The sequence below is a fragment of the Jaculus jaculus genome, chromosome 12 (assembly GCF_020740685.1).
Source record: "Jaculus jaculus isolate mJacJac1 chromosome 12, mJacJac1.mat.Y.cur, whole genome shotgun sequence".
Classification (NCBI taxonomy): Eukaryota; Metazoa; Chordata; class Mammalia; order Rodentia; family Dipodidae; genus Jaculus; species Jaculus jaculus.
The window spans coordinates 99,934,093-100,005,885 of NC_059113.1; the positions used below are offsets into that span (position 1 = coordinate 99,934,093).

Genomic DNA, 71,793 nt, shown 5'->3' on the forward strand with positions numbered 1-71,793 from the left:
CAAGCCCCTTAACTACTGAGCTGTCTCTCCAGCTCAAAGGGTACGTTGTTTCTGGAGTACCTTCATCTCATCAAACTGTTATGAACCTGTCGAGTCAGCCTTGTTCTGTTACAATGTCAAGGTGTGGAGGATGAGGTTAGAATGATAACCATGAAGAAAAAACAGTTAGCAATTAGAAAAAGAGAAGTTTTTAATCTCTACACCTTTAAAAACATCTCATTAAAGATATTTTAAGTGGGCTAGAGAGATGGCTTAGTGGCTAAGGTGCTTGCCTGAAAAACCAAAGGACCCACATTTGATTCCCCAGGACCTATGTAAGCCACATGTGTGCAAGGTGGCAAATTCATCTGGAGTTTGTTTGCAGTGGCTAGAGGCCCTGGCATACCCATTCCCTCTTTCCCCCTCTCTCTGCCTCTTTGTTTTTTTTCTCTCTCTCTCTCTCTCTCAAATAAATAAATAAAAATGTTTTAAGTGGGCTGGAGAGATGGCTTAGTGGATAAAGCACTTGCTGTGAAGCCTATGACCTGGGTTTGATTCCCCCAGTACCCATGTAAGCCAGATGCACATGGTGGTGCATGTGTCTGGAGTTCATTTGCATTGCCAGAAGCCCTGGCATGTCCATATTCTCTCTCTCTCTCTCTCTCTCTCTCTCTCTCTCAAATAAATGAATAAAAAATTTAAAAATAGAATACATAATGAGCCAAACAAAACAGAAGCCAGGCATCTACAGGTAACAACTACCAGAAAGAGGACTATGAGGGAAAATCTAATTTTGATATCAGTCAAGACAATAGCAAAGCAATGTAAGAGCGAGGCTTAAAAATGTTACTCCAAGGGCTGGAGAGATGGCTTAGCAGTTAAGCGCTTGCCTGTGAAGCCTAAGGACCCCGGTTCGAGGCTGGATTCCCCAGGACCCACATTAGCCAGATGCACAAGGGGGCACATGTGTCTGGAGTTTGTTTGCAGTGGCTAGAAGCCCTGGCACACCCATTCTCTCTATATATATATCTGCCTCTTTCTCTCTCTCTCTGCTCTTTCTCTCTGTCTGTCACTCTCAAATAAATAAATAAAAATAAACAAAAATTTTTAATAAAGTTACTCCAAGCTGGGCGTGGTGGCGCATGCCTTTAATCTCAGCACTTGGGAGGCAGAGGTAGGAGGATCACCGTGAGTTCGAGGCCACCCTGAGACTACATAGTGAATTCCAGGTCAGCCTGAGCTAGAGTGAGACCCTACCTCAAAAAAACAAAAGAAAAAGTGACTCCTCACTTGTGCATGGGAGCGTTTCTGGCCCCAACAGCATGGCAGGCACGTAGTTTTCAGCACCACTGCCACGGACGGCTTGTGACTATTGCAAGAAACCCCAGAACTGGGCTGGAGAGATGGCTTAGCGGTTAAGCGCTTGCCTGTGAAGCCTAAGGACCCCGGTTTGAGGCTCGATTCCCCAGGTCCCACGTTAGCCAGATGCACAAGGGGGCGCACGCGTCTGGAGTTCGTTTGCAGAGGCTGGAAGCCCTGGCGCGCCCATTCTCTCTCTCTCCCTCTATCTGTCTTTCTCTCTGTGTCTGTCGCTCTCAAATAAATAAATAAATAAATAAATAAAAGAAACCCCAGAACTCATCTCGAGCGTCTTCTGAATGTGAACGCCTCACACGTGCTCATCAAATTTGGTGCAAACTTTCCATGCTTTTCCCATAATGGTAATTTGAGCATTCCCAGTAGGGAACCGTGTCTTACTGCTCTCCTAGGCTCAGAATTTGCACTAATTCTGACAGAAGATAAAACTAACACCCGCATTTTATGTTTACTTAACATAAGGTCTTTTTTTTTAAGATGCCATAAATTGGTAAAGTAAAATAAAACAAAAGATTACACAGAAGTATTTTTGGAGGCATTGTTTGTATCACCAGAGTTATAGAAGTCAGCAGAAGCACGTGTGCTATACTTAACTTTACCTCACAATGCTGGGACAAAACACCTGAGAAAAAGAAGCCGATGGGAGGAAAGTGTGTGTGTGTGTGTGTGTGTGTGTGTGTGTGTGTGTGTGTGTGTTTGGCTTACAGTCTCAAGGGGAAGCTTCTTTGTGGCAGGAAAGCATGTCAGAATAGAAAGCATGGGCATCATCACTTCATCACTTTAATTTAATTTATTTATTTGCAAGGGGAGAGAGAGGAGCGACAAACAGAATGGACATGCCAGAGACTCCGACCACTGCAAATGGACTCCAGATGCATGCGCCACTCTGTGCATCTGACTATATGTGGGTACCGGGGAATTGAACCCAGGTCATTAGGCTTTGCAGACAAGTGCCTTAACCACTGGGCCATCTCTCCAGCCCTACACCTTCCTTTTAAATATTTTTATTTATTTATATGAGAGTTGGGGAGAAGGCGTGTGCCAAGATCTCTTGCCACTGCAAATGAACTGAGTACACGCATCACTTTGTGAATCTGGTTTTAGGTGGGTACTAGGGAACTGAACCCCAGGCCAGCAAGCTTTGGAAGCAAGTGCCTTTAACTTCTGAGCCATCTCCCAAGCCCCTGGATGTCACTTCTTGCCACAATAGCGGACAGCAATCAGCAAGAGTGAGCTGAGCTCTGGCAAGGGGGGGCTATAACACCTCAAAGCCTGCCCCTCGCAACACACCTCCTCCAGCCAGGCTCTGCCTCCCAGGTTACCACCAGCTGGGGATCAAGCATTCAGAACACACGAGGCTATGGGACGTTCCACATTCAAACTACCACGGCAGCCTCCCATCCAAGCTATATACTTGCACATGGTTGGCAATGCCCTTCCCAAGAAGATGAATTATGTCATGGAGTCACAAACGGATTTTTTTTTTTGTATTTATTAAAAACAAGTTTCCTGAGTTCAGCTAGGCAACATTATTAACCTAGTTTGCTTATACCAACCAAAATGCAGCAAGCATGTATCTTTATATTAACATCATATTTTGCTCTGTTTAGCCGCTTATCCAGTTAGGGCAAATGTGTGATTTTTTTCCAGTAATTTTTTGTTTTGTTTTGTTTTTGTTTTTCAAGGTAGAGTCTCACTCTAGCCCAGGCTGACCTGAAATTCACTATGGAGTCTCAGGGTGGCCTCGAACTCATGGCAATCCTCCTACCTCTGCCTGCTGAGTGCTGGAATTAAAGATGTGCGCCACCACGCCCGGCTCTTTTTCCAGTAATTTAAAACATAAAAGTTTGGGCTTAAGAGCAGTCCTTGGCAATGTCAAACACAGGTGATGCACATCAATTGGCTAATGATAAAAAGATTAAGGAATTAACACTTGCCTGCTTGGCCCATAATAACTTTGGGAACCTGGCCAGAACAAACTACCATTATAAAGAAATAAAATAAGAAAGTGTCTGTACAGCATGCAATCACAGAAGCCAGTCCCTTTCTCAGATATAAACTCAACAAGTTGATGAAGTTTATTTCTTCTGGAATTTGGAGTCATTTAGTATACTACATGAGAAAACATTTTTATCATATCACAAAATATCGTTTCCACAAAGTGAATGAGGGAATTAAGGCTCCTCTGAGAAACAGCAACTCTGGCATAAATATCTGAGAAGCAGCCTGGACCCCAAGTTCATTCTGAGTCAGAACAACAGACATCAACTCACCAAACCCTGTTAGGATGTATTCATGACAATACGGCAGACATCGTCTGTTGCCGTTACATGCTGAGAACTCTGTCTTCTATCAAAGCTCACAGTCCAGGACAATGGGAAATTAGGGACTTCACACAATCAAATAGCTGTACCTTTCATTGTATAGAGAACCCGCCTTGGCCTGGAACTCTGCCTATAAAATGATCTTCATATCTCAGAAGGCAAATACTGGTTAAAGAGGCCCTAAGCAGGCAGGAGAGAAGAGCTTTGTTTTGTATCAATGTAGCCTTTCGAAGACCGAACCAAAATCCAGCAGCCAAACTTTGGTTAACCTTCCCGCCCTCACCTCCGGTTTATATGCGGTTGGCAAAAGAAAATTTTCATTCTTTGTTTCTTTCCTGGAATAAAATATCAGGCATCCTGGGAGAGCTGAGGACTCCATTGGCGAGATTGCTTTTTAAAGGTCAGAATTAGAAAAGTCAGGATTAAATGGAGACTGACTTTATGTGAGGGTGGGGGGAGAGGTTAGGGGACGCCCTCTGCATTTTGCTCCATTGCCTTTAGCACACGGATGTCAACTAATATCAGGTAGAATGTCATCTTAGATGGCCTGACAGCGACCTCCTGGAATTCTGTGTTGAGGCTGGAGGCTCTCTTCAGCCTGACAGTCAGGACTGCAGAGCACGGTGGGGGATTCCTGCAACAGACCCAGATGTGCCTTGTTCCTGCTGTTTGCTTCAAGTGACGCAGTCGAGGGTCACCTGCATACTCCGCATGGCCACACAGAGATGTATAATAAGACAAGAGCAAAATAAGAGCACTGGGAAGATGTTACAAGCGGGGGCGGGGGGGGGAATCTTTACTATAAAGGAAAATAGTGGTTCTCACAATGAAAATTCCTAGTTCCTCCAAGTGGTTGGCATGTGGCTGGGCCAAAGTCTACAAGTCATCCAGTGGTATTTCAAGCAGGCTAGACGCTCTCACTGCATCTTCCTACCAAGTCGAATCATGTTTAGCAACCCCTTGGGATGTTATATGCCAGAGGCATCCAGCCTTTTGGCCTCCCTGGACCACACTGGACGAAGGCTTGTCTTGGACCACAGTTTCCATCGAAGCCCCGGTTTGGTGTTTGTTCCATGATACAACTGTCCTTGGCTCAGCAAAGTGCTTGCTGAATAGAGTTGACCCATCAGAGGTTTGAATTGTGACAAGAACTTATCCAGAGCTACTTAGTTAGTAAATGGGCCTAGAAGAAGGTCATTAGGTAAAACAGCTTTGGGATTTGAACCCTGAGGAATGAAGCAAAGGGACCTACAGACTCCCAGATCAAGGGAGCTGAGGAGAGGAGGCCCATTGGCGGCTCCTTCTCCTCCTTCAGAGCCCTTAGCAGGTCTTGGCTAGGACTTCTCAATGGCTCATTTTCCATGTCCAGGTGTTTCCACGGATAGAAGAGTGGACAGCGGAAGAAGCAGCCAAAAGTGCTTGCGGCTGTACTGACTTGAAATTTCCCAAACCTGTCTCCCCTTCGGCGTCCCTGGCAGGCCCAGCAGGTGCCCTCAGAGGGTGCTTCCCATGAGTAACGTCAGCACCACTTGGTTTTACAATTCATTGTCACTGTAACAAAACAAAACACAGAACAATAGTTTATTTCCAAGAAGCAATAGAGAAGTGGTCGCTCTGCTGCAGAGGTAGAAAACAGATAAACAGCCCAAAAGCCATCTTGTTCAGCTGGCGATTTCTGAAACAAAGGTCACTCTGAATTTTGCATTTGATCCCCGAGGAGGAAATCCATGGATCCCAGAAATAATCCCTAGTTCTCCTTCGAATATCCCTCCCCAGGGCTGGCAGGAGAACCAGATGGAATCAGGGGTTCCCTTCTTTAATTAAATCTAATTCCAGTCTCTGTGAATAGATGCCAAGCTAATTGCCTTTTTATATTAAAAAAAAATCCCACGTGTTGTTTTCCCTCAAGAGTTTGTGGTTCTGTTTTTTTTTTTTTTTTTTTTTTTTTTAACAGCCTGTTTTGTCTGAGCCCACAGAGGAACTGGGGATGTCATTTAGGATTCGATTACGGTCATCTTGGGGTGTCAGTGGACATAAATTATAGACCTAGTATTTGAACCTGATCATGCTGTTGGCCAGTTTGTGCTTTTTGTTTCAAGTTCCGCTACTTTTGCCAAATGCCTGGCTTCATAACTTTTTCCCCGTGGGCTCGGCTTTCATTAGGACCCCCTGGATGTATGCAGACCGTCCTTCCTGCTTCTCTTTTCAGTGTGATGTCCCTTCACTCTCACTCTACATCTCTATTTTCATCTCTCCCTCCCTCTCTATTTTTTTTTTTTTTTAATTTAAGAGCGACAGAGAGAGAATGGGCGCACCAGGATCTCCAACCTCTGCAAACGAACTGCAGATGCGTGCGCCCCCTTGTGCATCTGGCTATCGTGGGTCCTGGGGAATCGAGCCTTGAACCAGGGTCCTTAGGCTTCACAGGCAAGCGCTTAACCACTAAGCCATCTCTCCAGCTCTCTCCCTTCTCTTTAAGGAAGGGTTTGAATGACAACTGTCAACAGATGTGGGATGGCCTTAGTTCACAGGTGTGTATGGCTAGCAAGAGTTGATGCCTTTCTGGCACCTATGTCAGTGCTCTGCTCAGGTACAACCCCAGGTGTTATCAATGGGTGGTGGCCTACACCTGTAGAACCCGCACCTGGGGATCTAGTTCAGTTGGAATGCTTGTCTAGCATGCATGAAGACCCAGCGCTGCCTAAACTGGGTAGGATACCATACTTCCATACTCCCAGCACTTGGGAAGTGGAGGCAGGAGGATCAGAGGTTCAAGGACATCCTCAGGTACACAGTGAGTTTAAGGTCAGCCTAGGATACATGAGACTGGTGTTCAAAATAAACGTGACAGATGACAGATCAGTAGATACAGCTGTCTATGCACATATGCGCATGGTACTTGTGTTGCAAAGACAGGGGAAGAAGTTGCGAGAACAAGGGAAGCGTTGTGGGAAAAGAGGGGAAAGGTTTTATTCTCGGCCAGGAAGTAAACAGGTAAACAATCTCTATAGCAAACTCACTTAACATGGAAGCTTAGTGGAAACTTAAGAATTTTGGGGGGAGGAGTGCGGTCCAGTGATAGACTAGATGCTTACTACTTACACTCTCAGTGGCTAGAGATCTTGGCATGCCATTCATTCTCTCTCTCTCTCAAATAAATAAGTAAACAAATAAATAATGAATACTTTTAACAATAAATTGTTACAAAACTAGCCTATGCTCAGTGTAAAATAAAAAAGTAGAAAACAGGTTTGGGGCCATAGCGCAGGGATAGAATGCTTGCCTAGATTTGATTCCATCCCTAGCACCACCACCAACAATAATAACAACAACAAAAAAACCTAAAATACCAATGCCACTAGAGCTAACCTAATACTTTGATATTTATCCTCACAGACCTTTTTTCAGTAATTTTTTTTCTCAAAAACAGGATCATATTATGCCTTTCCTCTCCACTTTCTTTCTTTTCTTTTATTATTTTATTTTATTTTGGTTTTTCGAGGTAGAGTTTCACTCTGGCTCAGGCTGACCTGGAATTCACTATGCAGTCTCAGGGTGGCCTCGAACTCATGGCAATCCTCCTACCTCTGCTTCCCGAGTGCTGGGATTAAAGGCATAGGCCACCACACCTGGCTTTCCACTTTCTTTTATAAAGAAGATTTTATTTATTTATATGAGAGAGAGAGAGAATTGGAGCTCCAGGGCCTCCAGCTACCACAAATGAACTCCAGACACATGTGCCACCTTGTGCATCTAGCTTTATATATGGGTGCTGGGGAATCAAACCTGGGCCATTAGACTTTGCAGGCAAGCGCCTTTAACTGATGTACCATCTCTGTAACCCTCTCCCCCTTTTGTCAGTAGCTCAGGTTAGGTAGGTTTGGCCTACCTGTCGAGCTCTCTCCTAGCAGGTGTAAGGCCCTGCATTTCCCAATATCACAATAAACAGATTAAAAAATACACATCTAGGGCTGGAGAGATGGCTTAGTGGTTAAGCGCTTGCCTGTGAAGCCTAAGGACTCTGGTTCGAGGCTTGATTCCCCAGGACCCACGTTAGCCAGATGCACAAGGGGACACATGTGTCTGGAGTTCGTTTGCAGTGGCTGGAGGCCCTGATGTGCCCATTTTCTCTCTCTCTCTCTCTCTCTCTGTGTCTGTCACTCTCAAATAAATAAAAAATTTTTTAAAAATACACATCTACATACCCTTTTTAGCATTTCATTTTCCACTAGATTAAAAAAAATGCTGACTAGGGATGTAGCTCAGTGGTAGGGTGCTGATATCGCCTGTACTGAAGCCCTGACTGCAATCCCTAGTGCTGGTGATAATAAAAAGAAGTCTCTAGCCCATCCCTTTTTTATTCTCTAGTTAGTTATTTTTAAAATATTTTGTTCATTTTCTTTATTTGAGAGAGATAGGAGATAGAGAGAGAGGCAGATAGAGAGAGAAAATGAGTGCAGCAGACCTGCAGCCACTGCAAATGATTCCAGACGCATGGGCCACCTTGTGCAGCTGGCTTACCTGGGTACTGGGGAATCGAACCTGGGTTCTTAGGTTTTGCAGGCAAGTGCCTTAACTGTTAAACCATCTCTCCAGCCCCTATTTAGTTAATTCTAATTTCTATAAACACTTCCAATTCTTCTTTAAAATTTATTTATTTATTTATTTTGTGTGTGTGTGTGTGTGTGTGTGTGTGTGTGTACTCATACCAGGGTCTCTTACCACTGCAGATGAAATCCAGATGCATACACCAAGTAAATGCCCAGATTTACTTGAGTCTTAGGGAATCAAGCCCAGGCCAGCAAGCCTTGCAAGCAAGTGCTTTAAGTGCTTAGCCATCTCCCCAGACTCCAATTCTTACTCTGCATAAATCTCTTAAAGAGGAATTGCATGTCAAGGTGTATGCAATTTTAAAGCTTTAACAATCAGTTTTTAGATTATCTCTCCACTCAAAATTCAGTTTTCACCTCTCAACAGGTGCCTAGAGGGTTCAATCCCCAGCACCCATGAGTAAAGCTGGGCGTGGCCCTTCATGTCCCCAACCCCAGCACTGAGGTGGCGGGCACAGGATGATCACCGGGCTTGTTGGTAACCTAGTCTAACCAAAAATTGGTAATGTCCAGGTTCTGTGCGAGACTCTGGCTAAAGGAAATAAGTAGAAAAGTGACCTGAAATCCTCCTCTGGTCTCCATTCACAGATGTATAGGGTGCATTTACACATGTGCACACACACACCACTCGCATGTGCACAGGGTACATTTACACACACGTGCATATACCACACCCACACGGGGTATTTGTTCCATGCATACTGTTGTGGTGGATGTTAGCTCTGGGTTGTTCACATCTTATGTGCCTTTAGGATAGCTTTAAAAATGTTTTTATTTTATTTATTAGGAAAAGAAAGAGGCACAGACAGAGAGAGAGAGAGAGAGAGAGAGAGAGAGAGAGAGAGAAATGGGCACACTGAGGCCTCGAGCCACTGCAAACAAACTCCAGACACTTGTGCAACCAGCTTACGTGGGTGATGGGGAATCAAACCCGGGTCCTGAAGCTTTGCAGGCAAGCACCTTAACCACTAAACCATCTCTCTAGCCCTAGGATAGCTTCTAACTTCTTTTATATTTTAGTTGCAAGAAAAGAAAGAAAGAGTTTGGTGGGGGGGGAACAGATGAGAGAGAGAATGGGCCCAGCAGGGCCTCCTGCCACTACAGACAAACTCCAGACACACGTGCCACCTTGTACATCTGGCTTTACATGGGTACTGGGATTGGAATCCAGGAGGGCAGCCTTTGCAAGCAAGTGCCTTTAACCATTGAGACATCTCTCCAACACCGTTCCTTAAAAATGTTTTTATTTACTTGTGAGAAGAGAGAGAGAGAGAGAGAGAGAGAGAGAGAGAATAGGATAGCTTTAATGTAATATGCTAACAAGTGGCTTTCTTTTAACCTAAGTAAGAGCCCAGGGTAGAACTAGAATTTGACTCAGGGCTCAGTCACTTCCTTGCTGTGTGACTATAGACAAGTTAAACTTTTTTTTAGCTTTAGTTTTCTTGTTAGATTTCAACTGCAGAACATACCCAGTAATACTTCATACTTTATAGGTTAATGTAAAGAGTAAATTAGGACATGGGAGTGAATCACGAATAAGCCTTGGGTTTTTCCCTCAGCACCACACACACACACACACACACACACACACACAAAGAATAAGTGAGAAAATGCAGGTAAAACCCTATGCTACATGCCTGCTATTCAGAAACATGACTACTGGCATTTCTTTTTCTATAGATTCAAACATTTTATTTATTTACTTGAGAGACAGAGAGAAAAAGAGAAAGAGAGAGAGAGGGAGGGAGAGAATGGGTGTGTCCGGGCCTCCAGCCACTGCAAAGGAACTCCACACACATGAGCCACCTTGTGCATCTGGCTTACGTGGGTCCTGGGAAACTGAACCTGGGTCCTTAGACTTCGCAGGTAAGTGCCTTAACCGCTAAGCCGTCTCTCCAGCCCTCCAATGCTAGGCAAACGTTTGTGTCCAAACCATCCGTGAAACACTGTCTCCAACAGTCAAAGATTTTAAGGAATCATCTTCCAGAAACACCCTTTAAATTTCTAAGGAGAAGCATTTCATGTGACAGTCATTTACTCACAGCCTTAAAAAAAAAAAAAAAAAAATTAAAAATGAAGCCGGGCATGGTGGCGCACGCCTTTAATCCCAGCGCTCGGGAGGCAGAGGTAGGAGGATCGCCATGAGTTCGAGGCCACCCTGAGACTGCATAGTGAGTTCCAGGTCAGCCTGGGCTAGAGTGAGACCCTACCTGGAAAAATCAAAAAATAAAAAGCAAGAGAGGCTTCTAGTCTGATGGTCCGTGCAGTGGCTCTTTGGCTTGCCATAGCATGATGACATGGTCCCAACGGGACCACCACCAAGCTGCTCGATCTTTGGTGGGACATCAGACGTCTCTCTTTAGTGTCACAACCGTACACCGGGCCTTTAATGAGTCAGCAGCCGCTGCTCTACCCAGCGGCAGCCCTCTGGCATCCTCTCTCAGGCTCCCTCCTTTATGTAGTTAGATGTCTTTCCGCTGTCTTTGTGGTTATATGTCACCTTTGGGACATGATCAAATCAGCCCAGACAGTTTTAACTCCAGTAACTCCTCGAGTTCCAGTGAAATGTAACTTAGCAAAATGCCGCAGGATGGCCACGAATAAAAATCAGGGATTCTGCCTCAAACCTCCACAGCTCGTGTGCACTGTTAGTAACTTATCTTTGACAGTGAAATTAATGAGTAATTTATCAAAGGAGTGTTATATAAATATAAACACCTCTCCCAAAAGCTTATACGGTAACAGGCTGACAAAGCCAGAGAACAAAGGGCACGCAGTTGGAAAGCATCACTATATTCTCTTTACGAAGACACTCCACTGGCGTGCTGACAGCTGGATGAGGCCACGGCCACCCCCAGCGCTGCCTCAGACTCGGGTCTTCACTGCGCCAGGACCAGGCGAGCCATCCTAGTCTCCTTTTTTATATTTATTTATATTTATATTTATTTATTTATTTGAGAGTGACAGAGAGAGAATGGGCGCGCCAGGTCCTCCAGCCACTGCAAACAAACTCCAGACGCATGCGCCCCCATGTGCATCTGGCTAACGCGGGTCTCGGGGAATCGAGCCTCGAACCGGGGTCCTTAGGGTTCACAGGCAAGCGCTTAACCGCTAAGCCATCTCTCCAGCCCCGTCCTAGTCTCTTGACTTTCTGTCTCACCGCAGTCTCTCGCTATGGCCGCAGCCAATGCAGGCATCTCTGAAGCTAGCTACCAGCCTTCGCTAAACCTTTCTGGGGTCATGATGTTCTCTACCTCAGTCTGGGGGAAGTTCAGCGTTCAGCTGGACACGAAGTTACGGAGCAATGAGGTTGCGCTTCCTTTGTCATCATCAATATAATGTCCCGTCTCCTTCCCCTCAGAGGCCGGGTCAGAGTGGGGTTGCAGAGACCCAACATCTGCTAACACCAGAGCCAGCCTTTGAGTGCGTCCAACACACACAGATCATGCCCGTGGTGGGGACATAATCTGAACCACTCTTCAAGAAATGCTGCTTTAATTTTAATTTACATTTTTTTTTGCAGGTATGTGGTGTGTGTGGGCACTTGCATGCATAGGTGTATGTGCACATGTGTGCAGAGGTCAAAGTTCAATGTTGAGAAGCTTCCTCAGTCTCTCCCCTCTTTATCTTTTTTTTTTTTTTTTTTTTTCTAGGTAGGGTCTCGCTCTAGCCCAGGCTGACCTGGAATTTACTATGTAGTCTCAGGGTGGCCTCAAAATCACAGCAGTCCTTCTACCTCTGCCTCCGAATGCTGGGATTAAAGGCGTGCTTCACCACACTTAGCTTGCCCTCATTTTTACATTTTTTGAAAAGTTATTTGCATGTGTGTGTGTACATGACCATGCCAGGATCTCTTGTCACTGCAAACAAACACCTGTCCAACTGTACATGGGTGGACAGGGACTTGAACCAGGCTAGCCCTCCACTTTACTTGATGAGACAAGGTCTCTCACTAGAGAGAAATTTAGAATCTGCTAGACAAGCAAACTTCAGGGATCCTTCTGTCTCTGCCCAGCTGGAGTGTGGAACATAAGCACATGCCGTCATGCCCAGCTTTTTTTTGTTTGTTTGTTTTTGTTGTTTTTTTTTCGAGGTAGGGTCTCACTCTAGTCCAGGCTGACCTGGCATTCACTATGTAGTCTCAGGCTGGCCTCAAACTCACGGCAATCCTCCTACCTCTGCCTCCCAAGTGCTGGGATTAAAGGCATGTGCCACCACGCCCGGCCAATGCCCAGCTTTTACATGGGTACTGGGGATCATAACTCAGGTCCTCATGTTTGTGAGACAAGCATTTTACTTCCCTGAGCTATATTCTCAGCCGTGCAATGTTTCTTTAAAAAATACTTTATTTGAGCTGGAGAAATGGCTTAGCAGTTAAGTGCTTGCCTGTGAAGCCTAAGGACTCTGGTTTGAGGCTCCATTCCCCAGGACCCACGTTAGCCAGATGCACAAGGGGGCACACGTGTCTGGAGTTTGTTTGCAGAGGCTGGAGGCCCGGGTGCACCTATGCTCTCTCTCTCTCCTTTTCTCTCTCTCCCTGCCTCTTTCTCTCCCTGTCTGTTGCTCTCAAATAAATTAATAAAAATAAACAAAAATTTTTTAAAAATATTTTATTTATGTATTTATTGGTTAGAGACAGAGAGATAAAGAATGGGAGCACCAGGGCCTCTAGCCACTGCAAGCAAACTTCAGACCTCCAGACATATACACCACCTTGTTCATCTGGTTTTACATGGGTTCTGGGGAATTGAACCTGGGTCCTTAGGCTTTGCAGGCAAGCACCTTAACTGCTGAGCCGTCTCTACAGCCCCGAAATGCTATTTTTAAAATGTAGCACACCTGGGCTGGAGAAACGGCTTAGCAGTTAAGGCACTTGTCAGCAAAGCCTAAGGACTGAGGTTCAGTTTCCCAGTGCCTACATAAGGCAGATGCACGTAGTGGTACATGCATCTGGAGTTCGTTTGCAGTGTCTAGAGGCCCTGGTGCGCCCATCCTTTCTCTCTCTCTCTGAGAAAAACAAATAAATACAAAAAAAAGTAACATACCTTCCCTCACCAACCACACACAGCTATTTGCTCACGTGTGCGTTCACACGCACTCTCACACATGTACCTGCTCACCCACCTTTAACCATATCATTGAGGTTATCATTTGCATGACTGAAACCTTCACTTTATATCCCTCATGTTAATAAGCCCATATTTGAGCAGTACTGGTTGGCACTTAATATTTGTTGATTTTTGAAGAACTAGAGAGAAGAAGAGGAAAGAAACATAAACAAATTAAAAATTGGAAAAAAAAATTGGGCTGGAGAGATGGCTTAGCAGTCAAGGTGCTTTCCTGTGAAGCCTAAGCACCCAGGTTCGATTCCCCAGTATCCATATGAGCCTGATGCACAAGGGGATACATGCATCTGGAGTTCATTTGCAATGGCTAGAAGCCCTGGCGCACATTCTGTCTCTTTCTCTTGCTCGCTTGCTTGCTCTGTCTCTCTCTCTGCCTCTTTTTCTCTCTCAAATAAGTAAGTTATTTGATAGTTTACTTATTTATTTGAGAGAAAGAGGGAGAAGAGAGAGGAAGAGGCACATAGAGTGAATGGTACGGAGAACGCTATGCAGAGAGCCAGGAAGGTGGCTCAGTGGTGGAGCATTTGCCTAGTATGTGTTCAGGCCCCAGCGCAGGAAAAGGGGAGTGAGCAAAAGCCCGCTGCATGGCTTGGAAGTGTTGCTCAGTGGCAGACATGTCTGAGGTCCTATGTCCAGGTGCACAGCCAAAAGAAATGAAGGAAGGCAAGAGGAAGGAAAGAACGAAGCTATGCCAATGTGATGTTGTTATTGCTGGACTTTGAAAATGACAAACGCACTTGACTGCACCCAGGTCGAATTCCTTAATCTTGTCCAGTGTGGTCACACAACATAAAATGCACACCATAGTAGAGCAATGGAAGGACAGAGGGTGGTATTTGGTGACATCCACGGCCCTCGTCTGTGCTTATTCATCCCAGGGGACAGACAGAAGCACCAAACATTCAGGAAGTTGTCTAACTACACGGTTGCCTCAGGACACTTGCCTGTAAAGCCTAAAGACTGGGTTCTATTTCCCCATGCCCACATAAAGCCAGATGCATGTATCTGGAGTGAGTTTGCAGTGGCTCGAGGCCCTAGTGTGCCTTTCCCCCCCTCCCCTTGGAAATGAATAAATATATAGAATAGAAATGCCTCAGGAGAAAGGAAGAGACTGGCTGGGTTGGACTGCTCCGTAGAAAGAGGACTCTGTCTTGTTGGTAACACGGTCCAATGGCATTTGGGAGAAGGCTGTGAGGGTGGGGTTAGACAGTAAGGGAGCGTGTTTTCTGTGGAGAATTTAAGCAATCCATTATGAAAACATCCAAACGGAACTGTTTGCTATTATGCGCTGGTAATGTCCGTGTCTCCGTCTCTGGGTAGACCTCTCTTGTTATCTGTCCTTGCATGTCATTGATACCATTGCTCTGTCCAGGGTAGTCACTTAGCAGGGGATGATGAGAACCAAAACAGAACCAAACAGAACCACAGCTAACATGAGAAATAAGAACAGAAAACTCTCCTTTCCATCCCACAATTCCCTTGTTACCCTTTGCTATTGATTTTTTTTTTAACACATGAAAACCTTACTGCAAACTTCCCATGATATTTTGTACATATCTGGTCCTTCTTAAAATCCTGTTGGATGGGACTGGGGAGATGGCTCAGTGGTTAAAGGCCCTTGCTTGCAAAACCTGCTGGCCCGGGGTTCAATCCCCCAGCCAACCACATAAAGCTAGATGCAAAAGTGGTACATGTATCTGGTATTTGTTTACAGAAGTAAGAAACCTTGGAGTGCCCCCTCTGACACACATGCACATGCAAATAAATAAATAGTAAATTTTTTAAAGTTAAAATAAGAAATAAAATTCTGTTAGAGCTGGCCATAGTGGAGCACTGACCTAGCATTTGCAAGGTTCTGGGTTCCATCTCAAACCATAGAAATAAATATTGTGCTAAATGTTAGAGTCCACAGATCTACAACATTGTTAAATCAGTGATAAAGGGAGGGGGGTGAATTTTGTCAAAATATATTGTATGGCTATTTGCAAATGTCACAATGAAAGCTATTAGTTTGTACAATTTATATATACTAATTTTTTTTTTTTTTTTGCTTTTTGAGATAGGATCTCACTGTACCTTAGGCTGACCTGGAATTCACTATGTAGTGTCAGGGTGGCCTTGAACTCACAGTGATCCTCCTACCTCTGCCTCCCAAATGCTGGGATTAAAGGTGTGTGTCACCACGCCCAGCTATACTAACTTTTAAGAAAAAAATATATATACTAACAAAAATTTAAAACTAACTGTCTAGGGCTGGACAGATGACTTAGTGGTTAAGCGCTTGTCTGTGAAGCCTAAGGACTCCGGTTTAAGGCTTGATTTCCCCAGGACACATGTTAGCCAGATGCACAAGGGGGCGCATGCATCTGGAGTTCATTTGCAGTGGCTGGAGGCCCTGGAGCGCCCATTTTCTCTCTCTGTGTCTCTCTATCTGTCTCTTTCTCTCTCTGTTGCCCTCAAATAAATAAATAAATGAATTAAAACTAACCAAACAATTAAAAACAACTTTTAAATGTAAAACTGAGTGTAGTGGTTTGTTCCTGTAACCCTGGCATTGTGGGGGGGGGCTGCAGGGGTTGAAGTAAGAGGATCTTGAGTTTGAGGCCAAAACTTACTATATATAGTGAGATCATGACCACAAAAATAAATAGTGTCTACAAAATTCAATCTTCAGTGGCTGTTAACTACTTTGTGAAGTATTAGATTCACCTGTACATGGCTTAAGTGACAAGGAGGAATGATTTCGAGGTAAATGCCAATGAGGGAACTTTAGCTGATAAAGATGTGTCACTGCAGACTTGTTGATCGTCACAAATGTCCCACTGGAGAATGTCAATGACAAGGGCTGTGCAAGTCTTGGGGAGAGGATATGAGACAGTTCTTTGTACTTTCTTCTCAGTTTTTCTAGGAACATAAAACTGTTCTAAAAACTAATGTTTTTTTTTTTACAAAAAAAAAAAAGCCAGTTGGGGAGGGAGAGCTATTGCTGCAGCATACTGATACTGGTTTCCTGAGCGTGGCCCCTTCGGATCTCTACGGTGGTTTTGACCTCTCGTAACCCTATGAAACAGGAGGACCGGGTGCTCACTTGCAGCTGTCAAGATGAGGAACAGATGCTCAGAGCAACGTGATTTGTTTCAGGTTCTCTAGAACAAATGAGCATTCGAGTCAGATCACGAAACAAGCTCTGTGATTTCAAAACCAGTCACCACTGAACTGTCTGGGGACAACCTCAGCCAAAAAGAAAATCCTGCCGTTCTGGATTAGATATTCAAAGTAAATTGTTTTTTATTGATTACCAGGGCAAGAAAGACACGTACCTGAAATATGGCTGAGAAGAAAGATTAGGCACGCTAGGAGGTACGTATACCCTTTGCACAGTCCCATGCCAGTGAACGGACTGTTGTAGCAACACCAGCGTGAATGAGCCTCAATTTGTGATGGAGGAGAACTGAAGGCCTCAAACAGAGGCCCAGTGATTCTCAATTTCTCAGGAATGGTGGATCCATAACAGAATTGCAAGAAACTAGGGCAAAACTAATACCTCACCCATCAACCTCAGCATGCCTTGGCCTCAGAACACTTTTATTAGTCCCACAGACTGCTTCTATACAGTTCTGTGCATTTTAATTCATTATAAATAAGAACCAAAACCTACCGGGAGTTTACTTTATGCTAGGTTCTGTTCTAAGTGTCTTGCTTTTCTTAGTTTGCAGCAAATGAAAATTAACAATGTCACATACCCATGGAAGTGATCAGAAGGTGGCCAGTGACCTGAGACGTGACAGTCTCAGCTCTAGAACACCAGAGCCTACTTTCTGGAGAGGGAATGAGGTGAGGCCCTGACATCAGTTCTGTGAAGTAAAGCCTGATAGTTATAGAACCGTAGGAAAATGAAAAGTGATCACTGCAAATAAAGCAACTCCTCACATAGATAAATGATTTTTGCTTTGTAAGCAAAAATGAGCAACAGTTTATTTCAAAGACTAGTCTCTCAATATGGCCCCAAGCACACAAAGTTTAATAAAATTTCACCACCACAAAATTCTATAAGGTTAGGTTTCTTTAATGTCTCCAGTAATTTCAAAGAGCAAGATATAGGAGTATAAAAAAACCACTGGTATTTCACATCACCATCCGTGGTAGAGTATAATGTTTATGGAGTTTGGAGGTGACCTATATTACCCATGGGGTGATTGATTTGGAGGAAAGGTGAAAAGAAAGGGGAAAAAGAGTCATTTCTGATATACTTTACCAAACATGTCAGTCATAAAAATAACAAAAGAAAGCAGGGCGTGGTGGTGCACTCCTTTAATCCCAGCACTCAGGAGGCAGAGGTAGGAGGGTTGCTTCGAGGCCACCCTGAGGCTCCAAAGTGAATACCAGGTCAGCCTGGACTAGAGTGAGACCTTACCTCAAAAAAAAAAAAAAAAAAAAACTTTCTTTTTCCTACTTGTTAGTACCTAGAATCTTGTTTAAGGGAAATAGAATCTTCTCTGAAGAAGCAATGAATCTTAAAACAAATACTGACAGAGGTAACAGGGACTTAAATCTTCAGTGAGATGTGTGCTTTGGTATCAGATCCAAGGCTACAATAAGACTGCAGGGGTGTGATGGAGATACAAGTGGGGATGGAGATGCAGGTGGAGATGGAGATGCAGGTGAAGATGGAGATGCAAGTGGGGATGGAGATGCAGGTGGAGATGGAGATGCCAGTGAGATGGAGATGCAGGTGGAGATGGAAATGCAGGTGAAGATGGAGATGCAAGTGGGGATGGAGATGCAGGTGTAGATGGAGATGCAGGTGTAGATGGAGATGCAGGTGTAGATGGAGATGCAGGTGAATTGGAGATGCAGGTGGAGATGGAGATGCATGTGGAGATGTAGATGTAGGTACAGATGGAGATGCAGGTGGAGATGGAGATGCAGGTGGAGAGGGAGATGCAGGTGAAATGGAGATGCAGGTGGAGATGGAGATGCAGGTGAAATGGAGATGCAGGTAAAGATGGAGATGCAAGTGGGGATGGAGATGCAGGTGGAGATGGAGATGCCAGTGAGATGGAGATGCAGGTGGAGATGGAAATGCAGGTGAAGATGGAGATGCAAGTGGGGATGGAGATGCAGGTGTAGATGGAGATGCAGGTGTAGATGGAGATGCAGGTGTAGATGGAGATGCAGGTGAATTGGAGATGCAGGTGGAGATGGAGATGCAGGTGGAGATGGAGATGCAGGTGGAGATGGAGATGCAGGTGGAGATGGAGATGCAGGTGGAGATGGAGATGCAGGTGAAATGGAGATGCAGGTGGAGATGGAGATGCAGGTGAAATGGAGATGCAGGTAAAGATGGAGATGCAAGTGGGGATGGAGATACCAGTGAGATGAAGATGTAGGTGGAGATGGAGATGCAGGTGAAATGGAGATGCAGGTGGAGATGCAGGTGGAGATGGAAATAGAGGTGGAGATGGAGATGTATGTGGAGATGAAGATAAAGGTAGAGATGGAGATGCAGGTGAAGATGGAGATGCAGGTGGAGATAGAGATGTAGGTGGAAATGGAGATGCAGGTGAGATGGAGATGTAGGTGGCGATTGAGAGGCAGGTGAGATGGAGATGCAAGTGAGATGGAGATGTCAGTGAAATGGAGATGCAGGTGGAGATGGAGATGCAGGTGGAGAGGGAGATGCAGGTGGAGATGGAGATTCAGGTGGAGAGGGATATGCTGGTAAGATGGTGATGCTGGTGAGATGGAGATGTAGGTGGAGATGAAGATGCAGGTGGAGAGGAAGATGCAGGGGGAGATGGAGATGTAGATGTAGATGGAAATGCAGGTGGGAATGGAGATGTAGGTGGAGCTACAGATGCAGGTGGAAATGGAAATGCAAGTGGAGCTGAACATGCAGGTGGGATGGAGATGCAGGTGAGAAGGATGTTTGGCTGGAGATAGAGATGCAGGTGGAGAAGGAGATGTAGGTGGAGATGGAGATGCAGGTGGAATGGAGATGCAGGTGAGATGGAGATGCAGGAGTGATGGAAATGCAGTTGGCAGTGGAGATGCAGATGGTGATGGTGATGACAGATAGTGAATTCTGGGGCAACTTCTGAAACTTGCTGAGAAAGGGATATAGGGACAAAGCAATAAGCAGTTTCTGCCTGCAGTGCTCTGGGCTCAGATAACATGATAACATGTGGCTGATGCCTTCTGGAAGCAGCTTAGTTGACTAGACCACAGACTCGTGTCAGCATGACAGAGGAAAAATGGGCATCCATCCTTCTCATGAGTTCCATTTAGTTTTCCCTGGAAGACCTTTCTTATTTGCACCACAAGCTCAAGCCCTGAGCTCTGGCGTCACCTTTATGTCACCCCTGCCAATAACTTGTTGAATCCAAGACCATAGTGCTCTGCAGAATAAGTCCCCTGCTTGCTAAAGCACTAAATTCTATTCCCTTTGAGTCCTTCCCCCATTGTGACCAAACAATTCTCCAATCGAAAACACCCCGAACCCAGTCTTTTCCGCCCTCACAAAAGATATTATAGATCCAAGATCAAGGAATGCTGATAAATTATGCCCAAGTCCCTAGGCACTAAAATGTTCTATCAGGCAGAGCCACCTAGTGGCCACATGGGATATATATTATAATTTTTCATTTAATTTCTTTCAGTTAATCCAGTCCAGGTGGGTTTGGATAAAAAAAAAAAATTAATGTTTCTTTTGCTCATTAAAACAACTGCCTTTGAGACTGTCACCTTCAGTTTTTCCTTACCAAACCCAAAGCAAACAAAACCCCATAATGATATATTTTGTTATAATCAGCAAGTTCTATGAAGAAACAGAAACCAGTTCAACAATATCTCAGTGGAAGGTCAAGGAAATATCCTCACTAATTTATTTCTAAAGATAAAGAGCTACTAGGAGATATATTTATTTATTTTAAATAGGCTTCCTTTCCCCCTCTTTAAACACATGTGTCCATGTAAACTGTCCTGTAAAACTGTCAGACACAGAGAAGGCATGCAAAGTGTTCTGTGGAGGTTGTGACCCACTTTTACCCGACACAGTCTCTGGCATAAATCAGCAGTACCTGGGGCTGTGGCTTGGTTCCATTTCTTCCTTCAAAGTAGGTAAACATTCACGGTCAGCTAGGACAAGAGAGAAGCAAGCTCACTGTTAGTCACCGGCATTCTATTTTCTATCTGTCTACAAAACGGAGGCAGTTGAGCATGGGATTTGCCCATCTGTACAGAACAGGTCCCACTAGGGAATTCTCAAGGCTCGAAGACCAGCAATGGAGAGGCTCTTGCAATGGCAAAGGCACTAATTAGCGCAGGTATGAGATTGCTGTTTGCCTGTTGGAAAGGGCTCAACCCATCACTGCTGGCTTAGTCAGTCCCTGCGGAAGCCTGCTGAACTCTAGGGGCCGGGTTCTGCCTCTTGCAGGCTATACTCGGGAGCAAAATGTCTGACCCTCAGGTCCTGACGTGACTGCAGGATGATTTCACAACAGAAACACGAAGGAGGATGGGGGGCCACCTCCTTACTGGAGCCCGAGTTGTGTCTATGACCCTCTCCCTTGTTTCTAAGGAAAACAAACACTTTCACTGCATCTACTCTTAGGCATCCAAATAGCTCTCTGCTTTAGTTGTTAAACAGAATTTTTTTTTTTTGGCCAATTTTCTGGTTTTAATAAGTGTCTAAGGACAATGATTCTGTATATTATTTTGTACATAAAATCTCAGATACATGGAAATTCACCAAAAAATTAAGACTGTTTTGGCAGGTGGAACTTTCTCTTCTTTCTAATTCCTTTTTCCATGTTCCAGGCCCCTCCCATGTGTGTATAACACGTGCATTAAGGACGAACTCAGTGACAGGGCCCTGTCCTCAATGCTTCTTCCCTCACGATGGAAACCGGCTACGGCTGGAGTGATGGCTCAGCAGTCAAGGTCTTGCCTGCAAGACCAAACAGCCAGAGTTCGATTCCCAGTACGCGTGTAAAGCTAGATGCACAAAGTGGCGCGTGAACCTGGAGTTCATTTACAGTGGTTAGAGGCCCTGGCATGCCCACATTCCTAATTCTCTCCCTCCCTCTCTCTCTCTCTCTGCTTGTAAATAAATAAATAAATAAAACCTGTTGGAAGTTATACAAGCTAGCTGAATAGTTCTACATAAGACCCTCTTAACAGGAGGAAAAGATGAGGAGATCAAAATTAAAGAGAGACTAGGCAGGGCGTGGTGGTGCACGCCTTTAGTCCCAGCACTTGAGATGCAAAGGTCGGAGGATTGCCGTGAATTGGAGACCACCCTGAGACTACAGAGTGCTTCCCAGATAGCCTGGGCTAGAGTGAGTCCCTGCCTCAAAAAAAAAAAAAAAAAAAAAAAAGAGAGACAGAAAGAGATTAATTGAGACAGGGAGGGGATACGATGGCGGGTCGATTTGTGAGGGGGAAGTGAGGGAGGGGAGGGAATTATCATGGTTTATTGTTTATAATTATGGAAGCTGTCAATAAAAAAGTTTTACAAACATCATGTTAGTAAGCCTGTGGGTACAACAATTCTAACAACACACTTCTGGGTTTGTGAGAACTCCACTGTAAGTGTGAAGTCTCACAGGCCCCAAGGTATTTAAATGTTAAAAATGAGATGAGGATTTGATCAATTTGATGTGAGCATTAAAATAATGTATTGATTTTAAAAGAAAACATAGCCGTTACCATTTTAAAGACCAATTACTGATTTAGTGGAAATTAGAGCACAAATGCTTTTAACTACTACCAAGTATCAGTCAGCAATTGTAAAATGAGAATGCTTATACATTAGACCTGCCCATCAGAATGGTGATCAGAGACAATATTCTTTCCTCCTTCCCTTCCTTCCTTCCCTCCTTCCTTCCTTCCTTCCTCCCTTCCTTCCTTCCTTCCTTTTCTTTCTTTTTTCAGTATTTATTTAGACAGAGAAAGAGGCGCTGGGGGGGGGGGGGGGAGAATGGGCATGCCAGGGCCTCCAGCCACTACAAATGAACTCCAGATGCATGCACCACCTTGTGCATCTGGCTTATGTGGGTCCTGGGGAATCAAACCAAGGTCCTTTGGCTTTGCAGGCAAGTGCCTTAGCCACTAAGGCATCTTTCTAGCTCTGTTTTGGTTTTTCGAGATAGGGTCTCACTCTAGCTCAGGCTGACCTGGAATTCACTATGTAGTCTCAGGGTGGCCTCAAACTCATAGTGTTCCTCCTACCTCTGCCTCCTGAGGGCTGGGATGAAAGGCGTGCGCCACCACACCCGGCAGAGATGACAATTTTCTATGTTCATCCAATATTGTGCCCACTGGTTACTAAGCATTCATTATGTGGCTACTAAAACTAAACTTTATTATTTGATTAATTTAAATAGTTGCATATCTCTAGAGTCCTTTGTATTGGACAGTGAAGATTTATGTAAGATATATATGTATACATATATATGCATATATATATGTTGTATTCCTATAAACAGATTAAAACTTAAAAGCTAATTATTTATAATGATGTCAGTTTTTTCTCACCAGATAATTTGATCTCAGGTTTCCTTGCTTGAAAACAGGGAGAGCGGGCCTGGGGATGTAGCTTGGTGTAAGAGAGGTACTCTAGCATGTGATGGGCCCTGAGTTTGATCTCCAGCCCCATGAAAAAAAAAAAGCATCATTTTTCTGCTTGAAAAAATATCATTTTGGAGCTGGATAAATGACTCAGCAATTACGGAGCTTGCCTGCAAAGCCTAAGGACCTGGGCTCAATTCCCCGGTGCCCATGTCAGCCAGATGCACAAAGGGGTGCATGCATTTGGAGTTTGCAGCTGCTGGAGGGCCTCCACATCCATTCTCTCTCTCTCTCTCTCTCTCTCCTCTATTTCTCACTGCTTACAAATAACTAAGTAAAAACATTTTTTAAAAAATATCATTATATCAGTTCAATAACTTGTCCACAAATAAAAGCAAGTGGGAACAACTGATACAATAATTAAACAGGATATTTATTTATTTATTTATTTATTTATTTATTTATTCTGAGAGAGAGAGAGAGAGAGAGAGAGAGAGAGAGATATTGAGAATGGGTGTAACAGGGCCTCCAGCCTCTGGAAACAAACTCCAGACACATGCACCACCTTGTGCATCTGGCTTACGTAGGTACTGGGGAATTGAACCTGAGTCCTTAGGCTTCATAGGCAAGTGCCTTAACCACTAAGCCATCTCTCCAGACACAAATAGGGTATTTAAAGAGCAGTCAAACCACGCAGTAGATGGCATGCAGTGGGCTCTGTCTCATGCCAGAATTCACGGAGTTATTTCTTTATGAAGCCTTCTGTTACTACAGAGGAAAACGAAACGGTGGGTTTCCACATACCATTTCTATTCAGGCTGTTCATCCACTTATCAAGCTCCTCCATCTCTATTTCCATAACGGAGGGCGTGTCCTCTTCAAAAATAGGGCTAGACAGACAGACAGACAGCAAAAAGCATGTTAAAAAAAAAAAAAGAAGAAGAAGAGAAGAGAAAAGGTGTGGTGGGCTGAATTTCACTTGGGGAAGAGTCTAGAGTGTTAACTACCAGGAAACAATCTGGTTCTGGGCCTGACGCTCCAGGCTAGCTTGGGGCTTGTCCTGCTGAGGAGAGTCAACCTCTTAAGAAAGAAAGGTGCGACCTGAACAAAACCTCATCCCTCACCGAGACCAAACTGGGGGCGGTGTGGGCTAAAAGGGCTGAGGTCAAGGGTGCAAAGCAGCTCAGGGGTTGCCACAGCTCGCCTCTGGGTCTTGCTTAATCTCACTTCCCTTTCCTTGGGGTTCCTAGTCAATGCCCTGATGCCCTGATGCAGTACCAGTTTCAGCGGCCTTTTATTCTGGCTTTTTTGTTTTTCCTAGCAGGGATGGGGCTGGGGCGCTCAGTCCCCTGCCCTGCCTCGGGGAGTGGTACCAACACTCCTCCTATGCCCCAAGAGCTGGGGGGCAGAAGCCCAGTGGGGTTGGGGGGAGGGATGGCTGCAGTCCAGGGACAGTGTGGGCGGGGCATGGGGAGAGGAAGCTGGCAGTTGCCACAGCAGGGAGGGGCGAGGCAGAGGCAAAGGCCCAGGACTGACATCCTTGACCCACACCCAAGGGTCAGAACATTGACTCTGCCTTTGGCGCTGAGGCACACAAAGACTATTCTGAGCAGGTGACAATGAAATAAATCAGAGACGGAGGTGGATAAGGCTTGGGAACTTAGGGCACATTCCCCACCCCCCTCGGCCACCCTTCTGCCTGTGAAGTCTCGGGACCCGGGTTCCAGGACCCACGTGTGTGTGCAGGGGATAGCTGACGTGAAAGAAGGCGGGCACAAATGACTCTCCATGCCCTCCACCATGCTTGTCCCCACCAAGGGGAAGGGGCAAGGAGGACTCACACTTTCAGGTTTTCACTTCCCAGTTCGTCTAAAAAGGAATAAACAGCTTTGTTAATATTTTATTTCAACAACTGCTCAAGTCTCCTCTATGAAGAAAAGGAAATTAAGTGGATCACATTTCTAAAGGAGCAACCATTCCCCTTCAGGTAACACAATGCAGATGCCATATTGAAGACAGGCCCTAATCCTTGTGGAATTGGCTTTATCTATCAAGAATGTTACATTCTGGGCTGGGTGTGGTGGTGCATACCTTTAATCCCAGCACCCAGGAGGCAGAGGTAGAACTGCCATGAGTTCGAGGCCACCCTGAGACTGAGACTCCATAGTGAATTCCAGGTCAGCCTGAGCTAGAGTGAAACCCTACCTTGAAAAAAAAAAAAAGTTCAATTCTAATCAGATGTTCACTTTTTAATTTATTTTTAAATTATTTATTTATTAAAAGAGATAAGCAGACAGAGAGAGAGAGAGACAGAGAGAGAGAGAGAGAGAGAGAGCGCATATGTGCAAGCCAGGGCCTGCTACTACTGCAAATGAACTCCAGACACATGTGCCACTTTGTGTATCTGGCTTTAAATGGTACTAGGGAATCAAACCCAGACCTTAAGGCTTTGCAAGCAAGCACTTTAACTGTTGAACCATCTCTCTAGCCCCCTATTTGTAATTTTTATAGCCACGTGAAAAAGAAAACCATGACTGGGAAAGACAGGATTAAATAACCCCCTTCAAAAAAAATGCCCCCAAAGGGCCCAGATCATGCCAGTCTTGTCCACGGTGGCATTCCAGGCTCCCGTCCTGTCAGCACAGTACCTGGCAAGCACCTGGTAAATATTCACTGGATATACACACAGGTCTTCATCCCACTTGCCCAGCAATCGGGCTGACTTCACGGCCAATCTTTTGCCTTTAGCATACTATAACGGTAGGACTTCGTTTAAGTTGACTGGGGCCGAGAGTCACTAAGAGTTGACAAAAATGAGCCAGGCGTGGTGGCACATGCCTTTAATCCCAGCACTGATTAGGCAGAGGTAGGAGGATCACCATGAGTTCATGGCCACCCTGAGACTACATAGTAAATTCCAGTTCAGCCTGAGCAAGAGGGAGACCTTACCTTGAAAAAAAAGAAAGAGCCGGGCGTTGATGGCACACGCCTTTAATCCCAGCACTTGGGAGGCAAAGGTAGGAGGATCATGGTGAGTTTGAGGCCACCCTGAGACTACATGGTGAATTCTAGGTCAGCCTGGACTAGAGTGAACCCCTACTTTGAAAAACCAAAAAAAAAAGAAAGAAAGAAAGAAAAGGGGAAAAAGTAAACAATGGCTCTAATGCAGATCAGTCTACAGATGGGCATGAGGCAAGAATCAGAGCCCACGGCCCTAGCTGACGCTGTTTGGTTTGGCAGGAGACCAGCATCTCCTGAGAGATAAAGCAGTGATCGCAAGGATGGATACCACGGTCTGCAACACCTTCCAGGATGAAACTTGAAGAGCAAAGCCCTCTGCAGAGGCCCCAGATTGTCCTTGGCTCTCAGGGTCTTCCTGGGTTTGGCCTGCAGACAGGCAGGCCCCCAGCGAAGGAGCATGACCAGCAGGCGCTTGAACCGAGTTCCAGGCAGCAGTGAGCTCTTCCTGCTGGCTGGCAAGCTTGAATGGCATGGCTAATCCCGACCAGCTGGCGCATGCAAGCCTCACGCCATCACTGCGTGCCTCGGAGTGCTGTAGACGATGTCCTGTGTTCACCCCACCCACGGAATGCCAAGCCTTCTGCACATGCCTAACTCCCCACAATCTTAAAGGGGGAAAGGAGAACAGCTTCGTTTTAGGTATTTTATACATGCAGTTTTGGTTTTATGGGTGGTTTTTTTTTTTTTTTTTTTTTTTTGAGGCATGGTCTCACTCGCACCCAGGCTGATCTGGAACTCACTCTATAGCCCCAGGCTGGCCTTGAACTCACAGATCCTCCTACCCTGAGTGCTGGGATTAAAGGTTTGTGCCACCATGTCTAGCTCTACACATACAGTTTTAATCTAAAATTCGCTGGCTAGTTTCTTAATGGACTTTACTTTAACTGACACTCCCTACAGGTGATCTGTACAGATCTCCTCTGATTTGTCACTGCCTCCTATTCCCATTCCCCTTCTCCCGCTTATTAACCCCCACGAATTCCTTGGACAGCAAGAGGCTCCACAGCCCCACTATTGTGGGCATGATTTCTCAGTATAATCTGGGCTCCCCACAGGCTTGGAGGTGAACAGGAGCTGGCCTGCGTACGGAGAATGGAAAAGTTTAAAAATCCATTACCAAAGCTCTCCGCATACACCAAAGGAGAAGCTGCTGTAATCAGTATTAAAAGACCGGGAGAAAAAAAAAAAAAAAAAAAAAAACCCTTCTGTGGCCTCATCTCCCCTGCTCCAAGGCCATTACCTCTGCCCCAGCCTCCATGGTAACAGAAAAACATCAGGGAGAGCCCACAAGAGGAGAGCATTAAGCCAGGAGGGAGAGCAATTACTTGTCCTCGGCAATCAGGCCCTGCCCGCTGCACTCCACCTGGCCCACATCTCGTTATTAATGCCCACTGGCTCCTCTGGCAACCCCGGAGGCAAATGCACTTTGATGCAGGTACCCCTCCCATTTATTTTGCCTCCTCCTGTCCTTTCCCTCCATCACTTGTCACCCACCTTGTCCTCCTCCTTCGGTTCCTGTCACACCCACCTGTCCCAACAAGGGCCACCCAGGCAACTTGTCTCTGTGCCCTGGATGGTGGTGGGGTTGCTGGGGACCAGGGTGGGGGAAGAAAGCGCAGGAGACTAAGCCTCTGGCTTCTATTGAGCTGTGTGCAATTTTTTTTTTTTTAATTCTTATTTACTTACTTGAGGGAGATAGGGAAGAAGAGAGAGAGAGAGAGAGAATGTGGGCATACCATGGTCTCTAGCCACTGCAAATAAACTCCAGATGCATGTGCCACCATGTGCATCTGGTTTACGTGAGTCCTGGAACCCGGGTCCCAAGACTTCACAGCAAGCGCTTTAACCTCTAAGCCATCTCTCCAGCCCCCAGTATAGTCTCTTTTACTAAGCAGAGTCAGGCATCAGGTGGCCACAGTCTGGTTGAAATGATAATTTCCTGCCAATGTTTTCTCTGCAGTTCTTTGAGATACAACCAGCCTGTTACGACAATTAAAGAAATCCAGATTTAGTATCTGGAGGTCTAGGAAAGGAGAGGAGGGCATCCCACGAGGTAAATGTTTCTCTTTTCCTGGCTATATAAAAGAAAAAGGTAACTTAAAGGCTGCAGATGTAGCTTATTTAGTGAAGCACATATTAGGTATGCTTGAGGCCCCAAGTGCCATACCCAGCACCAAAAGAAGAAAAAAACAAACAAACAAGAAAATGATAGGCTGGAGAGATGGCTTAGCAGTTAAGGCACCTGCCTGTGAAGCTTAAGGACCAAAGTTCAATTCCCCAGTCCCCAGAGCCCACATAAGCCAGAAGCACATGGTGGTGCATGCGTCTGGAGTTCGTTTGCAGTGGCTAGAGGCCCTGGGACACACACACACTCTCTCTCTCTCTCTCTCTCTCTCTCTCTCTCTCTCTCTCATAAATAAATAAAATGTAAAATGTTTTTAAAATCCAAAAATAAATAAATAATTTAAAAAAGAAAAGAAACTAATTTCCAATCCCATACAATGTCTTTTCTAAAAGTGTTGGTCAAGACTGTTCTCAAAGTTAAAAACTTATCTCTTGGAACAGAAGAAAAGAACAGGTTGCCTTCTGGGAAAGAAACAGTACGTCAGTGCCTACTTTTTGAGGGGTCATCCAACATACAGATGTCTTTCCTCCTGCAAAGCGTCCCCCCCTCTTCTCCAAGCAAACTGATGGCCTGTCTGACTTAAGATGACAGTTTTATTTAAAAAAAAAAAAAATGAACAGCCCATAATCCATAAGTAAATCAAATTTTGTTAACTTAAATATTCTGGTTTTTTAAATAATTGTTTAATTTTAGTATTAATTCATTTATGTGAGAGAGAGGGACAGATAGAGAATGGGCATGCCAGGGCCTCCAGCCACTACAAGCATGTGCTACCTTGTGCATCTGGCTTATGTGGGTCCTGAGGAACTGAATCTGGGTTCTTTGGTTTTGCAGACAAGTGTCTTAGCCAGTAAGGCATCTCTTCAGAGCCAATATTCTGTTTTCTTTTTAATGTTAATATGAATGGGTATACTTCAGTAGGGGCCAGTTAATCTTTTACCATTTGGTTTGCCCAGAGAATTTTGTGTCTATATTTAAAATACAGTTTAGAAAAAAAATCAAATCAAACCCTCCCTCTATCAAATTTTTTTCCAAATAGATAATTGTTCTGAAATTATAAATTTCCTATGTTGTATTTTCTTAAACCGAGGTATATTTAAACTAAAAACAATGCACCAATTTGTAGCAAAGATAATGTGAAAACTTAGGGTGTGTATTCTTGTGTGAGACAGGATCTCCTGCCTCTGCCTCCTTGGCACTGAGATTACAGATACAAGCTGTCCTGTCCAGCTTTTTTTGTGTGTCTGGGTACTAGGGATGTGAGCTCAAATCCTCATGCTTGTATAGCAAGCACTTGAATCCTGTTGCTAATTTTATTTTATTTATTTATTTATTTATTTATTTATTTTGGTTTTTCAAGGTAGGGTCTCTCTGTAGCCCAGGCTGACCTGGAATTCACTAGGTATTCTCAGGGTGGCCTTGAACTCATGGTGATCCTCCTACATCTGCCTCCCAAGTGCTGGGATTAAAGGTGTGCGCCACCACACCAGGCTTGTTGCTAATTTTAAATCAGCTCACACTCCCTCCCCAATTCCAATTCCAAGCAAATATCAGGTCAATAATACTTACATGTCTGTAAAGCACTTTGAGATCCTTGGCTGGAGGGCTCTGTGTAAGAGAAAAAAAAAAATGTGCTTTTCCTTTTGTTTGTTTTCAATGTAGGGTCTTGCTCTAGCCCAGGCTGACCTGGAATTCACTATGTAATTTCAGGGTGGCCTTGAACTCATGGCCTCCCAAGCACTGGGATTAAAGGCATGTGCCACCATGGCCAGGCTCAAAAAAAAAAAAAAGGTTTTGACAGTTAATTAATGTGTAAAGCAATTATCTGGAAATGGGAACATACCAATATATTTACCTTGCTTTGTTCTCTTTCTTTTAAAGTATGTTGCAGCAAGCACCACTGATAGAAGCAGCAGGACCAATACAGCCAATGGGATAAATACCATCAGTGTAAATTCTAGCTGACTCGAATCCTCTTCGATGTGGGTGAAACTCGTGTCTGTAGTCAAGGCTTCGGGAGTCACTCCAGCCAATGTGCCTGACGTGGTCACTGCGTCTGCTTTCCCTTCTGGGGCTGAATCTCCCAAGTGCTCAAATTCCTCATCATTACCTGTGCAGACACATACAAAATCACCATGGAGACCAAGCTAGCGTGGTATGCTCTCAATGATTTTTAAATTTAGCCTCGATGCTTTTGCTGATAAACTTGATCTACCGTACTTGGTGTTCCAGTTCAGTGTGACACGCGGTATTGATTTGACATCACTGGAGTTCAAGCTGGGGGTATATCGAACATGAAATCAAAGGCCAGAGATAAATCTTCCATCAATGCAGGCACACTTTACACTTTGACTACACAGTTTGGACACGTTTCAGTAAAGGGCATTGAAGTCTTCGTCATGTTACGGGCAGTTTCCCAAACTACTGTTGTGTGTCCTAATACCCCCAACTCCTCACTGTGGGGTACAGGCTCAGAAGGGAGGTTTCACTACCACCTTTCCCCCAAATTACATGAATTCTCTCTCCACAAGTAACCATTGGCTTGACTAACTTCCAGAGAACCTATGCAAACACAAGCATCAGCTTCCTGGTTTGTTTTTGTTTTGTTTTTCTTTGCTTTTTTTAACTTTTATTGAAGAGAAAGAGAATGGGTGCACCAGGGCCTCTAGCCAATGTGAACAAACTCCAAACACATGTGCTACCTTGTGCATCTGGCTTATGTGGGTACCAGGGAATCGAACCTAGGTCCTTAAGGTTTGCAGGCAAGTACCTTAAACCGCTAAGCCATCTCTCTAGCCCTTCTTTTCTTTTTTTCCTTTTTTTTTTCAAGGTAGGGTCTCGCTCTAGCCCAGGCTGACCTGGAATTCACTATGGAGTCTCAGGGTGGCCTCGAACTCTGAACTCACAGCGATCCCCTACCTCTGCCTCCCGAGTGCTGGGATTAAAGGCGTGCGCCACCATGCCCGGTCTTCTTTTCTTTTTAAAAACCACATCTAGAAGATAATTCGTATACTATTCTCTCTCTTTGTGTTTTTTTTTTTTCCTTTAAAATTTTCTTGAAGATTATTCCATGGGAATAAACAGAGAGCCACATGTTTCACCCTGTTGCGTGGAGGGTTGGTAGCCTGTTGGTAGGAGTTGAGGCTGTTCCTTTTGCATCTCCAACCTTGCAGCAACAATGAGAACTGGCAGAAAGTGAGTTAGGGAAGGACTGGGTATGGGGGGAGTCTGATGTCAAAGGAAGGAAAGTTGAAATCACTGGGGATCAGTCCCACCAGTTAGTGGGAAGAGGGATCAAATGTCAGGGAAAGGAGATCTGGGAAACCAGGGTAGAGAGCCAGGAGTGGTGGCACACACTTTTTTTTTTATATTAGAGACAGAAAGAGGGACCCACTTTAGATTCCAGCATTCCGGAGGCAGAGGTAGGAGGATCAGCGTGAATTCAAAGCCAGCTAGTTTAGGACTACAGAATGAGCTTGCGTGAATTCCGAGCCAGCTTGGGACTACAGAATGAGTTTCAAGTCAGACTGGGTTACAGTGAGACCATGCCTAAAAAACAAACAAACAAAAAAACAACAGAGTGGACCTTAGAATCCAATCAGTAACTACTAGGTCACCAAGGCGATGCAGGTGTGAATCAGGGTGCAGCAAGAGGCAGTTCAGTGTTTATCACATGGCCAGTGACCTAACAGTGACTTGTCTAAAAAAAATTTTTTTTTTTTTGGTTTTTCGAGGTAGGGTCTCACTCTAGCCCAGGCTGACCTGGAATTCACTATGGAGTCTCAGGGTGGCCTCGAACTCACAGCAATCCTCCTACCTCCTTCTTCCGAGTGCTGGGATTAAAGGCATGCACCACCACGCCCGGCTAAAAATTATTTTCATTTAGAGAAGGAGTGAGAGAAAGAACTGCTACGAACAAACTCCAGATGCATGTACCCCTTGTGAGCATGTGCGACACTGTGCGCTTGAACCTCTGTGCATCTGGCTATGTGGGACCTGGAGATTTGAACATGAGTTCTTAGACTTTGCAGGCAAGTGCCTGACACGCTAAGCCATCTCTCCAGTCCTAACAGCAACTTTTAACCCAACAGAGATGGCAGAGGGGATAAATCATTGCTCAACCATACTCCCATGGGCTCCAGGGTTGTTGTTTCTTTTTTTTTTGTTTTTGTGTGTGTGCATGAATGCACGTGCATGTGTGTGTGGTGTGCATGCATGTATATGTCTTCCCATGAGTGTGGGCAAGCATGTGTACAATGCATGTGAAGCCAGAGTTGACATCAGGTATCCTCACGGATGGCTCACCATCTGATAGACTGAGTCAAGGTCTCTCATTTGAACCCAGGGCTCACCAATTCAGCTATTCTAGCTAGCCGGTTTGCCTTGGGGTTCCCTGATATGAGCTTCCTGAGTGATGGTATTACAAGCAAACCACTATGTCCCCCCGACATCTACATGGGTGCTGGGGATCCAAACACAGCAAGTACTTTGTTTTGTTTTTCAAGGTAGGGTCTCACTCTAGCTCAGGCTGACCTGGAATTCACGATGTAGTCTCACGGTGGCCTTGAACTCATGGTGATCCTCCTACTTCTGCCTCCCAAGTGCTGGGATTAAAGGTGTGCACCACCACACCCAGCCCAACCTTTCCTTTCCTTTCCTTCCTTTCTTTTCTTTCTTTCCTTCTTTCTCTCTTTCTTTCTTTCCTTCTTTCTCTTTTTCTTTCTTTCCTTCTTTCCTTCTTTTTGTACTTTTCATTTCTTTGGCTTTTCAAGGTAGGGTCTCACTCCAGCCTAGGCTGACCTGGAATTCACTATGTAGTCTCAGTGGCCTTGAACTCACAGCGATCCTCTTACCTCTGCCTCCCGAGTGCTGGGGTTAAAGGTGTGCCCTACAATGCCTGGTACATTCCAACTTCTCCTATAGAACACTTGCCAAGGCTCAGAATGGCCCACAGGGAATGCCTGTGGGAGCCTTCCTAAAGGAAAGTGACATCTTACAACCTTAGGGTCCAGCATTGCCAGAGAGGACCGCTGAGCAATTCCGGAAAGTCTAGCCGTGAGCCCCGCAGAACACGCAGCGCGTCTCCTGAGCTAGGCTCCAGGGTACCAAGGGACCATGAATGGAAGACTGTATTCAAATTCAGGCGAGCTGGACCTGTGGCTGCCCTCTCTAGTCATGGGGCCCGAGTTATTTCTGCCTCTCCTGGTGTCACTGTGAACAGACGGAATGACTGGTGTGTAGATGCTTTCTGAGCGCTGAGAGCATGCCAGACTATTTCGTATCTTCATTGTTTCTCGCCCATCTTCCTTCCCTGTCTCCATACTCTCCCACGCCTCTGCTGTCCCTCAGGAGATCCATCTACCTGCTAGAATTTCTGAGCTATCATTAAATCTTCTTATCTAAATTTGGGCATTTAGGACATGAGTGATAGAGTTGGTGGTAAAACTGGCAAAGCTGTGGGGGGCGGCCAGGCTCAGACTAGGGGTCAAAAGGACAGGCACCAGCAAGCTGGCTAGAAGAAATCCTGAAGGTGACGTGCTAAGTGAAGAAAGGCTCTGTGCAAGGAGACGGGATGGTCTTGCATATCCTAGGACCTGCCTGTCACCTACCTGCTGAATCACTGGGTGTCAGGGCTGCAGCCTGAAGGCTATCTCAAGTGACCCCAATAGAACCCTAGGAATTCTCCGTTTCCTCATATTCTCTTCCACCCTCAGGTTACACAGCATGATTGTGAGGTGACTGGAGCGATTAAGCGAAAACAGGACACATCAGCTAAAACTACCAAGACGGTAAACTGCGCGCTGTGCAGGGTCACTTACAAATGTCTGTTCATAACACTCAGGCACATGTCTGGGGCTCCTAGTTCACACATCTGGTGAGGCCCCTGAGGAAAACCCTTGGGGGCGATGAGGTGAGCTCCTGCAGCCATGGCAGCCAAGCCATGTTTTCCCCACCATTCTGAGTAGCACCGCTACGTGGAAATGACTTTGCTTCTTGGGGAAGCAAATCAGCTCACTTCTCCTTTCTTTTTGAAAGTGGAACAGACATGTGATCGAGACCTAGCGGGGGGAGGTTGTGGTTGTTTTGTTTTGCTGTTGCTGAGAAGTAGAAATTACGAGTGTTTGTCTTTGTGGTGCTGGGGTTGGAACCCTGGACTCAATGCACAATAAATACATGAGCTACCACGGTGTTAAACTCCAAGGCCTTCTTGTCTTAAAAATTGTAAGTAGGGGGCTGGAGAGATGGCTTAGCGGTTAAGCGCTTGCCTGTGAAGCCTAAGGACCCTGGTTCGAGGCTCAATTCCCCAGGACCCACGTTAGCCAGATGCACAAGGGGGTACACATGTCTGGAGTTTGTTTGTAGTGTCTGGAGGCCCTGGAGCTCTCTCTCTCTGCCTTTTTCTCTCTGTCACTCTCAAATAAATAAAAATAAACAAAAATAATTTTTTAAAAAAAATTGTGGGTGGGTATGTTGTATCACCTAACAGGATGCAGCGCTGCTAAAATAAATAAAATAAAACATGAGAAGAGGAGCTGGAGAGATGACTTAGCGGTTAAGGTGCTTGTCAGGGAAGCTTAAGGACCCAGGTTCAATTCCCCAGTACCCATGTAAGCCAAATGCACAAAGTGGTACATGTGTCTGGAGTTTATTTGCAATGGCTGGAGGCCCTGGCACACCTATTCTTCCCCCCAAGAAAGAAAGGAAGGAAGGAAGGGAGGGAGGGAGGGAGGGAGGGAAGGAAGAAACCTTTTCCCTGCTGCTTTTATTTTTTTTTTCATATGAGCATGTGGGAATTTGAATGTATGTTCCCCATAGACTCTGGCGGGGTTTTTTTTGGGGGGGGGTTGTTCTGCTTTTATTTTTGGTTGGGGGGAGGGTTAGGGTATCGCTCTAGGCCAGGTTGACCTGGAATTTACTTTGTAGTCTCAAGCCGGCCTCAAAGTCATAGTGCTCCTCCTCCAGGTTCTGGGGTTAAAGGCGTGTGCCAGCATGCCCAGCTGCCCGGCGTTTCGTTAAGCTTGTAACTTGGATCTCCAGCTGCCCAGCTGGAAGTGTCACCGGGGCAACGCGGAATTCCAGCCCAAAGGCATAAGAGAGTTCCCGGGTCCCTCCTGCCTGCTGCGGGCCGTGCTTGCTGCTTTTGGTCTGCACCGGCTAGCTGGCTGGTGTTTCTCTCTGCTTGGACTCCCCACTGACGGACCCCCCCCCCAAACCACCACCAGATCTGTAAGCGTGAAATAAGCCCTTCCCTACCCTGAACTGCCTGGTTTGGAGGTTCATGCCAGCAATGTGGCACTGGCTACAACAGGGTACTGCTCCCTCTGCCCTCATGATCCAATTTATCCCCAAAGGGCTCCACCCCTTAATACCACTAAGTGGTTATGATTTCAACCTATAAATTGGGAATCAAAGACAAACATTTAGGTCATAGCATAGCCAGCCGGCCCGAGGATCTCCTGGTCTCTGCCCACTTCTCAACAGTGGGATTACAGGTACGCTATCAGGGTACTGGGGATCCAAACTCAGGTTCTCATGCTTGTGAAAGCAAGGGCGTTAGCCACTGAGCAATTCCCCCAGCCCGCATCCTAATGTCCCCTTTGGGAACTTAACAAGAACCAAAGATCAGAGTGCTGGGGCCAACTCTGTCCATCAAACCCGACAGCTGAGAGGTGGCGAGCTCCCGGGAGACGCTGGCACGATAGATCATGAGAGAACCGACGAACACAGTATTCTCGTTTGTCTGAGTCTAAGAGAGATGCACGCTAGGCTTTAGAACCTGCATCCCCAAGTCAGGCCTGCTGAGAGAGCAGCTTGGCAACTTAAAACCCGTGGTCACTGGGACCGCCTGGATGGATGTTTCTTAAAGCAGACCCCTGGGTACTGCCGCCAGAGTGCCAAGGAAGTGGGTTTAAGGCGGGGGGGGGGGGGCGACGGGCTTTGCAAGCAAGCACCTCTGAGTGCTGAGTCATGTCTCCAGTCCCAAGGGGGACTTTCTAACAATTCCCCAGGTAGTGCTGATGTTGCTGGCCTGGGTATCATTGCCCAGATAATTTCATTTCACTGTAGGTAATGAGTAGTCAACGTTGATCTCAACAGTCACCAGGTCTTAGCATCAACAGGTAGAACCATCTAGGGACATGGCCTGTATAACAGGGTTTTTTTGGGGGGGGGGCTGGGGGATGCTAAGACTCAAACTTAGGGCTTTGCCCCTGCTGAGTTATAACTGCAGTCCAACAGTATTTTTTTTTTTAAGCTTCCCAGATAACTCTAGTAAATGTTTGCTGGGTAGAGAATTACTGAGTTAAATCAGAGCCGGGTGGACATTATTTTAATTTTCCATTACTCATGAAGGCATACTCATTAGTTTTAAATGTGATTGGAGAACTGTCTTCAGAGAAGAGTCTTTGGGAGCAAAATTAATAGACGTACACACCATGAAGCAGCCAATCTTCTCTAGCGATCTCTTTTTAAAAAAAAAAAAATTAATTGTTCAGCATTTGCAGAACCTGCCTGTGCTGTGGCCAGGGACAAAACTGGAACAAATGGCCCTAGCAGACACGGCAGGCACCAGCCTGGCTGTGGGAGGATGATGCCTAGTCATTCCAGTGCCAAGTCCAAGGATGACGCCGTTGAGACGCCATTGCTCATAGGCCCCAGACGGTGCTTGCTCCAAGTGCTCTGCCTTTTTTTTTTTTCTAGCTCACTTGACCACAAAACAGCGCTAAGTTATCATTTGTTGCCTGAAATGACTTCCATCATGACTTCACTGTTGCCTGTCTCCTCTGCGGTTCACACTCTATCCTAGCGCCTGGAACTCTGCTATGCACAAGTCTCCGTTTCTGGAGTAGGTGACAGAAGGGGATGTTGAACAGGTCAGGAGGGGCTGAGCTTGTAGCTCCGTGGTACAGTGGCTTGCCTGGCACACATGAACCCCTGGGGTCTATCCCCAGCATTGCGAAAGAGGGGTGGCAGGTGGGTTTGAGGTAACAACATCAGTCACACCTTTTACCTTGTTAGCAAACACCCTATTCCCTAACAACTTTCCCCCATGGAATACACGCCGTGTCCCTGCTGACAAAGAAATGAAGACCTAGTGATTTTCTCTCAAAAGCTGAGTTGAAAAACCACAATCTGAGGAATCAGAGGAATTGCTGAATGTGAGGGGAAGAGTAACCGGTGATGAAAGGTCAAGGCTCCAGTTCTTTGCTTCAGGGATGGGGCGGGCAGGGCATGTCAAACTCAGGCCCACACGTAAAGGCTAAGTGACCTTCTTTTTATTATTTATTTATCTATTTGCAAGGACAGCGAGAGAGAGAGAGAATGGGGCATGCCAGGGTCTCTAGCTACTGCAAAGAAACTCCAGATACATGTGCCACTTTGTGCATCTTGCCTTATGTGGATTCTGGGGAACTGAGCCTGGGTTGTTAGGCCTTGTAGTAAGGTAGTTTAACTGCTGAGCCATCTCTCCAGCCCCTACATGACATTTTTTTTAAAAAAGAAGGGGGGGGATGGAGGGATGGCTTAGCCATTAAGGGGTTTGCCTGCAAAGCCAAAAGACCCAGGTTCGATTCCCCAGGACCCACATTAGCCAGATGCACAAGGGGGTGCACGTGTCTGGAGTTCGTTTGCAGTGGCTAGAGGCCCTGGTGCATCCATTCTCTCTCTCTCTCTCTCTCTCTCTCTCCCACTTTCTCTGTCAAATAAATATTTCTTTATTCATTTATTTATTTGAGAAAGTGAGAGAGAAAGCAGGAAAGAGTGAGAGAATGGTCTTACCAGGGCCTCCAGCCACTGCAAACGAACTCCAGACACACGTGCCACCTTGTGCATCTGGCTTACTTGGGTCCTGGGGAATCGAACCTGGGTCCTTTGGCTTTGCAGGCAAACTCCTTAACCACTAAGCCAGCTCTCCAGCTCTAAACGACCTTCTTGGTGCAGGTCAAAGGAGTGGAGGCATTGCTGCTCTCATTGGCTTCTTTGTGGCCCTATGGATGTGACAGTTTTTACTAAGTGAAAGTAGTCACTTAATAAGTCTGCCTTGAGGGAGTCCCTGGAGGTATGATAGAGCAAGTGGCTGAGCACAAGTGAGGTGAAAGCACAGAAGGTCAAGGGCGGGTGCCAAGGGTGGAGAGACAGTGTGGGCAGGCGGGGCCTGGGTCTCGCGTGGCCTTTCTCTTTAGCATCAAGAACCAGGGCAGAGTGTTTCTTTATGCTCACTTCGGGGAGGATTGTGTGGTGCCAGTTGTGGGTCCTGGAGATTTTTCCTGGTGAGGCTCTTTGAGAAGCAAACCTTCTCAATTGCAATTTATGGTCAGATTCAAATACTTGGGCTGGAGAGAAGGCTCAGCAGTTCAAGGAGCTTGCTTGCAAAGCCTGATGGCCTGGGTTCGAGTCCCCAGTACCCATATAAAGCCAGCTGCACCAAGTGGTGCATGCATCTGGTGGAGTATTGTGTGTGTGTGTGTGTTTTTTTTTTCAGTGACAATAGGCCCTAGTGTGTCCATTCTCTCTCTCTCTCTCTCTCTCTCTCATTCTTCTCTTTGCTTCCAAATAAGCAAATAAAAACATTTGAAAAAAATAAATGTGTTCTACAACAAGGGAGACCCTCCACACTGTGATGTTTTCATGTTAAGCATTTTGTTATTCATTTACTTACTTATTTTGAGAAAGCTTGATCATATTTACTCAGTCTTTTTGGGAACTTGCAGCTGATTCTTGCTTGAAGTTATTCACTTGTGAAAAACTACAGTTTTGGTCACCAGATAACTTTCAATGCAGTACAATCCCATCTATCCTGCAGTGTTTGCCAAGCATTTAGAAATGAACTAATTTGGGCTGGAGAGATGGCTGAGCAGTTAGGTGCACTTTCTGTGAAAGTATGAGGGAGCCTGAGACTGCCTGAGTTCAAGTCTCCAGATCCCAGGTAAAGCAGATGGGCCTGAACCCCATTCCTGCAGGGGAGCCGAGACAGATGCCCAGCAAACCCCAGAAAGAGCAAAAAGAGACTGTGGCACAAAACAAGGGCAGGCAGATAAGTGACAGAGTGGGAAATGTGACATTCCACTCTGGCCACTGCAGCGGAGTGACCCGAGCTGTGCGTGGCAAGGGGCCATACACGTGCATACGCCACACACACAGGCGCGTGCATTTCTTAAATTGTTGATTTAGTGAATTTTATTTTTTTATTTATTAGAGAGAGAGAATGGGCACACCAGGGCTTCTAGCCACTGCAAACACACTCTAGACATGTGCCACCATGTGCATCTGGCTTACGTGGAATCTAGAGAGTCGAACATAGGTCCTTAGGCTTCACAGGCAAGCGCTTTAACTGCTAGGCCCATCTCTTCAGCCCAGTAAATTAATTTTTAAATGACTGAATTTAGAACCCGTTCCAGCAGGGTCCTCTTCCCTTCATCTTACTTCTTTAATTTCTCTGGAATGTTTTACTGGCTTGAAATCTGATGAGATTTCTTGTGTTTTCCTCTTAGAAGACTCCCCAAAATGACCTGGGGGTCCTTTCCACAAATTAGGATCCTGCTGAATGCAGATTTTGAGTTTCCATGGTATTTTGAGAAAATAATGGATAAGAAGACTTGCTCTGAAGCCACAGTGAAATTCTCTACCCAGAGACAGAGGGGGCAATAGCTGCTTTGAATTAAGGAAACAGAAGTGAACTATCTTTTAATTTATACCTGAGAGGAATTGAGACTGTTAGTTTTTAAATTATTTATTTATGAATTTATGACAGAGTGAGTGAGTGAGTATGGGCACACCAGGACCTCTTGCCACTGCAAACAAACTTCAGACACATCTGTTATTTTGTGCATCTGACTTACAAGGGGACTGTGGAATTAAACTGAGGCTGGCTGGCTTTGCAAGCAAGTGCCTTTAACTGCTGAGCCATCTCCTCAGCCCAAGATCATTGTTTTTGTTTTTTATACATGTTCTTTATTTGTTTGTTTGAGAGACAAAAAGAGAGGCAGGTAGATAGAGAGAGAATGGGCACACCAGGGCCTGCAGCTACTGCAAACAAACTCCAGACATATGGGCCACCTTGTGCATCTGGCTTTATGTGGGTACTGGGCAGTCAAACCTGGGTTGATTGGCTTTGCTGTCAAATGCCTTAATTTATAAGTCATCTCTCCAGCCCTATTCTTGTTTATTTGAGGCAATATCTTGCTATGTCACCCAGCATGACCTCAAAACAACAATCCTCCTTGCCTCAGCCTTCCAAGTGACATACCTAACTAAGATTTGGGATAGTTGGCTAGCATTTTAGAATAAAATTGTGAAATTGGATAAGCTACAAATAAAATTGATCCGGGTGTTACCCTAACTTAATTATACTGTCCATTATAATCTTATCTTGAGTATAAGTAAATCTTTTGGATGAAATAAATGTCATGCCATTTACTCATTCAGCCAGTCACTTACCACATTTCTTTTGTATATACTGCCAGACACTATTCTAATCCTGAGATGTAAAAGTGAGTGAGAACAGACCAGCCCCTTGCCTCCCAGGGAAATGACTAACTCAGGACAATAGCCTGTCAACCCATAATCATAATTCCGGCTAATAGTGCACTCTGTGTTTTTGTGCAGAGTGTCACAAGGACATGGGAAGAGAAGAGATTCGCTGTAGGTGAGGCTGGAGCACCCAGGAGGGGATCTCAGAGGAGGGCACCGCTGAAGGACAGAATCTCAGAAAAACATCACAATTAACAGTTGTTGTAGTTACCTTCATGTTCCTGGGACAAAACACCTGACCAAAACCAGGTGATGGTAGGAAAGCACTCATTTTGGCTTACAGTCTCAAGGGGGAGCTTCATGACGGCAGGGGAAAGCATGGCATGAGCAGAGGCTGAGCATCACCTCTGCCACAGTAGACAGAAAACAGTAGTAGGAGAGTGAGCTGAACTCCAGCAAGGGGGAACTGGCTATAGCATCTCTAAGCCTTCCCCCAACAACACATCTCCGCCAACGAGGCTCCACCTCCAAAACTGTCACCAGCTAGGGACCGAGCATTCAAAACACATGCAGTTATTGGGGACACCTGATGACAATCTATGATGTAAAATGTAGTGCATTCTGTCCAACTCTAAAAGTCCCAATAGTTTTTATGAATCCCAACATTGCTCAAACATCCACAGGCTAAGGGCTTGTAACTGCGAGTCTGTGAAATCAAAAACTCACAATGGCATAGACATTCACCCTGCAAACAATGCAAGGAAAGATATAATAATAATCAGTAAACATAGCAAGCATCAAATCCTATAATTCCGTGTCCACCAAAGTCTCTGGGGTTCCAATTCTGCCCCTCCAGCTTGGCTTCTCATAGCCTGGGAGAAATCCATCCCCATGGCTCCACTGGGTCTCCACACAGGGACTCCAACAACCCTGCCCCACATCGCCCAGTGGCCATTTCCAAAATCAAATCACATTGCAAGTCCAGTGGCCCTTTCTTTCCTGGATCTGTTATACTTCACAGTACCAGGTGAACTTCAGTGCCAAATTGCTTATCCAGGTGGGGGAAACTAAGCCAACTCTGAAGAGCAGGAAAATTCCTTCCGCATTCAGGCCCCTACTTTCAAAAGAGTTATCATTCTTCCTCTGTCTCAATGACAGTCAGGTTTCTATCAGTGATGACCCCACACCTCTGGTACCAATTTTCTGTTGCAGCTGCCTTCTTGTTCCTGGGGAAAATAACACCCAAGTAAAAGCAGCTGGGATCATAGACAGGAGTCATCACACCCAGCTCATGAGGTTGTTTGGGGGAGAAGGGGTGGAATCTAGCCCAAGATCATGAAAAGGTGAATACAGGGAACAGATAATTACATTTCTGTAGGCTGGAGGTTGTGTGAACATGGCATGTAGTTGACCCCCGAGGTAAGAAGACCAGTTCAGAAATTAGCAGGATGATCCAGACAAGAGGCAGTCTGGGTGTAAGCCAGCAGGAGAGAGAATGAGTTCTGTTTTGGACATACGGAGCTAACAGTACCTGCAGTGTACTCAAGGGGAAATGATAATATGAGTTCTGAGCTGGGCGGAGATATATATTGCAGAATAGAGGTGATTATACAAACATAATCAGCCTGTTGTGGGAAGAAAGTGGGCATGAGGGCTCAGGAATGATGTAAGGAGTAAGAAAAGACCAACATTAACATGAAATGAGCAGGTGGTCAAGAAACAGTCATAATCCCAAAAGAGAAAGGAGCAGTCACAGCCTAATGGAGACCTAGGACAAAATGACATCATCAGACCCAGGAAGAGGGACAGTTTCAATAATTGATCCATTCTAGTAAACGCTACAGAGGAAAAGATAAAATAAGGACAGAAATGGGCCCTTCAGTTTTAGCCGTTAAGAGGTATGTGTGACCTGGATGAAGCAGTCTGAGTGCTGAGCTTGAGCTGGGCCGGCGGAAGGCCTGGAGATGAGCGGAAAGACAGAAAAACGAATCCATGGGGCTGGACAGAGGTCTCAGTGGGTAAAGGTGCTCGCTTGTAAGCCCTGTCTGCCCTGGCTCAAGTCTCCAGCGCCCATGTAAAGCCAGACATAGAAAGTGGCTCATGCGGGGCTGGAGAGATGGCTTAGCGGTTAAGCGCTTGGCTGTGATGCCTAAGGACCCCGGTTCGAGGCTCGGTTCCCCAGGTCCCACGTTAGCCAGATGCACAAGGGGGCGCACGCGTCTGGAGTTCGTTTGCAGAGGCTGGAAGCCCTGGCGCGCCCATTCTCTCTCTCTCCCTCTATCTGTCTTTCTCTCTGTGTCTGTCGCTCTCAAATAAAAATAAATTTAAAAAAAAGAAAGAAAGTGGCTCATGCGTCTGGTGGCAAGAGACCCTGGTGTGTCTATACGTCCCATCCTGCCACACACCTGAAGGCTATGGGTACAAGCCCCTCCTTCCCAGGCCATCACCTTCCGTTCTCTGCCCATTGGCAACACTTTGCAAGTACAGTACACTTGGGGGCCACTTGCAATTTACAACCTGACGTTGCAGACGGGAGCCGCCCCTCAGCCCACCTATCGGTTACTACATTGGCAACATCATGGGAGACCAGACTTTCTGAGGGACCAAGTACCTTAGCAGCAGCTACAGGCCCAGCAAGACCATCACCCAACCTCCTGGTGACAGCACAAGGCAACTTGATTTGCAGGCCCAACACTGCCTGTTGCCTATGACCCGTCTGTCACCATCCATCCATTCTGGGGGAAGCACCAATGAGCTTCCCCTATTCCCACAGCCACTTCTGTCTTGTCTTCACACCCACCACAGGGCTGGTGGCTCTGGGGAGCAGCAGCTCTCCTTCACCCTACTACGCACCCAGCACCCCTGCTTTCATGCAACCCACAACACCATCAAGTGCGGGGAAGCGGAAGCGTGGTGTGGCCACTCGAGGCCCGAAGTCCAGAGTGTGCTGATTCCAAACAGGACTAAAGAGGACAGCCACGACCACTCCCCCCCAACCCCATCATTCTGACGATTCAGTTCCCGTCTAGTCCAGTGGCTGTGCAAGAAGGTGGAAATGGACACAAGACGATGGGTACAAAGATGACCCACTGCCCTCGCTGGCTGGATGAGTGGCCAGTCTGACTGAGGCTGCAGGGGACTGGACTCCAGCCCCGGACGCGCCTGGATGTCCGCTTACTTACGGGTTACCTCTCTCTCCTCACTGTTGCCTCAACACTCCTCTCTGTGATGCAGCCCTGTCATTCTCTAGAAAGCATACCTTTGTTAGGACATACTTGGTGTTCCTGAAACTTTCAATGGCTCTACTAACATATAACTGAAAGGGCTGGGGAGATGGCTTAGCAGTTAAGCACTTGCCTGTGAAGCCTAAGGACCCCGGTTCAAGGCTCCATTCCCCAGGACCCAGGTTAGCCAGATGCACAAGGGGGCGCACGTGTCTGGAGTTAGTTTGCAGTGACTGGAGGCCCTGGTACACCCAATCTCTGTCTCTTTCTATCTGCCTCTTTCTCTCCCTGTCTATCACTCTCAAATAAATAAATAAAAAATAAACAAAAAAAATTTTTAATATAACTGATAGAGGGCTGGAGAGATGGCTTAGCAGTTAAGGCAAATGCCTGCAAAGCCTACAGAGCCAAGTTCAATTCTCCAGGTCCCACGTAAGCCAGATGCGCACGGTGGCACATGCATCTGGATTTTGTTTGCGGGTGGCTAGAAGCCCGGGCACACCCATCCTCACTCTCCCTCTCCTCTCTCTCCCTCTCTCTGATTGTAATAAATAAATAAAAACAAAGTCGAATATATATATATACATACACATATATATATATTTGAAGGATAATAACTGCATATACTTCAAGTATGCAGTTAGATAAGTGTTGATATATACAGATGCCTAAACATTTGTTATCATACTTAATAAAATGAACATGGGCTGGAGAGATGACTTAGTGGTTAAGGTGCTTGCCTGCAAAGCCTAAGGACCCATGTTTGACTCTCCAGGGTCCCACATAAGCCAGACGCACAAGGCAACGCATGCGTTCGAGGTCACACATGTGCACAAGGTGGTGTACGCATCTAGAGTTCAGTTGTAGTGGCCTGAGGCCCTGACGTGCCAAGTCTCTCTTGCTCTTGTGCTCTCTCTGTTTCTCATATTAAAAATTACAAAAAAAAGAAAGAAAGAAAGAAAGAGAGAGAGAGAAAGAAAGAAAGCAAATGAACATACTGGTCACTCAAAAATATTTTCCTGTGCCCATTGATTTTTTTTTTCCCACCTTGTCTCTTCATGTCTTTGCCACTGTGACATGTGATGGTTTCTGGGAATGTAAATGAATTTCAATAGTGCTGCCTCTGACATGGTTTTCTTTCTTTCTTTCTGTTTTAACCAGGCACACTTATTGTGACCGTAACCCAGCCTTTTCTGTGTATTAATAGTTTATTTTGCTCAGTATTATGCCCGATGTTCCATAGCAGGCTTTTCCATTCACATACTGGCAGCATTTGTGTTAATGCTTTCAGTCAGTAAAAGTTAAACTGGGCTAAAGAGATGGCTCAGTAGTTAAGGCACTTGCCTGCAAATCCTAACGACCTAGGGTTTGAAATCCCAGTACTTACATAAGGGCAGAGGCACAAAGTGGCACATGGAGTTCATATTCAGTGGCAAGAGGCCCTGGCACACCCATTCTCCCTCTCCCTTCTCTCTCTGTGTAAATAAATAAGTAAATATATTACGAAAAGTTAAACCATTGTTAATGTTCTTGTAAAAAGACTTAGTAGAATGGAGCGGCTAAGTTTTATGCTCAGTCTACGTTTGCCTTTTAAATAAAACTGAAGTGATTTACCACCAAAAAAAGTAAAGTCTGATACACTAAAATAAAGGGACAGACTTCTAGTAATGCAAACTATGAACAGTAAAATGGAACAGCTGAGTGGGTGGGTCCCATGGGTCCACCCTCCACCCTCCAGCCCTTCCCCACCCTCCTGCTTGCATCCCTTGGCAGTATTTTAAGGGTGGTGCAAACTGCAGGCAGGATGGCAAATTGCAGGTTTGTGTCTTTACAGACCTGAGCTCATTCCAGCCAAGGCCTTTCCTCTGCTGCTTTTCTGCACGTTAGAACTGAGGTCACAGAAGGACTTTAAACCTCATCTGTCGCCTGCTTGGCTTTGTTGCTCAGACAAGCGCTCCACGAAGCCCACGCAGGTGCTGAACTCCCTCACGGTCCTTCTGAGCCGCTTTAGTGCTGGGGTTACTGGCAAGCAACACCACACCCAGCTTGGTTGTTTTGTTTTGTAATCTTGCTTGCTTTTGTTGTTTTGTGTCCCTGAGGACGTGTCTGGTGGTCTGTGGGTTAGTTTTCAGCTGGGCTCTCCTAGGGACTCGGTTTGGCCTCAGCCATTCTTTCTCTCCCTGGTCCCCACACCCTGAAGCCTCTTACCCAGCAATGTCCCTGCTTCTGTTCTTAACTATACTAATCCCCAGAGTCTCTGGTTGCTCACTCTGTACCTATTTCCTTCCACCATAGCTGACTAACCCAATTCTTGCTGGTCTTCTGTCTTCCTGTGAGCTAGTCTCTGCCCAACACGAACAAATATACCAGGAACCATAAAACCCTACCAATGGCTGGGCAGATGGCTCAGTAGTTAAAGGCAAGGTGCTTGCTTGCAAAGCCTGCCAGCCCAGGTTCAATTACCCAGAACCCATATAAAGCCAGACACACCAAGTGGCACGTGAGTTTGTTTTAAATGACATTAGGCCCTATCTTCCACCCCCCCACCCCTGCTTACAAATAAAGAAAAAATATTTTTAAATACTCAACCAGGAGTTAGTTAAGTGATATGCCTTCAGCCAGAAAAGCAACAGAGCCACAGTTTTCCAAACCTGAAACTAGACACCGAGTCGGGCAAAGAAAGAAGGGGCCAAGGTAGTATTGGACATGGGTAGAATGTGGATATCCCGAGCAATCTTATTACTTAGCTGTGTGACTCACAGCAAGGCACTTACTTGCTTGCCTCAACTTTCTCATATCTGAGACATGGATAACAGGACCCACCTGATAAAGTTGTCCTCAGAATTGAGTAGTGTCTTATCACCCTGCTTGATATATAAGGAGCACTGTGTGTGTTAGCTATTTACCATTTTTCATAACTGAAGTTGACGCTGTCTCAGGAAACAGAACATGACAATCAGAGTCATTGAAAAGAGAGAAGAAGGGCTGGAGAGATGGCTTAAAGATTAAGGCACTTGCCTGCAAAGCCTAAGGATCCAGGCTCAATTCCCCAGTACCCACATAAGCCAGATGCACAAGGTGGCAGGTTCGATTCCCCAGTACCCACGTAAGCCAGATGCACAAGGTGACCCATGGATCTGGCATGCCCATTCTTGCTCTCTCTCTCTCTCTTTTCTCTCTCTCTCTCTTTTCTCTCTCTCTCTTTGAAATAAGTAAAGAAAATATTTTTTGAAGTGAGTAAGCCCAATAGACTGCACTTTTTATGAGAGAGAGAGAGAATTGGTACATCAGGCCCTCCAGCTACTGTAATTGAACTTCAGCAAGTCCTTGATGCTCCTTCTCCTGGTCCCCTACGCCACTTGTTCTCAGAAGAGCCACCGTTTTCAGACACCAGCCCCATCTCCACTCCAGCGATGATTTCAGCAATTTTTGCGTTCCTAAATGATGCTGAGCACGTGGGGAAGACAAAGATGAACTGGAGGGGATTTGCCACCAAGGTGCCCATGGCTCTCTCCAGCACACTTCCAGCTCCCGAGCACTGTGCAGCTGACAAGCATGGATGCCCAGTCTCATGTGAAGACGGGTCTCTGTTCCAAACACACATCCTTCACTTTCTACTTCAGACACCTGGGGTCAGCCCATGGAGTTATCCCTGGTGAGCTGGGAGGGATGAGGGCTGCCAGCCAACCTCCAGGAGGTTGCCACAGCTGTGACCTCAGAGTACCTGATGCCTCCCATCCTATTTAAAATTTTATTTATTTGCAAGAGAGAGAGAGAGAATGAGCATGCCAGGACCTCCAGCCACTATAAACAAACTCCAGACACATGCACCACCTTGTGCGCCTGGCTTACGTGGGTCCTGGGGAAACGAACCTGGGTCCTTTGGCTTCACAGGCAAGCATCTTCGCCACTAAGCATCCCTCCATCCTACTTAAAGAACGTACCTAGAAAACGTTTCTTCTGCCTCCTCTACTGTCCCTCACCTAAGCCAGGCAGTACCCATGGCAGAGAGGGTGGGCAGCAAGTTTACTCACCAAAGGTAAGTCAACAAAACCAGGAGGCAATTGAGAAGCGGCTTGCTTGTTGTAGCAACTGTGGGGAGACTAAACCACTCTCTGCTCTCAGCCTAAAACACTGGGACTTAATTCTGTCTTTTCCAATACCTTCAATTGCCTACAGTAACAATGGATTATGCAAAGAAATTACCCGACCTAGTAGCAAGGTCAAAAGAAAACCTTAAAGCAGATGAAAGAACCTTCTAGATGTTAGAGAGAGCGGGTGCCTGGCGACTCCTCCGTTGATTTCCTGTTTACAATTTCTTTTCAATTTAAGGGTTTTTCTTTAGCATCTTTTCCAGTAGTTCATGTCCATACCTCATTCTTTCCCAAGAGTTTTGGGAACCAGCAGGCGTCTCAGCTTTCAAAGCAAAATCATTATTTCCCCGTTTCAGTAGACGGAAACATTCTTTGCCATGAACTGCCAACAAGTTTATGGGTCTCTTAATAAACCCAATAAAGCTGATAAATGACATATCACAGAAGGCGAAGATCGCCGGAGGTTTACATCAACTCAGAGACGCCCGGGCGAACGACAGCCAGACCCACCCGCCACTCCAGCCCTCCAAAAGACTTGTCATGTTCTCCACTTCAAATTGCACCCAAAGGATTCGATTGTTTTTTTTTGTTTTTTGTTTTTTTTTTTTTCTGGGTGTGACCCTCCCTGCATAAGTCCTGTAGCTAGCTGCGGGGCACCCACAAGCCTTCAGGATCCTCCATCCCTGCCGGAGGTCGCTTACCCAGGCCGGGGTGAGCAAGCGCGAGTCCCAAGGCCAAGGCGAGCGCAGCGCGCGGAGCGGTCATGACAGCTGGGCGCGCTCGGGACGCTGCGCGGGGGCCCCCGCCTCCCTCCAGCGCGCACATTTCCTGCTTCCTGCTTGTTTGGGTCGGTGCTCACTTGAAGTAGAGGTGTTTGCCTGTTTTTTTTTTTTTTTTTTTTTTTTTTTTTTTAGGAAGTGATGTAACTCCGCAGGAGCCTGTCAGACCAGCAGGGATTGCAACAGAGAAGTTGCTTTCCCAACGCGGATTTCAGTACCACCTCTGCCCGGTGCAACCCTGGGCCTCCACCTTCCCAAAGCGCCCGCGGGGAAACTGACCTGTCCCTTGCTCAGGTGGACTGGGGGTCCTGGACCACGTGCGCTCGGGCTTGGGCTAATAGAGTCTAGGACAAGGCGCTGTCAACGACCCCCCCCCCCCAAAGAACTTCGCTTTGATGTAAATGCATCAAGTCCTTGCTATTCCCCACAATGCCAACAGCCACATTGCCCCCCGACTGAGCCCCGTGAGAAATAGGTTGTATTTTTTTTTTTAATTTAATCTTCTTTATTTGCAAGCTGAGAGAGGGAGAGAATGACGCGAGGGAGAAGGAATGGGCACGCCAGGGCCTCTTGCCAATGTAAAAAAAATTCTCTAAATGAATGTGGCACTTTGTGCATTTAGCTTTTTGTGGGTACTGGGGAATCGAACCCGGGTTTTGCAAACCACTGAGCCATCCCCCTGGCCTTTTAAATTTAATTTTCTATTTAAAAACAACTCCACGCAGTTAGTGGCCTTTGTGTTGGAGAGCGCAGAGCTGCTGGGCAACCTGCCAATGTCGTCCCCTGCCTTGGCCCTCCAGCACCTACCAGGGCTTGGAAGTGGCACTCAGCTTCTCCTGGAGGAAAAGTTCCTTGTAAGAACCCATTCCCACCACGGAAAATCAAAATCCGCATCTCACCTACTTTTATGGCTTCTGGCATGACAACAAATTTCTCGGAGGTTGTTAGCAAAAATGGGATGGGATTAGAATGAGGGTGGAAATCCTATCCCATGGATAGAAACAATGCAGGAGCCAGATGTCTGTTGTATACCTAGGTGCTAAGAGCTATGTGGAGCCCTTCCCCTTGGTGAAGAGGGGTGGTTAGCACCTGGGCAACTATTGATGGTCGTTTTTCTTTTCTTTTAACCCTGTTTACTGTGGGGCCTAGAGACAGGCAGAGAAAGGGGGGCTGGGCTGATGTAGGCCTCAGACACCTACCTCTGCTATCTTAATCCTTCCCTGTGGACTCGATTAGTCACCACTTCCCCATCCTGTGTCAGGTGAGCAGCTCCGTGTAAACATACCCAGGGACTGGAATTCCTCAACCCCTGATGCAGTTGTGAACATTTTCTTTACTTTTTTTTTTTTTTTAATCTTTCGCTCAATTCTTGTCTACAGAAATAGTTTGATGATTCATGTAACCATCAGTTTGCTCGTAGACTTACAGTCTGTGTTTTAACATTTTAAAGTGGCAATTAAATCAGCTCTCCATACACTGAGCTTCTGCACTTTAAGGGACAATCCAGGACAGTACAAGAAAATAGACACATTCAAAACTGGATGATCGATTTGAAATCAGCAGGGAAAGAGCTGTTCATCAAACTGTTCATCAAACCCTTGCTGAGCATGTGACTAGGCCAAGACCCCCATGGTGCCGCGTTTGGGAAGCAATTATTCCCTTTGGGCGGGGAGACATTTCTGCAGCTGTGACAGGAGAGAAGACTCAGGCGTTCTGAACTTCATTTTGAGCTTCCTGTCCTGTTAAAAGCATCCTGGGCTCCTGGGCCTGGGGTGTGGCAAGGACAAAGCTGTCAGCTCTGGTCCTAACGTTTTAAAGCTATAGCTCACTGGGAGTTGTTTGCTGGCAGACGTCTGGAGCTGGGGCAGACTTTTCTTATGAAATCCCCTTTGAGTCCCAGGTTGGAGCCACATGGTAATCACAGTTTCCACAAGTGGGCTTTGCTTTGTCTCTGAGCAGCGTGACAGTGACGGACAAACTAAAGCAAGGCGGCCACGAACCCAGAGCAGCCTGTCAGCTTCTTTTGACCCCTGCTCACGCAGAGGCCCTGAAAGTGGGGAAGCTGATCTTAAGGGGAAGAAAATTCCCATCATTGCTCAGACAGCGATAGCACCCCGTGATCCATCCTCATTGGTGCTAACCACTGGGGATCACATGGCAGGAAAGCGCTACTTACCTTCTGCTTGCTCCCATTTCACTGACCATTAATTTTTGGCAAGTGGCTGCTGGGGCGTCCAGTTAAATTGCAGTCCACTCTAGGCAAGAAGTCAGGGCTTCAGTCTCCATTTACACTGAGGCGCCTGTCATTGTGAACGGCAGGGCTGCAGATACCCACGAGAGGCCCTGAGACCTCACCAAACTCCAGAGCTCTGAGACAAGTTCTACTGACTAGTTTAGTCCTTTTGATGCCTATGACACACACACACACATACACACACACACACACACACACACACACACACACACACAGAGAGAGAGAGAGAGAGAGAGAGGCTTTTACGAGTGTGGTGGCGCACGCCTTTATTCCCAGCACTCGGGAGGCAGAGGTAGGAGGATTGCTGTGAGTTCAAGGCCACCCTGAGACTCCATAGTGAATTCCAGGTCAGCCTGGACTAAAGTGAGACCCTATCTCAAAAAAACCAAAAAAAAAAAAAAAAAAAACTACAGAAGTCACCCACAGTTTCTTTCTGTTGCTGCCTGTCTCCAACTCCAGGGGCCACAAAGGACAAGGGATTCCAAGGAGCCAATCCAGAAGTACAAATTTTTCAGTGAGGGCAGGTGCCCTTCTCACACACGCCATTCTCTTCCAATACAAGGCATGTGCCCAGCGGTGCACACACACGTGCACACGTGTCCTCATGCACCCAGTGGTGCACACACACGTGCACACATGCCCTCACATGAAGCTCCCCTCATATGCTCATACACACTTATCCTCCCCCACACACAACTCCCCTTTGCACACTTGTGCCTATGTGCTCTCTCACACAGCTCCCCTGCACAAGCTTGCACACGTAACCCCCACAGTCGAGCACACACTGTGCGCACACACAGGTCCCATGGGCCCGCACACTGGGGGAATAGATAAAAACAAGTCAATGACAACAAGCGGTGGCTGGTTCGCTGAGAGCTCACTTCAGCAAGGGAGCTGGTCACTACCCTTGGTCACTACCTAAAGGTAGGCTGAGAATGGGAAAGCTTCCCAGTGTATCAGAAAGGCAGACAGGGGCTGGAGAGATGGCTTAGCGGTTAAGGCACTTGCTTGCGAAGTCTAAGGACCCATGTTCAACTCTCCAGATCCCACTCAAGCCAGACGCACAAAGGTAAGGCAAGGGCAAGGTTGCACATGCCCACTAGGTGGCGCAAGAGTCTGGAGTTTGATTGCAGTGGCTGAGGCTCTGGTGTGCCAATTCTGTCTATCTGTTTTTTCTGTTGCTCTAAAATAAATAAATAAATAAATAAATATATTTTAAATTTTTATTAGCATCTTCCATGATTATAAAAAAATATCCCATGGTAATTCCCTCCCCCCCCACACACTTTCCCCTTTGAAATTCCATTCTCCATCATATTACCTCCCCATCTCAATCATTGTACTTACATATATACAATATCAACCTATTAAGTACCCTCCTCCCTTCCTTTCTCTTCCCTTTATGTCTCCTTTTTAACTTACTGGCCTCTGCTACTAAGTATTTTCCTTCTCACGCAGAAGCCCAATCATCTGTAGCTAGGATCCACATATGAGAGAGAATATGTGGCGCTTGGCTTTCTGGGCCTGGGTTACCTCACTTAGTATAATCCTTTCCAGGTCCATCCTAAATATTTTTTTTTTTAAGGCAGACAGTAGTTATCTCAGTCAGGCTGTTGGCCCTGGGAACTGCAGGAAGCCCCGGTTGCTGGTTCCGGTGATTGGTGAGCATCCAGCTGACTAGTCTTCCGCCTGCACCGGCCGTCTCGAACACTCCACATGCCTTGAGACAACCAGGTCGATGCAGGTGATCACCGCTGCTCCTGAAGACACAGGCCCAGCCAGGAGTGTATGAACAGCTCCTACTCCACGCTTCGGCAGTCACAAGCCAAGCTTCTAGGAACCATGTCCACCTACCTTGGCCAGATGAGAAGCACTTCCCCTGGTGGTAGGACTGCTCTTCCTGCAGGTTCAGGAGGGGTTCCCCCAAATTTATGAACCCCTAGTTTGGGTCCTGTCTTATTTTTAACAAAGAACTAATAATAATAACAATAATGACTCGAGAGGGATAAATTAGAGATTATTGAGTTTATTTAGGGAGAAATCACAAATTGTGGGTTTTATTTAGGGAAAATTGGGATCCAGGAAGAAGGCTCGAAGAGACATAAACACACGGAGAGTAGCAAACAGACACTTTTGTAGAAAACAAACACAGCATAGTCCGTGAGATTCAATGGCTGGAGCAGAGCGATGAATACATGGAATCTAGGTGCTTACACAGGGAGAGTTAGAAGAGACATACACAGCATCCTCCCTGAGCGCCCCCAGGGAAGAAACTTAGGAGGGCAAACGGTGGAGGCTTAAGGAAGAATAGCAGGGGAAATATATCTAAGCAGAGACCAAGAAGTTCAGATAAGAAACAAGTAGTCGAGCTACACCCATGGTTACCCCGAAGTCAGAGAAATTACACAGATAACAGGCCTAAGAGTTTAGAGAGAGCGCCCCTGTGGCAGGTCTAGAGTGTAAGGGAAATACACACAGGGTAGATTCAGACACCAGAGGAAAATCATACACGTCGTGAAAGTGAGAAGTTTCCCAAAGTATAAAGCAGACCCAAGCAGAAAGTTACCCAGAATAAGAAACAGTGCTCTGGTCTCCCAGGGTAGGGAACCAGATTCACATGTATCCCTGGGACCAGAGCCAGGAGAGGCAGAGAGAGGAAAAGAGAAGATGGATTAGCCTTTATAGTCAGTCCATGGAAAATGTATTCTTTCATCAGATTCAGGCATGTAAAGGGAAGACCTGGCTGGCTTGTAGATTCAAAGGGGCTGGCTCCAGGGCGGCAGTGGGCACTGCAGCTGTTGCAGTTGAGTCTCCATGAGACACAGTTCCATTCCTGCCAACGCGGGGTAGTACTGGTTCTCTTTGGGCTTCTGTCCCTAAAAGAAACTACCTTTCTCCAAGAGTCTCTTATGCTATGACTGGAGCAAGGCCATGATTGGGCCAAAACATGAGCCTCTGAGACTATGATTGGTCCAAAACAAATGGCTCTGATTGGACCAAGCACCCTTTGACTATAATAAGCTAGGCTTGCGCTGGAGAGATGGCTTAGCAGTTAAGGCACATGCCTATGAAGCCTAAGCACCCAGGTTCAATTCTCCAGGTCCCATGTAAGCCAGATGCACATGGTGGCACAAGCGTCTGGAGTTTGTTTGCAGTGGCTGGAGGCCCTGGCGCACCCATTCCTCTCCCCTTCTCAAATTAATTAATTAATTAAATAAGCTAGGCTTATTTAGGGACCAGGCTGCCAGACAGACACTCACCTGTCACAGACTCACCTGGGCTGTCTCCCCACTGTCACTACATCTGGCCCTGGAGAGGTCTCTGCTTGTCGACTTTCAGTAACGCGGGCTGAGCTGGCGACATGGAGACAGTGCCGTGCGACAGCGTAGGCTCGATTCCGCAGGCGCTCCGTGACACCCCCCCCCCCCCACGATTTGACAGCTGGAGATGACCAGAGGCTCCCATGGGAGCCCAACATCACCTCACGCTGTGTGGAGGCCCTATGTCACAGGGTGGGGCTCGCACCACCCACAGGCCTGATAACCACCCGGTGCCATCCACAGCTGGATACCTTTGGGCACCACCCATGAGCCGGAATCCAGCTGCATTGTACTGGCAGCGTCATCCCACATCCAGATGACCCCGCCCCAGCTGACAGTCAGTTCCTGGGCAGCAGTAGAGGTCATGGCCACTGGAGGAACATCCTGAGCGGGAAGAAGAAAGGGAAAAGAGATCAAGAGAGAGATGACAGGAGAGAGCGGAGAGCCGACCCGAGAAGGGTAAAAGGCTGTGGGGACCCGGGAGTGGTGGCCACTCCTTTATCCTAGCACTCGGGAGGCAGAGGTAGGAGGATTGCTGTGACTCGGAGACCACTTTGAGAATTCACTCTGTATTCTCAGCCTGGGCAAAAAACAAAACAAGCAAACAGCCTGTGACGCCTGTGATCGGGAGTGGTAGCACATGCCTTTAGTGCCAGCAGCAGGCCAAGGTAAAAGGATCTCCATGAGTTCAAGGCCAGCCTGAGCTACAAAGTGAGTTCCAGGTCAGCCTGGGCTAAGGTGAGACCCTGCTTTGAAAAACCCCAAAATGATGCTAACTGTAACAACAGGAACAATAATAACAATAACCTGTCGGCTCCGGGTGCCAGAAGGCTTCCAAAGAGCTGTCAAATCTTCAGATTACAACTATAATGCTGCCTGTCACAAAGGGTCCTGACCCCCGTGGCCCGGCAGAAGGTACCACTCACTGCCTCCAAACTGAGGGGACGAGAAAGCTGTTAGAGGCCTGCATTCGGAGAGTGTTTCCTTCCTATGCACAGAAGACTGGATCAAAAGAATGCTCAGCCAGCCGACTGGGGACACTGGGGGCCTCCTCCACACACCCCAGCTGCACTTCCTTCATGACAGTGTCTCCCAGGTCCTAAAAAGTGATAACTAAGTGGGGCGTGGTGGCGCACGCCTTTAATCCCAGCACTCAGGAGGCATAGGTAGGAGGATTGCTGTGAGTTCGAGGCCACCCTGAGACTACAGAGTAAATTCCAGGTCAGCCTGTGCTAGAGTGAGACCCTACCTCAAAAAAACCAAATGAGGGCTAGAGATGGCTTAGCGGTTAAGCACTTGCCTGTGAAGCCTAAGGACCCCGGTTCGAGGCTCAATTCCCCAGGACGCATGTTAGCCAGATGCACAAGGGGGCGCACGCGTCTGGAGTTCGTTTGCAGTGGCTGGAGGCCCTGGCGCGCCCATTCTCTCTCTCTCTCTCTCTATCTGCCTCTTTCTCTCTCTGTTGCTCTCAAATAAATAAATAAAAAATAAACAAAACATTTTTAAAGGAAAAAAACGATAACTAAATAGCACCTCCTATTTTCCTTTCACTGCCATGGAGCTTAAAAGTCGAAGTAAAGACTCGTGTTCACGTTTCTTTTTTTTTTTTTTTTCAAACAAACACACCTCTTATTTATTTATTTATTTATTTGAGAGCGACAGACACAGAGAGAAAGACAGATAGAGGGAGAGAGAGAGAATGGGCGCACCAGGGCTTCCAGCCTCTGCAAACGAACTCCAGACGCGTGCGCCCCCTTGTGCATCTGGCTAACGTGGGACCTGGGGAACCGAGCCTTGAACCGGGGTCCTTAGGCTTCACAGGCAAGCGCCTAACCGCTAAGCCATCTCTCCAGCCCATGTTCACGTTTCTTTATCTGAGTTCCTTTGCCACTTCCAGGAGCACGTCTACCCCTCTGAGTAGTGCCGCTCCCACCCTGGTGCTCTGCCCCCACCTCCAACACCCCTCAGCGTCTATTCAGAAGATCCAGTTAGGTCTCTGCCTCCCACACCCCTGTCTCGCTCAGCTGTGTCCTCCCAGACCTACTGAAGGAATTCAACTTCTTCCAGGGCGTTTCATTTTTGACCACATGGGTCAAAGATGCTCATCTATCACAGCTGTCTTTTTTCCCTCAATCTTATTAAACATTTGCCATGATTATAAAATATATCCCATGGTAAGATCCCCTCCGCCGTCATTTCTATCTTAATCTGTCCTAAATTAACTCTTTAAACATGTTTGCAAATAAGACCTACATGGTCTCTCTGTATACCCAAGTCCACGCTGGAGGATGCATACAAATTAATGGTCGTAGTTAGTGTTTTTCTTTTCGTTTCTGTTTTTCTTTTTCTCTTTTGTGTGTGTGGAGCTGGGGTTGGAACCCAGAGCCTTGTACATGCAAGGCCTCAGCCCCTGTTTCTCCGTTTAACCACGTCTTCCACATTCACAGTTCATGGTGTCCCCGCCAACTAAATCTTCAACACCAATGAAACAAAAATAGACAAAACTTTGATGGAAATAGCAAACTATAAATGAATGAAGGAAGCTGCTTGGAGGAGTAACTCCAGAGTCAGGGTACATACGTGGGTAGTGCCACAAACAAGTCACAGTTCAGGGGATGCTGTCCTGAGCCAAAGAGCAGCAGAAACGAAGAGGTGATGCTTTGTTAAAATTAAACTAGGGCTGGAGAGATGGCTTAGCGGTTAAGCGCTTGCCTGTGAAGCCTAATGACCCCGGTTCGGGGCTCAATTCCCCAGGACCCACATTAGCCAGATGCACACGGGGGCGCACGTGTCTGGAGTTCGTTTGCAGTGGCTGGAGGCCCTGACACGCCCATTCTCATTCTCTCTCTCTCTCTCTCTCTCTCTCTCTGTCTCTCTCTCTTTCTGTCTCTCTCTCTCTCTCTTCATCTGCCTCTTTCTCTCTCTGTGTCACTTTTAAATAAATAAAAATAAACAAAAAATTTTTTAAAAGTTAAACTAGGGTTGGAGTGTGGCTCACTTCTAGACCACCTGACTCACATGAGAGAGGTTTTGGGTTCCATCTCCAGGACAAGAAATTAGACACAAAATAAGACAAAACAAAACACAAGGCATATTTACAACATAAAAAAGATAAAAAATGTATAAAGAGCAAACAACAATCATTCTTTTTTATTTTTATTTATTTTAGAGAGAGAATTGGCATGCCAGGGCTGCAACCATGGTCGTCGAACTCCAGATGCCCGCACCACTGAATGGGCATGTGGGACCTTGCGCTTGCCTTGCCTTTGTGCATCTGGCTCATGTGGCATCTGGAGAGTAGAACGTGGGTCCTTAGACTTTGCAGACAAGCGCCTTAACCGCTAAGCCATCTCCTCAGCCCTCATTCTTCTTTTAATCCATGAAGATCTGTTTCAGTTAATCCATGAAGATCTGTTTCCGTACATACCGGGTAAGGCTGTCACTCCTGTTCTCCTTCCCACCACCAGTCAACATTGGGGCACTGCAGGTTCCCTATTCCCCGGTCATTAACTCAGATGTGGGGGAATGGTGACTATTGTTCAATGGCAGAGTCAGTTGTAAATTCCAAGACTGAAATCTTATTGTTCTTAATACTTTATTAAGTGCACTGCAAGAGGGCAGTGAGCTGGGCAGTAACCAAAGTGGCACCTTCAACCCATGAACTCTTTATGTTTACCCTTGAATTTCAATTGTGACCTCCTTTTCCTAGACCACATGATCCAATTGGCTATTTGGGAAGTGTAGTAGTTTGAATGTGAGATATCACACATGGCCCATGTTTGTGATTTAGCCTCACATTCAGTCCCCAGCTGTTGGCAATTTGGAAGTTGAAGGAGGTATGTTTCTTGGGATGGGCCTTGGGGTACCCTAGCCCCTGCACCCCTTTCCAGAGCTCACTCTTGCTGCTACCTCCCAGCTGAGGTAGAAAGATGTCATGCCCAGCCTCTACTCTGCCACACTTTCCAAGCCATGATGAGCTTCCCTCGAGACTATCAGCCACAATTCCCTTTCTCCCCATGAGTTGCTCCTGTGTAGGTGTTTTGTGCCAGTAATGAAAAGACAACTGCAGGGCTGGAGAGATGGCTTAGTGGTTGACGTGTTTGCCTGAGAAGCATAAGGACCCCAGTTCGATTCTTCAGATCCCAAGTAAGCCAGATGCACAAGGTGGCGCATGTGTCTGGAGTTCGTTTGCAGTCTGGCGTGCCCATTCTCTCTCTTTCTCTCTCCCTCCCTCACTAATAAATAAATAAAAAAAATAATAAAAAGAAGACAACTGCAACAGGGTTGGAGGGTCCCCAAATATATAGAATTTCTTCCACCATCCTGCCACTCATGACAATCTCAGCAATAACAGAACTAACTCTTGCCAGGGGAGGATGGACCTGACCAGACAGTGTGGGTCACTAGACTGGGAATCAGAAGTTCGAGGTCCCAGCCTTAGTTCCTTTCACCAAGACGATTCCCTGGGAAATGGGGGAGGGGACTAATTTTCCTTAAGCCCCAACATTCATTCTGCACATCCACCAGATTCCCTACACAGATTTTCATAGGCGAGGAAGACCCCAAATTCTAGAGATAGGGGGCCTGCTGCAAACAAGCCAGTCAGGTTCCTGAACCATCCCATCACTGCTGAGGTCTCCAAATGAAGGTAACATAACCTCGGGGGGGGCTGGGTGAGAATGGAGGGGCCTCAGTGGGCAGCTGCTAAACATCTGATCCAAGTCCTACTGAGTTGATTCAAAGCAGCCAGGGGCTGAGGATGGAGGTCTGTGGCAGACTGTCTGACTCTGGGTTCATTCCAACATCCAAAATAAGAAAAGAAACAAGAGGAAATAAAGTAGTCTAAACACAGTGGTTCAGAGAATCATGGAAGTTATGAAACTAGAGGAGGAAGGAAACAAACCAATGGTGGGGGGGGGGGGATGACGGTGTCTTCCCCATCCATGCAGCAACAGGTACGGCGCTCACCTGAAGCCAAGAACAAACTGCGTGAGGGTGCCGAGTCACCATCTCGGCTGCCAACACAGCCAGGCTCTGAGAGCAGCCACGGAGCTTCGGCACCCATCGGCCAGCTGCCACCCTCCTGCACGGCGACAGGTCATTTGCTCACATTGGCCCTTGCAATGTTCTGTCTGTGTGACATAGGTAAGGTATGAAGCAGAATTCCAAGTTCCTCACAAAGCAGTATTCCAAGTTCCTCACACCCTCTCTGAGTTATCGTTGCTCAAAAGTGCCCGGGTGATTTGATTCCTCTTCCACTGGAGGAATAAAATGTTTATTTCCCTTTCTTTCCTTCTTTTTTCTTTCCTTCCTTCCTTTTTTCTCCTTCTCCTTCTTTTCCCCATAGGTAGGGTCTCACTGTAGCCCAGGCTGACCTGGAATTCACTATGGAGTCTCAGGGTGGCCTCGAACTCACGGCGATCCTCCTACCTCTGCCTCCCGAGTGCTGGCATTAAAGGCATGAGCCACCACACCTGGCTCAGCTCACAGGCTGGAAGGAAGGTTTCATTGTGGCAGGGAAATCATGGTAAAAGCAAACTTCCAGGGGCTCAGGGAGGAGCCACACATCCACAGTAGCCTAAAGGAAGTAGTCTTGAGTACTAATTAATTCTGGAGCTGGGCTATGTTAACCCAATGCCCCCCAGCGGTACACCTCCTTCAGCAAGGTCCCGCCTTCCAAACACCCCCTACAACTTCCCCAAACTGCCACCAGTTGGAGACCCAAGTATTTAAAACACATTAGCTTGTGGGGGACATTTCATTGAAACTACCACACCGTGAGACGTCACGAAATCTGAATGCCAGGTCATCTGGCTAGAGGCCAGGGAAAGTGGACTTTCACAGGCCATCGCCTGCATCTCGCCTTCGTGGGGAGCCCTGCTCAGCCCAGAGACAGCAGTGACACCCTCAGCTGTCCTGGCTTGCCAAACCATTACACTCCCAGAAGTGCTGACTAGGGGAAAAGGTAGCATTCGGACAATTTAAGTCACACCCATGGCTTTTATCACATTATAGTCTTATTATGTAACTTTTCTGCACTAAGTTTCCAGAAATATCTAGATAGCAAAATCTTTGTCTAAATTAAGTTCATGACTTCCTCTGACTCAAAGCCCATCTAGAGTTAGCTGTAGCTCAGGTGTAGAGCCATTGCCTAGTATTTACAAAGCCTACGTGTACAAGGAAGGCTCAGAGATTAATTCCCAAGCACTGAAAAGGTAATAAACAAATAACAATTAAGGAACCTAAAATTGATCTTTATGACAATGATTTATATTTTTAAATCTCTCTCCCTCCCTCCCTCTCTCCCTCTCTCTCTCTCTCTCTCTCTGTGTGTGTGTGTGTGTGTGTGTGTGTGTGTGTGTGTGTGTGTGTGTAGGCACCTGAATTTATAGATGAATTAGAAACAAAATAATTCTTACCATCTCTCGGCTGAGGGTTTTGTCCCGAGCCTTGACAACAGAGAACATTCACTAGACTGAGGCCTACCCTACCTCTTCCTCCCGCAGCATGAAGCTGTTTATTTCTCTCTCCCGCATAAACTCACTTGTCTTCTCTCCTCAGGGTCCTCTGCAGACACATTGCCTTTTTTTGTTGTTGTTTTGTTTTCTGAAAAAGAATCTGACACAATAGGATAGAGGTTTCACTGTTTGGGCTTTTGTGTGAGAATGCCTAAAGGGGTTTTCCTGGCAATGCCTGTTACACACCATGCCTTGGGAGGAGCAGGGCCGGTTTTCCGGTTTTAGATATTCAGGGAGCACCAACCACACCTCTTTGACCATCTTCAGGGATGAAGCATTATTCTGGTTGGGGAGGGAACATGGTGGGGGAAGCATTGTCTGTGCACACATACAAATGTAAGGATGAAAAGGCAATGGGGAGAAATGTGTTTGCCTGTGCATAGAAAATTGGCAGGATAGTAGCCACTGGAATAGAGAGAGTATCTCTGCAGAGAGAGATTCAAAGTTGGGTAGGAGGAAAAGGAGGAGGAAGAGAAGGTAGAGGAGAAATAAAGAAGACATGCCATCCTTAGTACATTTCTTTATGTTTCTTTTTATTTGTTTGTGAGACAGAAAGGAAGGGAGAGAGAACGGGCATGTCAGGGCCTCTTGCCACTGCAAACATATTTCAGATGCATGTGCCACTTTTGACATGGATACTGGGGAATTGCACCCAGGTGAGTAGGCTTTGCAAGCAAGTGCCTTTAACTGCTGAGCCATCTCTCCAGCCCCACCTCCTTGATACATTACTATAATATTTGAAATAAATACTATGTGTTGCTTTTTTATGTCCTGTGCTGGGATGAAACACTCAGGCCTCATGCATGCCAGACACACTTTGCCTGGGAGCTGCAGCCCTCACCCCTACTTTCTGAATGTTAACATTGAAAAAGAAAAGATGTGTGAGAAGAAAAAGGAGGATCACAGTTATAGAGTGAGGCTCACAAATGGGTTAGTGGTACCAGCAGGAAAGAGAAGACAATGAAATATTTGGAGGCAGGCGTGGTGGCCCACGCCTTTAATCCCAGCACTTGGGAGGCAGAGGTAGGAGGATCACCATGAGTTTGCCTGCAAAGCAAAAGGACCCAGGTTCGATTCCCCAGGGCCCATGTGAAGCCAGATGCACAAGGTGGCGCATGTGTCTGGAGTTCACTGACAGCGGTTGGAGGCCTTGGCATGCCCATTCACTCTCGCGCCCGCTTCCTCTGTCAAGTAAACACACACACACACACACACACACACACACACACACATATATTTTTAATTTTTTGTTTATTTATTTATTTGAGAGTGACAGACAGAGAGAGAGAGAAAGTCAGATAGATAGATAGATAGAGAATGGGTGCTCCAGGGCCTCCAGCCACTGCAAACGAACTCCAGACACGTGCACCCCCTTGTGCATCTGGCTAAACGTGAGTCCTGGGGAGTCGAGCCTCGAACCACGGTCCTTAGGCTTCACAGGCAAGTGCTTAACCACTAAGCCATCTCTCCAGCCCTATATATATATTATTTTTTAAGAAAGAAAAATATATATGGACAAGAAGCTTACAGAGGCGCTTGAGATGGGTGGGAGGCAAATAGAATGTTCTCGAGGGCTGTAGCAACATGACACAATGGGTATTTTAGGAAGCCCACTCCTTGGAGAACATTCTCCTTCAAGAAACATTTCCCCCTCCAACCCCCCATGATAAAACAGATTGGTTTTTAACAGCATTGCATTTGACACTGGTGGATTTTCATCAAAGACTGAGCACCTTTTGGAGTTTAGGTGACACACCCACCTGCCACAGACACGGGAGGCGGATGAAAATAGCGTCTTGCCCAGGCTGTCCTTTCAGGCGTCTATTTAAAAACACAGTGAGTGAAGTCAGAGCGCAAATACTCAGATGAGTCATAACCACCTGACACCAACCCAAAGAGGTCTGTTACTACTGCTCCACGCTCAGATGGACTAAAATAGTTTACAGTGTGTGCTCACAGAATAGTGGGCCACTCAGGCCAACTCTGGCCCGGGAGTCAAAACTCTGAAAGGGATGGGGTCCTTGCTGAGTAAAATGGAGTAGCAAAAGCAGAGCCAAAGGTATTAAGAAAAGCCTAGATAAAAGATGGAGTCAGAAAACACTTCATTTTTTAAAAGATTTGTTTTTATGTATTTATTAGAGACAGACAGAAAGAGAGGGAGAAAGAGAGCGAGAATGGGCACCCCAGGGCCTGTAGCCACTACAAATGAGCACCAGACGCATGTGCCACCACGTGCATCCTGCTTATGTGGGACCTGGAGAGCCGAACATGGGTCCTTAGGCTTTGCAGGCATGCGCCTTAACCGCTAAGCCATCTCTCCAGCCCTCAGAAAACACTTTAAATGTAGCATAATTGAATGAGAAGAGGAAAGCAAAAGCTGAGGAAAATTGAGATCATAAAATCCAGAGACCTGAAATACTAAGAATGAGACAGATAGGGGCTATCCCGTGGCAGATAAACTCTGAGCCCTTAGCCTCTTTTAACCCATTTAAAGCATGCATCCAACAGGGGCATAAACACCATATGATGATTCAAGGTCCCAATGTTTACTGACCCTGTTGCAGTTACTTTTGTGATGCTTAGACAAAACACCCAACCACAAAAACAGCTGATGGGAAGAGAGTATTTGTTTTGGTTTGCAGTCTTAAAGGGAAGCTTCGTGATGGCAAGAGACATCATGGCATGAGCAGAAGCTGGGCATCACCTCCTTGCCACAGCAGGTGGAAAACAGCAGCAGCAGAGTGAGCCAAACTCTGGCAAGGGGGAGCAGGCTATAACACCCCTAAGCCCACCCCCAACAATACACCTCTTCCAGCAAGGCTCCGCCTCCTAAATTGCTGTCAGCTGGGGTCCAAGCATTCAGAACACATGAGGTGGGGGACATCTGACTGACATCACCACAGACCCTTCGACTAAACCAGGCTGACACTAACAGGCTTGAAGAACGCTTCACAAATGCCAAAGACAAAAAGAACTGTAAAAACCGAAAACCTGCATGAGCCCTCTAGCTTCATTTGTTCTTGAAAGTCACTAATTTTGGAGCTCATCCAGCTCAGCAACACATTACACTCTCACTCGCTTTGCTACAGACCACACCTTTGACGTAGTGCTTACAGTAACCGTTGCCTAGGTTACATTGCAGAAATGTGAAGGCCACCTTCAGGTATACAAGGTGATGGCATCAGCTGTAATACACAGCCGTTCCTGAGCAAAACTTGACCACCGTTAGCCAAGTACAAGATCAGGATGTTTCCCTACAAGAAAAAGAACATCTTAAAATCATGCCCTTAAGCCCAGCACTTGGGAGGCAGAGGTAGGATTGCTATGAGTTCCAGGCCAGCCTAAGACTGCAAAGTGAGTTCCAAGTCAGCCTGGGCTAGAGTGAGACCCTACCTCAAAAAAAATGAGAAAAAAAAATCATGCCCTTAACTAATGAACAATTATGAAACTTTATACCCACACTCCCCCCCCCCCAGCTTAGAAAATCAATAAAATCTGGGGCTAGAGACATGGATCATCAGTTAAAGCACTTGTCTGTAAAGTCTAGCAACCCAAGATCAATTCCCCAGTACCTTCATAAAGCCAGATGCACAAAGTGGTACATGCATCTGAAGTTTGTTTGCAGAGGCTAGAGGCCCTGAGACACCTACTCTCTCCCTCTGTCTGTCTGTCTCTCTCTCTCTCTCTCTCTCTCTCCTTGCAAAATCAATCAATAAATAAATGATGTTTTTTAAAAAAAAAACAAAAAGAAAATCAATAAAATCTTGTTGCTTCCTTTGTTCAAAGAAACATCCTGGCCACCTCTGGTCAACGTGAGCTCCCTTTGATCTGAATCAGTGGCTCGCATTAAGGCCCAGTAAAGAGCTTTGCCAGTCTTGTTTTGAGGCTGTGGCTTGGTCTCCTGAATACTGCTTCTGTGGCATATGGTACTGCTGTCAGGCAGGAGTCGAGCCAATGAGATGATAAAATAAGCGAAGGCCAGTAGTTCTGAACGACCGGTTCTCTAGCAACACCAGAGTCACTTGCTAGGAATGCAAATATTGGGCCCCGCACCAGAGCTGCTGACCCAGAACTCGGCAGGGCTCAGCAGTCAGCCTGAACAAGCTCTTCTGATGTAGCTAATCACTGACGATCCAAAAGAGAAGCAGACACCTGCCGGGAGAGGTGGCGCATGCCTTTAATCTTAGCATTGGGGAGGCAGAGGTAGGAGGATCGCTGTGAGTTCGAGGCCACCCTTAGACTACATGGTGAGTTCCAGGTCAGCCTGGGCTAGAAAAACAAAAACTAAACCAACAAACAAACAAAGAAAACCAGTCATTTCAAAACATGACAAATTGGGCTGGAGAGAAGGTTCAGTAGTTAAGTGTGCTTTCTGTGCAAGCCTGAGAGGCCGGGACTGCCAGAGTCCGAACCTCCAGATCCTATGACAATAGCAAGGCGCTGTGACTCATGCCTGAAACCCCAGTCCCACAGGGAGGCAGCAGCCTGAGAATGACTGGAGCTCTGCAACCCGGCATCAGGACAGAGACTCTGCATGGAAACAGACCAGGCAGAATGATGACGCAGGACACTCAACAGTCAGCTCTGGCCCCCCTGGGAGAGCAATTCCCACCGCCACCCCAGCCCGCAAGTGTATGGGTGCCACAGGGGCACACACATGAGCATACGCCACATACACACACACAGCACACCACACACAGGAAAAGAAACAACCCTACAAATGATAAAGCTAAAGGCTAACAGGCAAAGGGAAGGATTCGTGGCTCAGCACCCCCAGGCTGCATAAATTAGGTCCTCTGAACCCCTTTACCATTCTCTCTCTTGTTCCCCAGCTACTCAGGTGTCCCACCAAAGCTAAAGCCCGTGGTTCTATGAGGGGATGTTTAAATAACGAGGCTATCCCAGACCCTACCAATGAAGTCAGAGTCCCTGGGGGCGGGAGGGACTGACACTAATTTTTTATTTATTTTTTAAAATTTATTTGAGAGAGTCCAAGAAAGAACGAGAGAGAATGGACACACCAGGGCCTCCAGCCACTGCAAACGAACTTCAGACACCCCCTTGTGCATCTGGCTTACCTGGGTCCTGGGGAATCAAACCAGGGTCCTTTGGCTTTGCAGGCAAACGCCTTAACTGCTAAGCCATCTCTCCAGCCCATATCTTTTTTTTTTTTTTTTGAAGTCGTTTTCATTTTTTATTTTTTCAAGGGAGGGTCTCTCTCTAGCCCAGGTTGACCTGGAATTAGTCTTGGGCTGGCCTTGAACTCACAGCAGTCCTCCTGCCTCAGCCTCCCGAGTGTTGGGATTAAAGGTGTGTGCCACCACCCCGGCTTTAAAATTTTTTTTTAAATGAATCATGTGTTGATCCCAATGTACATCAATGATTTTGAACTACTGGTCTGGATGGAGCCCTGGGCTGACAGCTGGAGGCCACACATCACTTCCTCTTGCTGCTCATTTGGTCTCATGCTCGCTGCTCCTACCCCTGGGAACCTGGTTATGACCCGTGGAGAGACAGCGAAGGAAACACGTGCAGCTCATTTATTTTCCCCATCAGATCTACATGCCCTGTGGTTGCGCTTCTGGCCCTCAGCTAACTCCACTAGGTTCTCAGGACATCCAGATTGGGAGAGCATGGGCCAAGGCCAAAACCCTGCATTGAGTCTCTTGGGCAACCTGAACATCTCATGTGACCCTAAGAACATAATGTTTTCAACTTTTGGCCTGAGCCGTGAATATATTGTGTGTGTGTTTGTATCTTAATTATATGACTGTAATATCATATGAAATCATTCTCATATCATTGCATAGTATAAGTACTTATCGTGTGTGTGTGTGTGTGTGTGTGTGTGTGTGTGCATGTGTCTGTGTGGTTAAGTTCATAGACAGCCTAACTTAAGTGGCTGAAGTAGGGCCTCAGTATAGTAGAAGGTTCTTATGTACTTTCCTGTGCAACTATGACTGAAAATCATTGATTTATGGCTGAAGAGATGGCTTAGCAGTTAAATCACTCACCTGGGAAACCTAAGGATCCAGTTTCAATTCCCCAGGACCCACGTAAGCCAGATGCATAAAGTGGAGCGTGCATCTGGAGTTCATTTGCAGTGGCTGGAGGCCCTAGTGGGCCCATTTTTTTTTTTCTCTCTCTCTCTGTCTTTCAAATAAATAATAAAATCACCGATTTAGAAGAAAATGTACATAATCTGAAATCTCTGGGTAATACAAATATAACATTTAAAATGGCAAAGAGTGGGCTGGAGAGATGGCTTAGCGGTTAAGCGCTTGCCTGTGAAGCCTAAGGACCCCGGTTCGAGCCTTGATTCCCCAGGACCCACATTAGCCAGATGCACAAGGGGGCGCACGCATCTGGAATTCGTCTGCAGTGGCTGGAAGCCCTGGCGTGCCCATTCTCTCTCTCTCTCTCTCTCTCTCTCTCTCTCTCTCTCTCTCTCTTTCTCCCTCTTTCTCTGTCTGTCGCTTTCAAATAAGTAAATAAAAATAAACCAAAAAATTTTTTTTAAAAATGGCAAAGAATCTTTCCATGCGACTCAGCACCATTTTGGATTCTCTTGGTGACATTAAAGGAAAACTTTCACAACGTCTGGAGCCCATGATGCTGTGTAAGTCATGAGGAGGCTGTCCCTGGTTTCCTAGCAGAATTTAAATGGCCCCAATCTTAATTTCCAGGTGAAATGTTAAAATAAATGACAGGCAATAAATAGGTAATAAGTAATAAAGAGAAATGCAGTAGGATTTTTTAAATTTTTATTTATTTGACAGAGAAAGAGGGAGGGAGAGAGAGAGAATGGGTGTGCCAGGTCCTGCAGCCACTGCAAATGAACTCCAGAATCACCCACCCCCTTGTGCATTTGGTTAACGTGGGTCCTGGGGGATCAAACCAGGGTCCTTTGGCTTTGCAGGCAAAGGCCTTAACTGCTAAGCCATCCCTCCAGCCTTTAATAGTATTTTTTAAAGTGCCCAAATAATCCCCATCAAAGGAAATTCCAGTCACCTCTCCCTTCCCACTCCTGAGACCAGCCTCCTCTCACCAAGTGTGCTCCCCTTGGTGACATCCACTCTTCTGACCTCACACGAGCCATGGACGCCAAAGTCACTGAGCTGAACTTCTGGAGAGATGTCAAGTACAACATGAGACGAAGGACCAAGGCGCCTTAGCAGAGGCCACAGCAAACCTCGGAGAGGGTTGGAGGGACATCACCCATCCTTTGCTTTGGCCAGTTTCTGTGCTCCCACAGGGAATGGCCGCAAGCAAGCGCAGCAATGTGAATGTGCTCATCCTCCTCCGGGAAGCAGCCTTTGCTCCGCACCAGCGTCTCATGTCCCTGTCCCTGCATTCTCCTGTGCCCGCGGGGAGTTAATTCTTTTTAGCTCTTGAAAAGCTGAACCCATCAATATCTCCATCATACCAAAACAGAATGATTCAGAGGAACACAAGGAAAGAAAATCACTTATAATCTCACTTCCTAGAGGAAATGACTCTAATAATTTGTTATGGATATATATATATATATATATATATACATATATACATATATATATGTGTGTGTGTGTATATATATATATATATATATATATATATATATATATATATATATATATATATATTCTAACTTTGGTTGCATATATAAATGTATTTTCTTTCCAGTAGTATAATCTATTACAGAAATCAAAGAAGTGAGGGTGGTACTTAATAGGTTGGAATTGTATATATGTAAGTAGAAGAATAGATTAGCGGGGGTGAAAAGGCCCAAAGTGAGATCAGGGAAAGAGATTGAGTAAAGGAAAGGTGGAGGGAGGGCTAATCAAAATCTAAGAGGATGGGCTGGAGAGATGGTTTAGCGGTTAAGCGCTTGCCTGTGAAGCCTAAGGATCCCGGTTCAAGGCTCGGTTCCCCAGGTCCCACGTTAGCCAGATGCACAAGGGGGCGCACGCGTCTGGAGTTCCTTTGCAGAGGCTAGAAGCCCTGGCGCGCCCATTCTCTCTCTCTCCCTCTATCTGTCTTTCTCTCTGTGTCTGTCACTCTCAAATAAATAAATAAATAAATAAATAAAAATTAAAAAAAATATTTTTAAAAAAAATCTAAGAGGATGCAAATAAATCATATGGAATTCTCCAGTTTCGGACAATGGAACACTCAGGAGCCATAAGTCGTTGTTAGAAAATTTTCAGTGCCAGGGATGGGATACCTCCAGTGAGTTGCTGGCCAAGGAGGTCCATGATGCCCCTTAAACATTATAGGCCATTGCCGAGGCCCTTGGTTTCCCACCAGGAATAGATGGTAAGACCCTATTGCTGAAGACTCCACATACTTGGGCTGCAAGGCCACTTAGAAATCCTACTGGAACTGAGCTGATAACCTCTTCCATGTAGACCAGCTGACAGAAAGCTGGAAGAAGCCATTCTACATGTAGTTCAATGGGAAAAAGAGATACCACCAGTGAAGATACTCAACAGTGGACACTGCGAGACTTATAATTGGCCAGCCAGGCCAAATGAGCCAACGGGTGCAATAGTGGCACGTCTGTCATGGTGGAAACCAACTGCCCTCCAATTGGACTGGAGGCCTGCTCCATGGGGGGGAACACATCCCTGATACTGAAAACTTAAAACAGGGGTAGTCATGAGCCCTAGGGGTGTAACATCTGCTGATGTCTGGAAAAGTGTATATACTATGCTTATCAAACTACCCAGTAAGCACTTCTCTTAACATTTATACCCTTATATTAATGCTACTCTCACTTTGGGTAGAGAATCCTCTCTTTTCAGATGGCAGTGACCTTGGGATGACTCAGAAGGTATCATAGTGCTGGAAAGAAGTGACTGGAGTACTGACTAACATCTTGATCACACCTTCAAAGGCTCAGGGTCTAATGCGGAAGAGGTGGCGGAAAGAATGTAAGAGCCAAAGGAAGGGTAGGACTCCTTATAATGTGCTCCCTCCAGACATAAAATGGCCTGGATATTCATGACCTGGCACTATCTACACAAGACCATCATAACAGGAGGAAAAGATCATGGCATCAAAATAAAAGAGAGACTGATTGAGATGGGGAGGGCATATGATAGAGAATGGAATTTCAAATGGAAAGTGGGGGGGAGGGTATTACCATGGGATATTTTTTATAATCATGGAAAATGTTAATAAAAATTGAGAAAAAAAAGAAATCAAAGAAGTCGAAAGAATAGAAAAGATCATTAGGCACAAATGAAAGACGGGGCACCATAGGAAATGAAAAAACTAGGAACTTTGTTATAAGATTGAAGATGAGCCAGGTGTGATGGCACACGCCTTTAATTCCACCCCTAGGGAGGCTGAGGTAGTAGGATCCAGGGCTGCTGTGAGTTCTAGGCCAGTGTGAGGCTAACTCCAGGTCAGCTTGGGCTACAGCAAGACCCTACATTTAAAAAGAAAGAAAGAGGGGCTGGAGAGGTGGCTTAGTGGTTAAGGCACATGCCTGTGAAACCTGAGGACCCAGGTTTGATTCTCCACACCCCATGTAAGCCAGATGCACATGGTGGCACATGCATCTGGAGTTCATTTGCAGTGGCTAGAAGCCCTGGTATGCCCATTCTCTCTCTCTCTCTCTCTCTCTCACCCTCTCTCTGTTTCTAATAAATAAACAAATGAAAATTTAAAAAAAAGAGAGGGAGGGAGAGAGGGAGGAAGGAAGGAAGGCTGGAGAGGTGGCTTAGTGGTTAAGACGTTTGCCCGCAAAGTCAAATGATCCTGGTTCGACTCTCCAGGACCCATGTAAAGCAGATGCACAAGGGGGCGCACGCATCTGGAGTTTGTTTGCAGTGGCTGGAGACCCTGGTGTGCCCATTCTCTCTCTCTTTCTCTGCATATTTCTGTCTCTCAAATAAATAAAATATATGAAAAAAAATTTTAAAAAGATCGAAGGTATGCGTTGCCAGAAGCCACTGCTTTGACCGAGGCAGCAGGGCAGGGCTTTGCGGGTGGGGTGCAGTGTCACAGGGTGCTTGGCCATGAGGTCATTCTCTCAGCGCCCTCTGGGATCTGGTGGGGGCTGGGGGGTGAGGGGTCTGTGTTCAGCACCGCCTTCTAACACTGAGAGCTCTGCACTCACAGAGGCTGTGTCTGAAGGATCTGGAAGGAGTTCAGAGAAGAGAAACACAGATGACTCAAGGGAAGGACAATGAGGCCTTTGAGAGGAGGCGAAAGAAAGCAGAGTCGGGCTGGAGAGATGGCTTAGCGGTGAAGCACTTGCCTGTGAAGCCTAAGGACCCCAGTTCGAGGCTCGGTTCCCCAGGTCCCACGTTAGCCAGATGCACAAGGGGGCGCACGCATCTGGAGTTCGTTTGCAGTGGCTAGAAGCCCTGGCGCACCCGTTCTCTCTCTCTATCTCTCTCTCTCTATCTCTCCCTCTATCTGTCTTTCTCTCTATGTCTGCCACTCTCAAATAAATAAATAAATAATGAACAAAAAAAAAAAATTTAAAAGAAAGCAGAGTCATGCAGATGAGGGTGTGCATGCACCTGTCCTCCACTTCTACCGAGGACCCAAGAGACAAATAAGAAATATCACACTGGGTGAGTCATTTTCACTTCACTAGACATGTTTTTCAAAATATTGCTATTGAATTTATTTGCAAGCAGAAGGACAGAGAAAGAGGGAAAGGCGGGGGGAGGAGAGAGAGAATAGGCACACCAAGGCCTCTAGCCACTGCAGACAAACCCCAGATGTGTGCACTACTTTGTACATCTGGTTTTACATGGGTACTGGGGAACTGAACGTGGGTAGTTAGGCTATGTAGGCAAGCATCTTAACCACTGAGCCATCTCTCCAGCCCTGCCAGCCATTAATTATGTCCGCAGATTAACAGTACCCTTGTGGGCTGGAGAGATGGCTTAGCAGTCAAGTGATTGCCTGTGAAGCCTAAGGACCTTGGATCGAGGCTCGATTCCCCAGGACCCATGTAAACCAGATGCACAAGGTGGCACATGCATCTGGAGTTCCTTTGCA

General features: G+C 46.3%; 1 protein-coding gene across 1 annotated transcript; it reads right to left on the minus strand.

The window, feature by feature from the left end:
- Positions 1 to 2,869: 2,869 nt before the first annotated feature.
- Tmem154 (transmembrane protein 154) lies at positions 2,870 to 48,699 on the minus strand. Its single transcript, XM_045131294.1, has 7 exons — positions 48,620 to 48,699; positions 29,988 to 30,242; positions 29,702 to 29,740; positions 24,828 to 24,855; positions 23,791 to 23,876; positions 20,496 to 20,553; positions 2,870 to 5,231 (listed from the first exon to the last, which is right to left on the minus strand). Exons 1-7 carry the CDS (start codon positions 48,681 to 48,683, stop codon positions 5,216 to 5,218), a joined length of 546 nt encoding a protein of 181 aa, XP_044987229.1. The 5' UTR covers positions 48,684 to 48,699; the 3' UTR covers positions 2,870 to 5,215.
- Between the last annotated feature and the right edge of the window lie 23,094 nt (positions 48,700 to 71,793).

Excerpts from the sequence above, each read along its gene's own strand:
- Tmem154 (XM_045131294.1), bottom strand. The coding sequence starts at position 48,683 with ATGACCGCTCCGCGCGCTGCGCTCGCCTTGGCCTTGGGACTCGCGCTT. Across the intron at positions 30,243-48,619 it reads GCTTGCTCACCCCGGCCTGG|GTAATGATGAGGAATTTGAG; the intron begins GTAAGCGACCTC and ends GTGTCTGCACAG. Across the intron at positions 24,856-29,701 it reads TCAAAGTGCTTTACAGACAT|ACGAACTGGGAAGTGAAAAC; the intron begins GTAAGTATTATT and ends ATTCCTTTTTAG.